Genomic DNA, 71848 nt, shown 5'->3' with positions numbered 1-71848 from the left:
CCTACTTCCGAATACTCATGGAAGCACTCAGTCATCCCCTCAGACCAATTCCAGCACTATCATGTAAGCTCTGCTACAGGTCTTGCTTCAGAAACTCATCAATGTATCTCGAAAGGACTCAAAAGCCACAGTTAACCTCAGATCCGCACATGACTGACTGCACTGGAGTAAATCAGAGGGTAGCGGGTTGGCCTGTGCCTGTCCAAACAGAGCCCCCCGTAGCCATTGGCTTCCACAATCCAAAATCGCCACTGTACCCCAGGCCTGACTCCACCATCTCAGGACAGACCTCACCAAGATATAATCTGTTGAAGATTCTGCTATGCGGGTTTTGTGACAGAAATCTTCAGGCTTTCTTGGGGTCAGGATGGGCTACCTCCCCCCACCTCCCTGTACTTCAAGAAGGCTCAGCAGTCACATCGACACCCTTTAGTCCCATTGTTATAGATGAGCTCTTATCATTAAATACGTGGCTGTCAGGATTATGAACATTCCTTTATTTGGCAGAAGCAGCAAGAATAAGAATAAGCGGCCTCTCAATTGAAAAGCTACACTAGTCTTACCATCCTGATAAAAAAAAAAAAACCCCAATGTGCTGAAAAAACACCATGACCTCTTAGCACCTGTATTGTAAACCAGAATGCATAAAAATAAAAGAAGAGATAGAGCAAGAAGGAATGTGACTCCCCTAGAGTTCGGCTGGGGGTGGGTGGTGGGCGGTTGGAGAATGGTGGTAGGGAAACGGACATGGTGGTGGGAAATGTACACTGGTGAAGGGATGGATGCTAGATCATTGTATGACTGCAACCCAACTATGAACAACTTGGTAAAGGTCAATCTCATGGATATCCAATTTAAAAAAAATTAGGGGTCGTGCAATAGTACAGCAGGCAGAGCCTATGCCTTGCACAAGGCCAACAGGAATTAAGGCCCCGGCATCCCATATGGTCCCCCAAACACCAGTAGGAGTGATTCCTGAGTGCAGAGCCAGGATGACCCCTGAGCATCGCAAGTGTGACCCAAAAAGCCAAAAATAAAAAGTAAAGTTAATATAAAATAAAAATAAAAGTTCATGCCCAATTCAGCTTAATCAATGGCTAAATAAATAGCAGTACTCTTACACTGAAAAAAGAAAAAGTAACGCTTTAGAGGTAGTTTCCTTTACTACTATTGGGGTGGGGAAGAGTGCAAGACAAGTGATTCCAGATGGGTTTGGCAGCTACTAGAAATGTCCAACAGCTCTGGGAGTCAAGATGGCTCTTTGATGCTCCAGTTGAGGTTGTTATGGTAGAATCGACCGCAACTGGACGTGTGCAACATCAGGTCTACCCACTTGACTATCACTCCTGCCCCATAGAACATCTGAAAATTAATTCATTTTTGTTTGTTTGGGGGCCATAATGGATAGTGGTCAGGGCACATTCCTGCTGGTTTTGCACTCAGAATACACTGGTGAGCTCATAGGACCACATGGGGTGCCACGGATTGAACATAGGTTTGCCCACATTCGAGGAAAATGCCCAAAGTTCTGTCCTATCGCTCTGACCCCAAACACATCAAGTCTCTTCAATGAATAGAGGTGGACTGCTGAGGACATAAAGTGCACCATGTCACTGGTCCAATATTAAATAATAGTATTTCCATAATGATTTTTAAACGTTGAATTAAATAATAAAAGGCAGATCTGAACTAACACACAATTGCTTTTTACCATTTTTTTCTTACCTAAGTATTAGAGAGAGAAGGTCTAAATATCAAGTGACAGATATTTAGTTAAGTGTTATGTTTTTAGGTGTTTACCAGAAAAAGATGTGCTTAGGATACTAGTTCTAAGTGTTTAACACACACTAACAATCACTTGTAGGGCTTTCCATATCTATTTCCCAGAGATTGTCTGATTTGCGATACCTAAAGTAGGGCTTAGATCACTTGATCACTTGACATCCCGTTACACATCGATCTGCTCGAGCGGGCACCAGTAAGGTCTCCATTCATCCCTGTCATGTGATATTCTAGCCCAATGGTCTCCGCTCGTTCTAAAAGCACGAAGAGCCTCAAACCGATAGCTCAGGGTCTTCACGAGGAAGTCTTACCATCTTGTAGGATGGAGCCACATGGTCTTTTGACATCCCGTGGAATCCAGTCGGTAACGGCTCTAGTCCAGCAGAAATCTCCAAATCTCATTACGTGACCAGCCCATCTGATTTTCGACACATTGGAAAACGAAACAGCACCTCTGATTCTTGACTGTCAACGGAGATCAGAACTCCGGATTCTTTGTCTCATTTCAGTGAAACGTGATACTCCAAGCATAGCTCTTTGGATTCCTCTTTGGAAGACCCGAATAGCATTCTCATCCTGTTTGCGTAGGGCCCAGGTCTCTGAGGCATATGTTAATGCGGGAAGAATAGTGGAATCAAAGAGATGTGCCCAGAGCCGGATGTTCTTCGTCCTCTTAGCTATTTCTTTGACGTTCTTGAAGGCGTTCCAAGCTGCTCTCTTCCTCCTGTGCAATTCTGGTGCCAGGACATTCATCATGTTGACTCCTCGACCTAGGTACATATAACTGTTGCATTCGGAGATGGTCGTTCCATTGAGAGTGAATGAAACGTCAGGAACGAGACTGTATTTCATAAACATTGTCTTCGTGAGATTCAGCTGCACTCCGACCTTTCCACACTCAAGATCGAAGTCGGCCAGCATTTGTGCCACCTGACTAATGTTTGGTGTTATTAGAACTATGTCATCAGCAAAGCAGAGGTGGTGCAGTTGCCTACCATCTATCTTCACTCCCATTCCTTCCCATACCAGTCGTTGACCTGGATGCTCACTTCTTTATAGAATGGTGAGATCCTGGTAGTGAATCCATAATACATCTCATGGAGGATCCTGATGTACTGAGTTTGAATACCCTGATTGACGAGGGCTTCGATGACCGCTTCCATCTGGACAGAATCAAAGGCCTTCTTTAAATCAATGAATGTCATACAAAGCGGTATCTTGAACTCTCAAGAAACCTCAATGAGTTTGGATATCGTGTGGATATTGTTGATCATGCTGAATCCTTTGAGGAACCCGGCTTGCTTGCATGGTTGTCCTTCATCTAGTGTTCTGCCAATCCTATTCAGGATGACTCGAGTGAACAGCTTGTACATGACCGACAATAGTCAGATCGGGCGATAGTTTCCAATGTCGTGGATGTCTCCCTTCTTGTACAGTAGTGCAGTCTGCTGGTTTTCCACCGGATGGAAACTTGCATTCAGACAGGTAGCGCGTGAAGAGCCGAGCCAGTGTATTGATGAGTACTGATGGCAGTTTCTTCAGGTGTTCAGGTCTGACCTTGTCTGGGCAGGGTGCTGTTCATTTCTTTACCAATGGAATGGCATGTCGGATTTCGGATAGGTGAACATTGGGAAAGACATATCCATCCTGCGGAATTTGGTATGTGGGCAGGTGGATGTGGCTATCGAAGACATGTGAGAAGTAGTCATGGAGAATCTTCTCCATTGCCCTTTTGTAAGATGTGATAGATCCATCAGGACGTCAGAGGGCAGTCGTCTTGGTCTTGTAGTTGGCGAAGAATAGGTAGGTGGGCATTGCGAATGCTTTTCCCAGCTTCTGCCACATCTGCCAGCACTGCTGCTCTTCTCTCTTTGAGGTCTTCCTTTATCATTTCTCTGCACTGATTTGCAAGCTCAGACCTTCAATTTTTGTTGACTGAGGCCTGTGTCAACCCACATTGGTGGATAAGCTCAAGAGTTTTTGAAGACAGGCTTTTTTTGTGGCTGTCTCTCTCTTGGCATTCCTCACACAACCATGGAGGTGCTGAACCAGTTCATCGGATTCCTCGTCAATGTTGTCAACGACAGCATCTTCCCATGTTGCCACAATAGTGCCAAAGAGCTTCAAGTTGGTGGTCGTTCTGGGAGTTCTCTTCTTAAACTTTGCAGCCCGTTCTCCCCGCTCAGTGAAGTAGGATTTTGCACGTAGGAGACGGTGGTCCGATCCTGTTTGAAATTTTGGGACAACAGCGACTTCGGTCAGGCAAAACCGTCGATTGAATATGATGTGGTCGATTTCGATTTGGAACCTTCCACTGGGAGACTCCCTTGTCCAACGTTTAGATTCGGCCTTCTGGAACTGTGAGTTACCATGGATAAGATATTATTTCAAATGTTAAGAGCATTATTCTAACATATTTTTAAAATGAGCACATGCATGTTAGCTTATTCATTTATCTTATTTATATTATCTCATTTATATTATCTTATTCATTCATTTCAACTACTCATTTACATAATTTCTGGAAAAAAAACTACAGTTGCAAAAGAACTGATTCCTACCGCTACATGGTCCCCTGAACACCACTGTATGAAACCCCAAAATATAGTAAACATCCTAAGAACTATCTCCATATAATGCGGTTTCTTTGTAAAGTTTAAAATCAAAAGTAGGAATACTCCAAGCACAAAAAAGAATTCCCAATTAGAAAGTAATTTCTCAATGAGCTCTGCAGTATTCGAGGCTTTCAAAAATACCTTGTACTATTTAAATAGGATGTTTACAAAACACCGCATTGTATGCACAGAATATTGAAAAGGAAAACTTAATAAACGTGGCAATAGTGCGTTTTAGACTGATACCAGCTACTGCTAAAATATGTTATGTAATGAGTTAAGCTTGAGGGGTACGACATGACAGGATACTGGTCTCAGGATTTCTCGCTTGTCATTCTGAAAAAGGGTTAAGTGATGTTAATTTAAAACAAAATTATTTTAAGTACATAACATCTAATGTGACAAAATAAAACAACCAAATCAACCTTAGCCACACCAATCCAATAATACAAAAATGATAAATCAAAATTATGCAAAGACAAAATGCTAATTATCATAAGAGGAAATTTGGTCAACTGTTGCCCTCAGAAACTTGAGAAATCCACTGGAGTATTTTTTTAAAAAATTCTTCCCGAGATGCTTGGATTAATGAATATATGGATTCATATTAACATTGCCATTTCAGTAGACTTTAAGAGACTGAGACTTCTACTTTTCTTCAATTTTTTCATATTCCATTGTATTCCTATTGAATTTAAGCCAGAATAGTTGAATACTTTATAACTCTATAAATTACATTTAAAACAAGTATATTAAGTTAATGCATATGCATAATTAGAGTTCTCAGATAATTTAAAAAGTACCAGGTATGGTGTCTTTTATACTTAGGCAATGTTTCAAAATTTATTCAGTTAATTCCTCTAGTGGTCATTTGTTATGAAAATGCTGAGTGTGCTGTGAAAATGATGACAAAGTTTAAAAAGATAAAGTTTTGTTTTTCTTTTTTAATGTCATCCAAATGGTTCCTGACTAGGCAGGATACTGGTTCCTGGCAGAGGAGATACAATTAAGACAATCAGTGCCATTGGAAAATACATTAGTTTATTACAGCTGTAGTTGAATGTCAGAAAACAAATAAGCCACAACTAATATTTGGAGAAAGAAATAATATCACCAAACTGATTGGATCAACTTTAAGAACCAAATTTGTAGAAATAATTTCATAGCCAAAAATGAACGATGAAGTGAATCATGGGGAAAAGATGAGAAAGAGGGATAGGAAATATCAAAATCATACTAAATTCCCTAATCATTAAAAACAAAAAGGACTACTATAAAACTACAATAAAATGTAGTTTATAAAAATTGAAAACTTAAAATTTATAGAAAATGCAAATACAAAATGTTCAATAGATTGGCTTTCTGATTGACTTATGTTTGCTAAAAATTGAAGATAATTTTTAACTTTTTAATAGAACATCAGATTCGGAAGCCAAGTGATTTTTATTTAGAGTATAAATTAAGTAGGCGGGGGTCACACCCACCAACTGCCCCCCAGTGCAGTGGAATCCCATCAACAGCCAAAACCCAGAGACTATAAAATCCAGCTCCCGGAAGAGAACAGTGCAGAGCCTTCTGTCCCCGTTCCTGGCTGTCCTCGCCAGGGCCCCTTGGAGGGGGGCAGGTTGAGTTTCCCCTCCCTGCCCCGACCAGAGCCCTGGCAGCCAAAGACCTCCAGTACCAGCCACAACAATGCTGAGACCACTATCCACACGGATGAAGGTACCGGCAGAGCAACACAGCCATGCGGGTCCCAGGGCTGAGATCTCCAAGCCTGCTCGGATCGGGGCTGAGCATCCTCCACCCAGATCCTCCCTCTTCCAGTAGGCAGGGGTCACACCCACCAACTGCCCCCCAGCGCCTTGTAGTCCCATCAACAGCCAAGACCCAGAGACTATCAAAACCCAGCTCCCAGAAGCGCATGGCCGCGCAACATCTTATTTTCTCAGTCTTACTTTGCATAACCTGGCAGGCTACCGAATGTAACCTGCCCACACAGTAGTCTGGCAAACTCCCCGTTACCTACCCAATATGCCATATACCAGTAACAATGATGGGTCTCATTCTCCTAACCCTGAAAGAACCTGGAATGTGGCACTTTTTAGAATCTCCGGGTAGGACGAAGGAGACGTTACTGGTGCCTGCTCGAGTCAATAGACGAACAACAGGATGATCGTGATCGTGACCGTGATCGTGATCATCCCAGCTATAGATTCCCAAGTATATATTCTTGCCCACCATGACCTGCTATAAATTTCTATTCTGATGAAGAATATCAAATCTTGCCATATTCCAAATAGGCCAACTTCAAGCAGGTTACACCTGAGAACAGGAGGGAGGTTGACATGACAAAACTATGGGGTGCATGGGAAATGTCTTTGAGGTGTTCACAGTTGTGCTCTTGTAACCTTGGTCACCTGGGAAGTGCTCCGACCTGGGGCTCCTGTCCTTGAGTTGGTTCAACATTACTTTGCCAAATAAAGTGTCTGGGCGTCTCTGCCACTTTCCTCTCCTTCCACCTCCCTTCAAACGCCCCATCCTCCTCAGAGCACCTGTCAAATGGAGCTCTCGCCTTTGTTTGGGGCCATTGTGGAGCACAGAGCCAAGGAATCAGCTAAGATAAAAAGTAGTAAGGAAAGCCAGTGCCAGTTGTTATTTCCAGCTTTTCCAGGGATCTTCTGAAACAGATTCTCTGATACATTGGATGCCCTCATAGGCATTTCACCCTGTATTTTTGAGTTCTCTGGAGGTGCCTCCCCGCAGACCTTTTCTCCAAAATCCGGATGTTGGTGCCATCTTATCTTAAGTCACATTGGTTTTGGAATTGCATAGTGGGTTTTTAAATACACCAAAATCTGAATATTTCCATGGTAGGCGAATTCCAGGGATTATCCTCTAGCACGGATGTAGGTAGGACAAGGCCCATCCCAGGGCAATGACAAAAGCCGATCTTGCAGAAATCAGGAAAAGCAGGAACTAAGAACTGAAAAGACCGTCAGCAGCAAAGGACCCTAGGAGAATGGACCCCTCCCCACCAAGAAAATTCCTAGAATACCCTTCTTTAATGATTCAGCCCAAAGAAGATCATCACCACTCCCAACTTCCCTGGTAATCTCCCTAGCAATGGACTTTTACCTAGGAGAAGCCCAACGTGGGGGCAGGTTGGAGAAACCCTATAAAAGCCAAATTGAACAAAGGAAGGGTGCACATACACTGCTCGTGGAGTCCATGTGCTTCTCGTGCCCACCTGGCCGGGCACATGTGTCGCCCATATCTCCCATCTTGAGATGTGTACTTTCATGCTTTCCTGTGTAATGCTCCGGTGTGTGTAGGGCCTCTCTCTGTTCTTGGAGAAGTGCGTGTTCTCTCTCTCTCTCTCTCTCTCTCTCTCTCTCTCTCTCTCTCTCTCTCTCTCTCTCTCTCTTCCCTCCCATCCCCCACACACACACCTTCGGAAACTCTCCATATAAAATCTAAATTACTTCACTGCTTGTTTAGTCATGAAATTTCCTTTCTGCGAGCAAGACAGGAACCCAGTAACCCTGGGTCCTGGGTGGCAGAGCCGGATCGGGAGAAATTGACCGTCTTCCCCTCCCACTTCACATGAGGAACACGTAGGGCCCTCCAACATCAGTGCCAGAAAAAGTTGAAAACCTTCGGGGACAGCTCCTTCACAGAAGCCCATGTATTAAGTAGCTAAGGGTCTTGTGTATTGTCCATTGTGTCTATAAGGAGCACCCTGGAAAACATCCCCGGGGGGAGATGTGCCCGACAGACCACCATTGTCAAAGACCCACGGACTGTCCCTGCACGGGCACTAGGATGCTGTGGGGGACACTCTCCACTGCATCCCGTTGCAATACCTGGACCCACTGTGGGGAAGGGAGCAGGGTGAGTCAGGAGGGGGAGAATCTTCTACACCGGGTCCTCCTCAGGAGAGAAACTCCTACGGCAGTTGCTGCTCACATCCCCGATCCCCTGCTCTCCCAGGAGGCATCGCCCCCCTTCTTTCAGCACTAGGTGCCCCCGTCACCGTGGCCTGCAGCTCTCGGTCCCTCTCCCACCGTGCGGCTGAGTGTCTCAGCACGGCAGCTACGGCTAATGCCAGGGATTGTCATCACTTCTCAGGCGGCCTTCCCACAGGGGGACCCGTGTTTCCACGGAGAAGCCTCCCCAGCACCTGTCAGTCTGGTCGACTTTAGCTCTGTCTGGACACACTGTGTGGGGGAGGCGTCTCGCCTTGGTTCTCTTTCTGCAGAGGCCCTAGAAGGTGAATGCGCGGGAGGGTTGGCCACACTCCGTTCTCAGGAAGGCTGAGATTGCTCCGAGCTCCCCCGAGGAAGCGGGGAGGCACAGACTACTACTTTGCAAAGTTGCTGCCAGGGTTGGCAGGGCCATCTCAAGGGACACATCACCTCCCCCCGCCCACGTGTCCCTAGGCACAGGCTCCGAGTCCCGGGCCCGCTCCTCCCCTCTCCCAGCCCGGAATGTCCCAGTAAGTCCCCATAGTCATAAATGTTTACTCATAGGTGTTTATTAGGTTGTTGGACAACACCTCAAACGAAAACAGGGATTGAAAAGATTTAGACATCGGCCCTCCCTTGGGGGCGGCAGGGGGTGAGTCTGCGTGGAAGCGTGCTGCCGGCACAGCCACGCGGGAGGATCTTCCCTGCGCCCCCTGACTCGGGGAGCCCTGAGGCTCGGCCGCTCCCGGGAGGGGTCACCGTTGTCCCTCGGGCAGCACTCGGGCTCGGCGAGGGCGAACCGCACTCTTTTCACCCTCGTTGCGGGATGCGGGTCCAGAACGACGCCGGGGAGTTGAGGAATCTGCCTCCGGCCCTCCTCTGAAGCATCAAGGCTCTGGGCCGAATGCCCGGCAGAGGGGATGCTCCTCGGGGGGTTGCTTCCGGGCTGAGGGTCCCCTTGAGCCCCGGCTCTCCTTTCGCTGGCGGCGTCCAGGGGCCGAGGTGCCGCCGGGCTGTCCTGCACCGGCACCAGGGCTGGCGCTGCGTTGCCCTCATCTCTGTGGTGGGCAGAGGGAACGGATGGCTTGGGCACCGAAGGCGGCAGGGACACCCCGGAGGGTGAAGGGGTCTCAGGGAAGGAAAGACAGAGGTGGGGCAAGAGGAGGCAGGAGTGGGGATGTGGTCTGGGACAGGAAGGGGAGTGCAAGGGCACTGAGATCATGGGCACTGAAGGCACTGAAGCACTCAGGGAAGCCAGGGTGGAAAGGTTCCGCAACATGCAGGCACCAGATGTCCGAGCCCGTGGAGGACAAGGGCGATGGGAATGAGGGGCGAGAAGGCCCGAGAGGGACAAAGAGGCCTTGATTGACATGGGTGGGAGGAGAGCAGAGCCATGGCAGGTGCTGGGAGAGGGCCCAGAAAAGGCCTTGGAATCAGGGAGCAGGCAATAGGGAGGACGGATGAGAGGGTGGGGGAAGAAAGTGCACTGAAGGCGGGGCTGTGGAGCCAACATGAACTTGGGGTCACGTATGTGATGGTACTGCGGGGATGTTGGGAGTGGAATTCAGCAGGCCCTGGGAGGTTGAGTGGACCAGGTGTTGCGCCTCCTCCCCACTGGGCTGTACACAGGGCGCCTATTTCTTTCTCAAACGGAAAGACACCGGCATTCTGCTGCCAGTTCAGGACTCTGCAGAGGACAGGCCAAGGGATCAGTCCAGGAGAAACTGAAGATGCCCTTCTGGCATGGCGAGGCAAGGGGGTCCTGTGCAGTCTGCTCCTCCGAGGCTTCTCACCGCATCACAGGAGACATGGTGAGCCTGCCCTCCTCCCAGGCCTCCTCCTCACCCCATGACCAGGGCTCCCCTACCCCATCCATGGGCAGGACCACCAGGAATCACCTCATATATATGCCTGATGTTTCTTGCCATCTCCCTCGGGAGTGGTTCAGACTCGCTCCTAGAGAAGCAAGGGGGGCTCGAGGTCAGGACTGTGGCAGCAGAGCTTCTCCTCCAGGGTCCAGAGGCGCGCCAGGCAGCTCTGTCCCAGAGAGTCCCAAAGATCTGTCCGCACCACTCAGCGGCCCAGGACTCAGAGGCACCTGCTTTCGGGAGAAAGGTCTCTCTTTGGAGAGCTCCTTACCTCTCCTCCTCCCGTGTTGACTTGTCCTCCTGGCACTCTCTGGAGGCTGTGAGGAAAAGAAAGAGTGAGCCTGTGGAGTTCTCTCCTTTCACTCACTAGAACTCTCAGCAATCACAGAGCACGGCAGAATGTTGGGTTTCTTCCCTGAATCAGTTCCAAGAATGCTACGTCGTTTCAGTCTTTTCAGGCAGGCCCACGCTGGTGGCGACCTCACTGAAGTGAACTGAACTGAACAAATCCAGTCTTAGACACAGGCCTGCCACAGAATCCTTCAGGAGCTCGACCTTTGTCCTTACCTGATGAAACTTTGCCGGGTCACGTACTTTATGGTACAGGAGGTAGCCAGCGATGAAGATCAGGAGGGTGGAGAGGAGCAGAATGAGTTCTAAGTAAAAAAAGAAAGTGTTTTCCGGTGGGTCCTCACGTGGAGGACCTACAAAGCTCAGGAGATACATTTCCTCTTGGAAATCAGAGGAAAATGAAACTCTGAGCCAAAACGGCCTGTATATATAGTCCCGCTTCCATTATGAAGCAGTGACATGTCGAAATGGGTCAGAGGGTGAGGTTGGTGACCATAGTGATGAAATCCACAGGCCACACCCACTCAGGGGACCCTGAGGTCCCTCTCCCCTCCCTGCCCTTTACTTTAGCTCTTGTTCCTTGAGCCATGTCTTCTTGTTCACTCTGAGATCCCCTAAGCCCTCTGGATGCTTTGATGGCTCACAGGATGTCCCCCGTTCCCTGTCACGTAAGTGTGATAGAGTCCCTGACTTTGGGCCGACGTGACCCTTTAGATCATATCTTGCTCGCATCCTCCTTTCCTGTAGACCTTCATGGCCTGACATGTGAACCTGGCCTAGAATGTAGACACCTACCGTTCTTTGGTGTGTGGATGGGCAACTGGCCATTTTCGTTTGGGCTCTGATGTGCCTTTCATCAGCTGTTTCCATCAGCATGTTCCTGCACTCACAAAGTTCAAGGGACTCTGAAGCACATGGTAGTAATCAAACCTCAGACCAGGGGGAAGTGTGTGTAGCTCACATGACTCTGAGGTGGCTGAAGTGGCACACTATCCTTCGGGCCACTCCCATCCATGCTTTGACGAAACAACATGTTCAGTTCCCTGAATAAGCTACCCCAAGCCCCACCATCCTTTCCAGATTTCTTTTTTTCAATCGGATCAAACTTGTTTTGAAAATGCCCCCAAAAGTTTCCAGCCACCTTTAGGTTATGTCCTTAAAGATGGTCCAAGTTCCACTGGCCTCTCTAGGAAAAAGGCTGAGGAGTAGATCGAGAGTACAGTGGCCAAGCACTGCCTGGCATGAGGTCAATCTGCCTTGGAATCCTCGGCACCCCGTAAGGACCCACCAGCCCACTAGAAGTGATCCCCAGGCTCAGAGCCAGGAGGAATCCCTGAACATGGCTTGGTGTGACCTTTCAAAAAGCAATCACAAAAGGACAAAGGGAATGAAACTCAGAGAGCTCACACAAGCAGTGCAGTGCCTAAAACATAGGTTCTGCTCTGTTTCGCATGTCAAGAATTGGGTTACAGATGAAGGTGGCAGCAGATTTCATGTGCATTGGGGGCTGTTGCCTGGGTCCTGGTCCTCATCTCCAGCAGCCTCAGGTGGTAGAAGGTGATTGAGCAGGGATGGATTCCCCCCAGGCAACAGGGGGCGCTGGTCGGGAACCCTGTGGGGGGGTCTCTGACTAGGGCGCTGCTCTTCTCCCTCTGAGGACTCCATCTTCAGGACCTTGTCTCCATCCCTTAAAGTTCCCAGTTTGAATGCCAGCCCTAATTCAGCAAGCCTAATGGCCTTGGAGATGTCTTTGTCAGGTTGAGAGGTAGGGAAAAGCTGGCCCCTAGCTAGATTTCACATCTCCTGCCCGTGTGCGCGGATGTAGATGCCTTTGGTCCACAGACTGTCTTTAAAAGAATTGCTCAATTTCAACAAGATACTTAGATTGTCAGGATAGTTTTTTTGCGACCATTTGGTTCTTCTCTTTTACATTTCATTTGATTCATTTTTGATCTTTGATTGATTCACCGTGAGGATGAACATTACAAAGTTGTTCAGGATTGCGTTTCAGTCTACAGTGTTCCAACAGCCCATCGCTCCACTGTGCAGTTTCCCAGCACCAATGTCCCCAGTTTCCTTTCCACCTCTTTAAGACACCCCACACCCCGGCCTGCTTCCATGGCAGGCACTTGTTTCTTTCTCTTTCTCTCGTTTTCAGCATTATGGTTTGCAGTACAGACGCAGAAAGTTTATTCTCTATATCCCTTGACCTGCTTTCAACACTCAGTTCTTGTCCAGAGTGGTCGTGTCCAACTTTTATTGTCATAATGGACTCTCCTCTATCCTAACTGCTCTCCATCCCCTACAACCTGCTGCTTCATCCCAGCCAATGACCAGTCCTCCTGGCCCATTTTCCCTGGCTTCATGGTGTATTGCTAACATTTTTAAGTTTCATGAAATTTATGGTGCTCGTCTTCATTTAGTGAAAGTGGTGATTTTTTCTCTTGAATCTTAGAAGCTACTAATCTATTTAAAGTCACTTTGTTATGAATTGTACGCTTGCAAAGTTTCCCTCATTAAAATCTTAGCATTTTTATTGTGTACTTTTCTATACTGTTAGCAGTTAGCCTTCAGTTTTTCAAATCATTTCCAATTTTCAGTCAACAGTTTTTAGTGGTATGTCAAGAGCAAATTACAATCTTTTAGGGGTTTTCCTAGTTTTGAGGGATCCCAGTTATAATGGGAGCTCCCAGGGACCCTTCACATAGTTTGGGGTAGTGAGAGTTTTTCAAGGATTTGGTTCAGTGCCGAGCACATGCAAGGCATAGACTTGATCCTTCTAAGCCATTTAAAGGACCCAGGAAACTATTAAAGCTACGTCATGGCATCACAAACCTCTTGTACATTGCGTTGTTTCTGCCCTTTTCTCCCAGTCGTATACAAGAGCTCATCACTTAATACATGTCTGTCAGTATTATGAACACTGCTTTATTTCGCAGAAGCAGGAAGAATAAGAAAAATAAAGTGTTGGCGGAATGGGCCACAAGACCTGAGCATCTACCTTGCATGCTCCGAGTCCTGTCTTCAGCACGGCCAGTGTGGCCCTGAAAGGCCTCCCCAAGCAGCACTGCTGTGCTGAGGATGACAGGGAATGGCATGGCAATTCCTGTGCACTAGAATGACGGCCACCCACATAAATACAAGGCGAGGAAAACAAGAGACTATTTGTGTATTTATTTTTTTTCTTATTGAATCATCATGAGACAGAGTTACAAAGTTGTTCAGGGTCGGTTTCAGTCATACAATGCTCCAAAACTCATCCTCTTCCAGTGTATATTATCCACCTACAGTGTCCTGCATTTCCATCCATCCTGCCACCTTCCCTCTTGCCTATCTCTATGGCAGGAACTTTCCCTCTATTGCTCTTTCTCTTTCTTTCCATCTCTCTCTCTCTCCCCCTCTCTCTCTCTCTCTCTCTCTCTCTCTCTCTCTCTCTCTCTCTCTCCTATTTTTATACTTAGGAGTACTGCATCTATTCAGCCATTGATTAAGCTGATGGAATTGGGTATGAACTCCATATTACTTTTTCAAAATTTTCTTTAATTTTGCAAGTTTGTTCAAAATGTTTGATTTCATTCAATATTCAAACATCAATCTCACCACCATTACACCTTCCCACCACCAAATTCGAGATGTTTCCATCCCAAAACCCCAATTCCTGTCCAACTGAAATAATATAGTTCATATTGTCTGTTAAGAGGAACTGCTGAATATGCTTACAAAAAATGGTTCATATAGGAATCAGTGTTTGTTTACAATTGTTCTATTTCGCAAGAGCCATTAGGACATTCTATATGATATCACTAAAAATGTTGTTAATATATGGTGATGTGAGTTTTGGTATATGTACATATAAAAATATGTATGTACTCATATGTATACATTTCCCTCTATGATTTGTTGCCTACTGTCTGAACCCCATCAAATGTGGTGTGGTAATTATGGAGAATGGGTAGAGAGTGTTTTATGATGTGTCACGTGTCCACGTGGTCCAGTAATATGTTCAGTCATACATGAGGTTCAGCCCGAGCACATGGGGAGTGGTCTTGAGCGTGGTGTAGTTGGTTTTTGGAGGTTTGGGGCTGCCTAAGCTGGGTTCTTGTGGCGGGGAGGGCTCGCACCCACCCGCCCCCTCTGGGGAACCCCGTGTGAAACAGCCTGGTGCGGGGTAAGGACATTCTGCAGCACGCTCTTTTGGGAGGTTTACTTTATAGTCCCTGGGTCTTGACCATTGATGGGATTAAATGGCACTGGGGGCAGTTTTCGGGTGTGACTGCCAAGCCACTGGAAAAATGGGGGCCTGGGGGAGGAGGCCCAGTCCCGATCCAAGCAGGCTTGGAGCTCTCAGTCACAGGTGCCCGCCTACCTCTGCGCTACAAGCCCTAACTGCATCTTCTGATCTCTTTTGAGATTTACGGGTCTCTGAAATAAGGCCAATAAAGGAGCTTATATAGCAGAGCCAGAGGAGGTTTGTGGGTGTATCTCCTACAGATCTAACTTTTGGTCATTGACTTGCTTGGTAAACTTGGCCCCAAGTTGTTACGGTCTGGCAAAGGTCACAGCCCCAATTTTGGGGTATCTGGAAGCTTGAAGGTGCCCTCAGGCTGCTGATGTACTCGCCCCACAGGTACACGTTGACCTGCTGGTGGCACCATAGTCCCATACTCTCTCTCTCTCTCTCTCTCTCTCTCTCTCTCCCCTTTTGGCCCTATGGTTTGCAATACAAATACTGAGAGGTTATCATGTTTGTGCCTTTACCTAATTTCAGCACGCAGTTCATACCCAGAGTGATCATTTTCCAACTATCTTTGTCATAGTGGTGTTGTCTTTATCACAAGTGGCAACACCTCTAGGACTTGAGGCAATTTCCCAACCCTTGGAACAATTCTCCTGCCTCTTATTAAATATCGATGTCATGGTGTTTGTTATGTCCCACAAGTGAACCCAATCATTCTATGTCTATCCCTTTCCTGCAACTCATGTCAATCATATGAAACCTTCCATTGCTGTTTATAAGAGAGTTTCTTAATTTTTCCTAACAGCTGCATAGTATTACGTTTGGAAAAAGGACTATTATGTCTATAAGTAGTCATTGTATTTTGGTATGTATTGGAGTTACATTGATATATTAAGTCCTAAATATTCTGTTAGCAATATGATTAGTTCTTTTAAAAGTATTTTATTGTACCTTATGAGATAAAGTATTACACAGTGGGTCATGATTGGGTCAGTCACACAATGTTCCACAGCCATCCCTCCACTGGAGTTTTTTCCCAGCATCAATATCTTGTCCCTTTCCCCCACTCAAAACAAAAACAAAACAAAACAAAACAAAAGGTCCATGATGCCAATTCTATTTTTTATCTTTCTCTAATTTGGGGGCATTATGCCTTGCAATACAGATGCTAAAATGTTTTCATGAATATCTCTTCACCTACTTTCAACCTTCAGTTCTTGTCCAGAGTTACCATTTACAACCAATGTTGTCACAATGGGCCCTCCTCTATCTTAACTACCCTCCACCCTCCACAGCATGAAGTTTGCAACTACTGACCCAGCCTACTGGCTCATTTTGCCTGGCCTTGGATGTTAGGAGCGACAGCACAGCAGGTACGGCGTTTGCCTTGCACACGGCCGACCCAGGTTCGATTCCTCCATCCCACTCGGAAAGCCCGGTAAGCTACCGAGAGTGTCCCACCACCACAGCAGAGCCTGGCAAGCCTCCCGTGGCGTATTCACGATGCCTAAAGCAGTAACAACGTGTCTCACAATGGAGACAATATTGGTGCCTTCCGAGCAAATTGATGAACAAAGGGGTGAGAGTGCTACAGTGCTAAAATAAAATGCAGATATTCTCTGTCTCTCTCCTTTAGATTCATGTCACTCAGCATGATTCTATCCAAGTCCATCCATTTATAGAATGATTTCATGACCCCATTTTTCCTAAGAACTGGGTAGGATTCCATTGTCCATGTACCATAGTTTCTTTATCCAGTCGACTGTTCTCAGGCACTCAGATGGTTTCTAGATTGAAACATGGAAGGCAGATGGTGTCTCTCTTGTGTGTTTTTGGACCCCTTGTTGTACTCCCATAACTGGCATTGCTAGGTTGTATGGTACATAAGTCGTTAGTTTTTTAGGAATATACATATTATTTCCTAAATGGCTGGACTGATTGGCATTCCCACCAGCAATGAGTGAGGGTCCCTTGCTCTGACTGTCTGACCAAGCACTAGTTGTTCTTGCCAGGAATGATTGCTCAGTGCGGAGCCAGGACTAACCCCTGAGTACCTCCAGGTGTGACCCCCCCCAAAACAAAACCAGACTACCTTCCATTATATTAATATGTATAATAATAACAATAATAGTAATAATAGCATTATATATCAAAGAGTAATCTGGTAAAAATATTTATAAGAACAGAAGGAACTGGTGTTGGTGCAGATGAGGCGAGAAAGGGACCCTCCTTCACTGCCGGTGGGAACGCCGACTGGTTTAGCCCTTTTGGAAAACAGTTTGGACGATTCTCAAAAATTTAGAAATTGAACTTCCATTTGACCCAGCAATACCACTCCTGGGAATATATCCCGGCGGGGCAAAACAGTATAGTAGAAGTGACATCTGCACTTGTTTGTTCATTGCAGCACTGTTTACAATAGCTAGAATCTGGAATATAGAAGAACTTTGAACATTAAACTGCTTTAAAAGGATACATGGGTAAAGTCTATTCTGTGGTATGAAGAACAGCAAAGGGATGGACACCGTCAAATGATAATTTAATTTGAATTGGCGCTAAGCTAATATCAGCTTAACATTCTACTACCAGTAAGTTTCTTTTTAAATTTTATTTTATTGAATCGCCAGGATCGACCCTGACAGGTGGTTCGTGATTGTGTTTCAGGCATAGAAAGTTCCAACAGCATTCTCTCCACCAGTGTAAGTGCCCAGCACCAAAGTCCCTTTTCCTCCACCCACCCAAACCATCCCCAGAGGAACATCTCTTCTCTCTATCTCAGGCACTCCTGAGCCTGAGATTTTCCGCATTATGGTTTACAATACAGAAACTGAGTGGTTATCTTGGCTATCCCTTTTCCTACCCTCAGTTCCTGTTCAGAGGGATCTTCCCCCAACTGACGTTGTCATAATGGGCCCTCTATCCTACCTACCCCACATGCCCCACAAGCTAATGGTAATTTACCACCATTGAGCAGTCCTCCTGGCTCGTTTTCCCTGCCCTCAGTAATTTCTTATGTTGTTCTTTTGAAACTTCCCAGAAATGCTTGCAGTCATTCTATATCTGTCCCTGTCTTTGAGATTCATTTCAATCAGCATGATACTCTCCAAGTCCATTCATTTGTAGGAAGATTTCTTGACTCCATTTTTCCTAACAGCTGTGTAATGTTCCGTTGCATGGACGCACCGGAGTTCTTCATCCAGTTGCCTGTTCTCAGGGTACAGGAGAGCAAGCCAGACTCCATACAATTCGCAATAAAGTTCAGTAAAGCCATCTCCCACCAATCGTTCCTAAACAGATACCAAGAGAAAGTGACGGGACTCTGACCATAATACCATAAGAGGAATAGGAGAGCATGATTCCTGCCAGCCAGTGCTGTGACCTCTGGGTCGTGGCCATCAGGGCCCTTGTGCCCAATCAGCCTGCTGACATAAGTGCCAGGCCCAGGGCACGATGTGGGCACTCAGTGCCATGGTGAGCCTTTGAAGATACGTACAATAAGACACAGGCACCAGATGTCTAAGCCCGTGGAGGATAATGGGAATGGGAGTGAGGGGTGAGAAGGACCCAAGAGGGACAAAGCGGCCTGCAGGGAAATGGGTGGGAGGCAGGCAGAGCCCTGGGAGGTGCTGGGAGAGGGCCAAGAAAAGCCTGTGGAGATAGGAAGCTGGCGAGAGGGAGCAGGGGTTGAGAGGGTGGAAGGAGACAAAATGCAGAGATGGCCAGTATCCGCAGATATGATGACAGTGTTCTTGGTAAGTGAGTTACTAAGTTACTCCAGTAAGTGACTGTAGACCAATGGTCCTGAGAGGGAAGATCATCATCATCCCAGGGGAGAAGCAGACTTTGTTTCCTTATGTACATATTCATTATGTACTTTTCTATATTGTTAGCTGCTCCTCTTCAGTTTTTAAGATAATTTTATAATTTTCATAGAACACTTTGGTGTTATGTCTAGAGCAAATAACAATATTATAGGGATTTTCCTAGTATTGAGGATCAGAATTAGGATAGGGGGCTTCCAGGGATCCTTACCAGGTTTGGGGGGAGTAAGAGAGTTCAGGGCTTTGATTCAGTGCCTAGCACATGCAAGGCATAGACTTGATCCCTCTAAGCCATTTCAAAGGCTAAAGGAACTATTAGAGCAAAGTAATGGCATCACATACCGCTAGTCCATTGTGTTCTTTCTCCCCTTTAGTTCTATTGTTATATATGAGCTCTTATTAAATGCATGGCTGTCAGGATTATGAACGTTCCTTTATTTGGCAGAAGCAGCAAGAATAAGAAAATTAAAGTGTTGGGAGTATAAGTCACAGGACCGGAGTTTATAGCTGGCATGTAGCAATTCCTGTCTTGAGCACTGCCCCTGTGGCCCTACAAGGCCTCCCAGAGAAGCACGACCGTGCTGAGTATAAGTGTTGCTGCCATCTTACCTTAAGTCACATTGCTATTGGAATTGCATAGTAGGTGCTTAAATATTCCAATTCTGAAGTGGAATTTTTGCTCTCCTTGGTTTGGAGAATTCCAGGGTTATCGCACAGAGCCAGTAATAAGGCCTGGGAACAGTTGGAGATGTACCCCCAAAGGAAGATAAAAAGAGAAGATTAAAATTCTTGGGGAGGGTGGGGAAGGGAAGCAAGTTACATCAGGTACAGGACATGCCTTGAGCATAACCCTGAGATAACTTCTGGCAAACAGAAAAGTCCTTGATATTTATGAAAGGAATACCCACTAAAATTACTAAAACATACACTACTATATTTTTAAATGCGTATTCATTAGTAGTTCTTCCCATAAAAGCTGAGGATATTAAGTTTAGCGGTAATATTGACACACTAAAGCAGAAAGCAGCTAACCTTTCAAATCTTTCAATTTCTCTCTTTTTCAATTATTTCAACTTTATTAACAAATTATTGAACATATTTCTATGACACTATACTCCAGAGACCCGTAAGATATGTACACTAAAAAAGATGGGCACCCGGGCTGTCCTCTAATAACCATGGGGATTATATTTCTTAGCATAACTATAGCATAGTTTCAGGGAAGTTTCTGAAGTATACAACCTTATACCAAAATCTGATAGTTTCTTTTCCTGAGGAATGGGTCTTTCCTTCTCATCAAAATTTTAAGACCATACAACCACATACCTGTCAACTAGGACCATTTTGGCTATGGGATCTTCAGTTCACAAACTGGTAAGAGAAACTTAATTTTTCCAAGATTATAATCTCATTGGGCTGTGGCAATAGCACAGAGGTAGGATGTTTGCCTTGCGTGCCGCCGGCCTGGCCAAGCGGCTTCAATTCCTCCGCTCCTCTCAGAGAGCCTGGCAGGCTACTCAGAGTATCTTGCCCGCATGGCAAAGCCTGGAAAGCTACCCGTGACATATTCAATATGCCAAACAGAGTCACAACAAGTCTCACTGGCCCCGCTCGAGCAAATCGATGAAACATGGGGGGACAGTGCAGTGCATTGTAATTTCATTGTGTAAGATTTAAGTACATAAAATGGAAAAACATATAGAAAACATTTAAAAATTCAGTATTCAGAATATTTTAAACTACAGATTAGTACAACTTGAGTTAACTCCTGAAATTTTTGAGCATAGTATAATGAATAAGTCATCTTTTAAATAAATCTTTTTAATAAATTCTAGGAAAGGCCGTGGTGGGGGGGGCGCGGGCGCTCCACAGCTACTGAGAATGTTCCCAGTCCCGAAGAGAGCCGAGATCACCGGGAAGTCCCAGATGGGGTAGGTACCGCCTACCTAGGTCACCAGGGTTCCCATGAGCCTCTACAGCATAGCTCGCTTATGCAGGAACCAGGACTCTCACTGCAAACCGCTGGGCCGCTTATGCGGCCACGCGACATCTTCTTATATATAAAGTGGTCAATGGAAAGTAAATTCTCCATTGTTTCTCCCTGAAAATCAGGCTTAACTCTTTTACAAACCACAACACCGAATAGGAAAGAGAGAAGAGAAGGGAATGCCCTGACACAGAGGCAGGGTGGGATGGGGATGGAATGGGGGATGGGAGGGTTACTGGGATCCGTGGTGGTGGGAAATGGTTACTGGTGGAGGGATGGGTATTCAAAATAAATAAATAAATAGCACAGCGGTAGGGCGTTTGTGTACTGAAGATCCCATAGCCAAAATGGTTTGCACGCAGCCAACATGGCCGACCCGAGTTCGATTCCTCCGCCCCTCTTGGAGAGCCTGGCAAGCTTACTGAGAGTATCTCGCCCGCACGGCAGAGCCTCGCAAGCTACCCGTGATGTAGTCCATATGCCAAACAGAGTAAAAATGAGTCTCACAATGGAGACATTACTGGGCCCGCTCAAACCAATCGATGAACAACGGGAGGACAGTGACAGTGACAGATAATAATAATAATGATAATAAATAAATAAATAAAAATTTAAAAAAAAAGAAATTCTAGGCATACGTGGATTGAATTCAATTGGGAAATCTCAAGCCAGACAGCACAGATGTGGAACCATACATGGTGGATGGACATGTGTATCATGCAGAAGTCTCCAATGGCCTTAAAAAGCACTTTTACTGGACACCAACTTAGAGAGCTGCTTACAATCACTGGGCAAATGTAGGAACTACTCTTGCAGGCCAAGATCAATGAAAAATGAGCCTTAGAACAATTTTCATAATATTTTTATTATCGATTTCCCAGATTATGACTTTATTGACATTTTCATCAATTGTTGTTTTGTTAGCTGTACAAAAAGACACCACTATTAAAACTTTGTACAACGGTCCATTGAGAAAACCCAAGGAGTGTAATACAATTGTTTGTTTTTTGTTTGGGGGCCACAGAGGTAACTCCCAGATCTGTACTCCTGGGGGACTCAGGGAGCCATGTGGGATGCTGGGGATTGAACCCGGGTCAGCAGCATGCGAGGGAAGCCCTGTACTATCTCTCCAGCACCAAGAGTAATTTTTGCAAAGAAATTTGTGAGTCATTTAGCCCTAGAGAAAGAAATCAGGGAACATCAAGACCTATTTTATAAAGAAAATACGACTAGTCAAAAAAAATAGGATATCAGGAGGTCATCATGATATCTTAAAAGTTAGGATAACTGAAAGTTGCCATGAAGTGGTTGAAATTAAGTATATCTTATTTAGGTGTTATAGATAAGAGATAACCAGAAAATTACAAATTCAGACCTGATAAGTTCACACAAATACAAATGCATTAGAAATTACCTTCCCAAGCATGCCAGAAATGCCAGGGAACTGTTACTGTTTTGGAGGATGCCAGTTGCATTTAGATATGATGGCACCATAAACACAACTCTGCAGGCCATGAGCAATAGACAACAGGACGGCACCTGCCAGGCATGATGCTCTCACAGGTTTCATCTCTGACACCCCACAGGACACCGGAAGCCACAGTTTGCCCAGACACTACTGCAACTAGGATGGGCATGAGACCTTGCTAACACAGTGGTCCCACCACCCATACACCGAGAAGCCCCTTAACCCCCTGAGTATAGGAGCAGCTAGACCAAGTGTGTGCAAACCGTAATCATTGAAATGACAGCGACAGAGGAAACAAAAATGCCCCATTGAATCACAGAAGTCTCTTAGAAATAATATCTTCTATTGATGGAAAAAATACTAAGTGGTTAAGATTTATTATGAACAGGTGTCCTAGTGGAACCAAACAATTGATAAACCACAGAATTCCACAAATGGCACACAGATGTTACTAAGTTTCATCAAATTTGGCAATGATGCAAGCCCGCTCCCCCATAACCAACACCAACCACTCTAGAAGACAGAGGACCCAAATAAGCTCAATTGTCCAGACATTCGGCATTCCCATAATACATGTAAATCATGTCTTCTTTTATCATACCATATGGAATCCCATCTCCTATTGCAAGTTAGGTTTTGGTTTTGGGGATTGGTTGGGCTTTTGTTTGTTTTGGAGCCATATCTAGCAGTGTTCAGGGTTTACTGCTGACTGCACTCAGGGATCACTCCTGGAGGGGCTGGGAACCATAGGGGGTTCCAGGGCTCAAACCTGGATCGGGTAGCAAGGGGAACCTTACACATTGTATCTCTCCAGGTCCCCAGTTAGGTCTTTGACTTATGATTTTCCCCAGACTTCCTACTCATGGGAAGCTCAAGAGGAAGTGTATCTATGAATCTTAGAGGAAATCTGTCACTACATTGTTTTTATTCTTTTAGCAACCATTCCTTCATTTCCTGCTCAAGCAAGTTGTTGGTGTGTAGAGCATTTTCTTATTTCCTTTTGAAACCAAAAATAAAAAGTGTTTTTGTTCTTTAGATACATGTCAAAATGTTTACCCTGTATACTCTGTTTTCCGAGATAAATAATGGTAATTTTGTTTTTATGTCTACTATTCACGGCTGGCAGAACTCAGTTTGCAAAGGGTAGGGAGTTGGAGAGAATACTGGAGGGATGTGGACCTGGTGGTGGGTGTGGTGTGGCAACACTGCCTGAATCATGGACAGGACTGCATGCCGCAGTGCCCAGTTCCTAAAGAAACCTACTCAAACCATACCCATCTGTTTCCTCCTACCCACTATTATCGTAGCTGGCTTTCAAAGGACCATTATGCTCCAATGTTGCCTTTAATTTTCATTCTACTTTTGTACGATGACATTGTTGTGTTGGTGAAACATGCACCACCTTTGTTTTCTTCATTATCACAGATTCATTTACCTCCTGCATAGTATTTTTGTTTCTGGGACACACCAAAACAGTACTTAGAGGAACATATGCAGTGTTGGGAATCGAACCCAGTACAACCAGGTGCAATACAACAACCTACCCATTGTTCAATCGAAGGTCCCTTGCTTATTCTTAAAAGACATCTTCCCTATGATTTTCTCACCTTCTGTCCTTATGTATTATCTCCCAGGTCTGCTTTAACCAATTTTTTGCATTATGCTATAAGATCTGTATCTCTCGGGCTTACTTTTCAACTCCTGGTAGACATTTTCACATGGCACCCTCTCCACACACTCCGTATTTTTAGTACTGGTTCAAGAAATTCAGGACATCCAAAATAAAGCCTTCCATAAAGCGCTTCTTGGACTGAATTTTACCAAATGCAGTTGGCACCATCAGCAAACACCAAGGATCAAAAGTTGAGTGTCTTAGGTTGGGACTGTCTGATTGCAGAGGACAGAAAGGCATGTTGGTGGGGGCGGGAACAGGTATTGGAATGAGACAGCAGGCAGAAAATCACTAGCATCCAGGGACAAGGAAATAAAGCATGCTTGTGATGCCTGAAGAATGGAACTGCACACTTCAATGCTTAGAGTGATCACTAAGGGGGCCTAATCATATTACAGAAATACCTGCCACACGATTTTCCATCTAGTGTTAAAAGAATGATAAGAACGATTAAATATTTGTATCTCTTGACACCCCAGCCTTTTTTTAACGGTATGTCACAAATTGTTTTCCTTTAAACCTGGAGTATATTTTTGATCTCTTTTATTATCAGAATTTTACCAACTACATGTAATGTTCACATGCTGATTCCTACATTAAAGTATTTGTTAGGGAGGAAAATGGGACGAGGAAACTAGAAACCAAGGCCACTACTATCTTAGAGGGACTTTGTCATTTTATTATGTAAAACTTACCTCTAGAGTTCAGCTTTCTGCTTACCATCAATTCCTTTAGATATTAGCTTGCTTCAGTGACTTGTAAAGTTCCAAGTGATTTTATTTACATGTATACAAATACCTACTTAGAATCTAAATTTCAGAGCATGAACAGAGCATGAACAGGCCGTCTGGGCTAAGAATTATTTTTCTACTAAGTTGTCCGGCCAGCCCGATCACAATTATTATGAGAAAAACAACTAGAGCTCTTGGATCTCTACCCTCAGCACTCAGCTGTGGTTCGGGTGTAAAATCTTATCACGCCAAAGGTTGTGTGTTCACGGGCTCACTGGATGACACTGTCTCACAACTTGCGTTCGGTGCTCTTGAGCCACTGTGTGTGGCCTGGATCAGAACGGCGGTTGGCCAAGGGCAGACGGAAGAAGAAACGAGGGCCGGGCCGGTCTATATCAATAGTACTTTACTCCAATCCTCTTCACTCCTGTCTTTCTCTGCCTCCTTCTCTCCTGGGCCCCAATCTTGGAACCTCTCTCCTTCTGGCTCTGACTCTGGATCTCTGGAGCCTGAGCTCTCTCGCTTCTGACTCCCTTTCTGAGCTTACGTCTTAGTTTATATAGCAGTCACATAAGGCGGTGACATAAAGGTGGGTTGAATACTGACGAATCAACAAAGAGAGGTAAGACCACTCCTCCAGATTAACTCAAGGATAAAATCTCATCTACAGGGATTACTTCAGATTACTAGGAGATCCGCCCAAGGGTGGGATCCCAACAAGGGTGTGTTCTTCCCTCAGTTAGTAATCTACTAGTTGTAGATTAATAGTTGTAATAAATCTACTTCTAATATTTCTAGCAATGTCATTCTGTATGAGCACAGAAAGAGGTATAAATTTAGTTTGGTTCTTCCTGAGAACATCTCACTATACATTTCGCAGTCCTCAGGCCAGGTTAGTCTTCCTAGCCCCAGCAGGGTCCTGGTCTCGTCGTTACTTACTTTTGGATCATGACAGCATTTGTCCATGATCATGCCCTCAACTCATAGTTGAGTATCGTGGCTCTTTGGCCTGGCCCATTTCGATGCCAGGGTAGCTCATTGCTTGCCCTGGGTCCATTCAGTCCCTCGTCGGGACCCTGCTTTTGGGGTGCTCGGAACTAAGGGCAACTGAGTCAAGAAATCAGATGCCCAGGAGTAAATATTATTCGGAGTCAATCAACTCCCAAGTTACAAAGCATAATATTAACTGTCTTCCTGTGTCCACACAGAAAGGACATTGCTTACAATACAAGTTCAGTGTCCTTAGATGGGTGCGACCTGACAAACCTAAGCTACCTGAGGAAGGACAAAAGAGTGTTATCCTACAGTTCGGGTATGTGAATGCCTGGGTTATAACTTGGCATCTAACATCCTCTCCAACACCAAATCCCTGGAAACCCCTCTGCTGCAGGAAAAATTTTGAGCAATTCTTCAACTGCACTGGGATTCTGTGAAGGCTCAGAAACTTGGACACAAAAGCTGTGGAAATTTAGGACAAATATTGGGATTAGACCAGGGTGAGGCTGGTCTTCAGGCCCCATCCCAGTCAGTGGCCAGGTGCTTTGGCTCCAGGTCGCCTCAAACTTCTCAATTATCCCCACAAGTCTGCTCAGCAACTGCCTCTCATGTAGGATCTGAGCATGGCCAAAGCGACCCAAATGGTCCAAGGGAGTAGGTTAACCGTATCTTTCTGTGACTTTCTCGAGACTCCAAGATTCTTTTTGAGAACAAAGAGCCCTTTGACCTCTATCTCTGGAAACTATAAAGACGAACTCTCTAGTGAGACAAGGTTTTTGGCAACCAGTAAAATCCACGGTCCCTCTCACATCAGTGTCTACGTCTGCAAAGAGGAGAAAGCAGCCAGGACCAGCGCTTCCTCTAACTCCCTACATGGTAGCCTGCTTTCTAAATCTGAGCACAGATAGTGAACTGGAGTGACTTTTGGGGCTCTTGCTGTGCGATAATCTACTTGCATTTACACTGTGTAATCCTTTTAGGTAGACATTAGGTCCTTACAAGAAAGAGTAAATGCACTATGCAGGTAGGTGGCACCAGCAGGTCAGCCTGTACCTGCAGGGCAATGCATCAGCAGCCTGATGGTACCTTCAGGCTTCCTGATACCCCAGATTGCCACTGTACCTTTGGCTGGACCCCAACAACTTGGGAGCAAAGTTTACCAAGAAATCAGATGGCCAAAGTTAGGTACGTGGGAGCCATGACCACAAACCACCTCTGGATCAGCTACACAAGCTCATTTATTGGCCTTATTTCAGAGACACATAAATAAATCTCAAACAAGATCAAAAGCCGCAGTAAGCCGAGCCCATGAATGGCTGAACAGACCTGAGTAAATCGGGGTAAGCCGGGGGGGTGGGGGGGGGAGTAAGCTGGCCTGGTGCCCACGCAAACAGAGCCCCCAGCAGCTGCTTGCTACCAAAATCCAAAATTGCTGCCATACTCCAGGTCTGACACCTCCGTCTCAGCCTGGATCATCACCACGATGTAATCGATTGAAAATTCTGGTAAGCAGGTTTTATGACGGAAATCTCCAGGCGTTCTCAGAGTTGGAGTGGGTTACCTCCCCCTACTTCCCAATACTCATGGAAGCACCCAGTCACCCCCACAAACCATCTCCAGCTCTACCGTATAAGCTCTGCTACAGGTCTTGCTTCAGAGACCCATCAATATATCACGAAAGAGATCAAAAGCCACAGTTAACCTCAGATCCGCACATGACTGAACGCACTGGAGTAAATCAGAGGGTGGTGGGTTGGCCTGTGCCTGTCCAAGCAGAGGCCCCCGTTGCCATTTGCTTCCACAATCCAAAATTGCTGCCATAGCCCAGGTCTGACTCCACCATCTCAGGACAGACCTCACCAAGATATAATCTGTTGAAATTTCTGGTATGCGGGTTTTGTGACAGAAATCTTCAGGCTTTCTTGGGGTGAGGATAGGCTACCTCCCCCCACCTCCCAGTCCTTCCAGAAGCCTCGGCAGTCATATCCACACCCCAAAGCGGCCTCTCAATTGAAAAGCTACTCCAGTCTTACCATCCTGATAAAAAAAAACCCACTGCCCTGAAAAACACCATGACCTTAGCACCTGTATTGTAAACCAGAATGCATGAAAATAAAAGGAGAGAGAGAGCAAGAAGGAAAGTGCCTTCCATAGAATCAGGCTGGAGGAGGGAGGTTGGCACTTGGAGGATGGTGGTAGGGAAACAAGGGAAATGGTGGTGGAAATGTACGCTGGTGAAGGGATGGGTGCTGGATCAGTGTATGACTGCAACCCAACTATGAACAATTTTGTAAAGGTCTATCTCATGGATATCCACTTAAAAAAAAATTAGGGGTCGAGCAATAGTAAAGCAGGCAGAGTTTGCCTTGTACTCAGCGAACCCGGATTCAGGCCCTGGCATCCAATATGGTCCCCCAAGCACCGCCAGGTGAATCCTGAGTGCAGCGCCCCTGAGGAATAACCTGTTGTGACCCAAAATAGCCAAAAATAAAAAGTAAAGTTAAAATAAAATAAAATTAAGAGTTCATGCCCAATTCAGCTTAATCAGTGGCTCAATAAATAGCAGAACTCCTACACTGCAGAAAAGAAAAGAAAAGAAAAGAAAAGAAAAGAAAAGAAAAGAAAAGAAAAGAGGAAAGGAAAGAAAAGAAAAGAAGCACTTTAGAGGTAGTTTCCTTTACTACTGTTGGGCTGGGGATGAGTGCAAGAGAAGTGATTTCAGATGGGTCTGGCAGCTACCAGAAATGTCCAACAGTTCTGGGAGTCAGGATGGTTCTTTGATGCTCCAAGCTGAGGTGGTCATGGTACGATTGAACCCAACTGGACAAGTGCAAGGTCAGGTACTACCCACTGAACTATCATGTCTGCCCCAGAGAACATCTGAAATTAAATTCATTTTTGTTTGTTTCGGGGCCATGCAGGGTACTGCTCAGGGCACTGTCCTGCTGGCTTTGCACTCAGAAATTAACCTGGTGAGCTCAGGGGACCACATGGGGTGCCACGGATTAAACCTAGGTTTGCCCACATTCAAGGAAAATGCCCTAAGCTCTGTCCTATCCCTCTGACCCCAAACACATCACGTCTCTTCAATGAATAGAGGTGGACTGCTGAGGACATAAAGTGCACCATGTCACTGGTCCAATATTACATAATAGTATTTTCATAATGATTTTGAAAAGATGACTTAAATAATAAAATGCAGAACTGAACTAAAACACAATTGCTTTTTACCATTTGTTTTCTTACCTAAGTTTTAAAGACACAGCGCCTAAAGTAACTGACAGAAAGTTAACAGTTGTTTAAAGTGTTTACCAAAGAAAGATGTGCTTAGGATAATCGTTCTCCGTGTTTAACACACTAAAGATCACTTGTAGGGCTTTCCCATCATGTCTATGTCCCAGAGATTGCCTGATTTACTATACCTAATGTAGGGCTTAGATACTATTTCACATGTTAAATGTATTACTCTAACATTTTTTAAATGAGCACCTGTACATTATCTTATAATGACATTTCAACTACTCAATTACATAATTTCTGAAAGAAATAAAACGACCCTACAGTTGAAAATGAACTGATTCCTACCAATCCCTGGTCCCCTGAACACCACTGGATGAAACCCCACAACATAGTAAAAATCCTAAACACAATCTCTATATGATGTGCTTTCTTTTTCAAGTTTATAATCAAAACAGATTTCAATAAGAAACGAATTTCTCAATGACATCTGCAGTATCCAAGGCTTTCACAAATACCTGGCACTATTTACATAGGTTGTTTACAAAACACTGTATTGTAAGCAAAGAATATAGAAAAGTAGAACTTAATTAACATGGCAATGGGGAGTTTTAGACTGATAGCTGCTGCTGCTAAAGTATATGTGTATTAAGTTAAACTTGAGGGGAATGACATGACAGGATACTGGTCTCAAGATCTCTCGCATCTCATTCTGGAAAAGCGTTAAGTGATGTATATTTATAACAAAATTATTCTCAGTACATGACATCTAATGTGACAAAGGAAAACAAGCAAATCAACCTTAGTGATACCAATCCAATAGTACTAAAACGGAAAATCAAAATTATGCAAAGGCAAAATGCTAATTATCATAACAGAAAATTTGCCAAAGTGTTGCCCTCAGAAAACTGAGAAATCTACTGGAGCATGTTTTTAAAAAATTCTTCCTTAGATGCTTGGATCAATGAATATGTGAAATAATAATAACCTTGGCATGTAGGTATATTTAAAGAGACTGTGACTTCTAATTTTCTTCAATTTTTTCATATTCCAGTCAATTCCTATTGACTTTAAGCCAGAATAGTTGAATACTTTATAACTTTATAAACTACATTTAAAATAAGTATATTAGGTTAATGCATATGCATAATAAGAGTCCTTAGATAGTTTAAAAAGCACTAAGTATGGTGTATTTTATAGTTTGGCAACGTTTCAAACTTTATACAGTTATTTCCACTAGTGGTCATTTGTTATGAAAATGCTGAGTGTGCTGTGAAAATGATGACAAGTTTAAAAAGATTAAATTTTGTTTTTCTTTTCCAGAAGGTCCCTGACTAGGACCGCAGAAGAAGTACAATAGAAACGATCACTGCCATTAGAAAATACATTAGTTTATTAGAACTATAGTTTAATGTCAGAAAAGAAATAAGTCACAACTAATGCCTGGCGGAAGAACTAATATCACCAAACTGATTGGATCAACTTTAGGAGCTGAATTTGTAGAAACTATTTAATATCCAAAACTGAACAATGAAAGAAATCATGTGGGAAAGAGGGGCAGGAAATATCAAAACCATACTAAATTCCCTAGTCATTAAAAACAAAAGGACTACTATAAAACTACAATAAAATGTGGTTTATAAAAATTTAAACTTAAAATTTATAGAAAATGCAAATATAAAACATTCAATAAATTGGCTTTCTGATTAACTTAAGTTTGCTAAAAATCGAAGTTAATTTTTAACTTTTTAATAAAACATCAGATTCGGAAGCCAAGTGATTTTTATTTAGAGTAGAATTAAGTTCATATTTAGAAAATTCTTTTAAGAACTTAATAGTTTATAAAAGTGCATAACACTTGTAAGTGAGGTTTACCAAAAACTTTCAAAACTCAATATATTTTCATCTCTCGTAATCTAGAAATTTATTAAAACATAAACTGCATCCATTGTGAAACTTTTTACAAGAAAAAAACACCAAGTACCTACTTAAATTTCATATTGAAAATGCAATCTCGACCCCTGTGTTGCAGGTCTCCTTGCTCAGGGGAGAAAATGCCTCCGCCAAGTCCTTGCATTCAGTTGTTCAATCCCTGGAACCTGACAAGGTGAAGCTGGAGCCCAAGGTCAAACACTTGGAGCTTCAACGCAAAGAGACCAAAAGGGAGCTCCAGAGCTAGGCAGATAGATTTCCTGAATTCCGTGATTGTGGACCTCCAAAGAAAGAATCAGGACCTCAGATGAAAGTGGAGATGATGTCCGAGGCGGCTCTCGACGGGAACGGGGACCACCTCAACAATTACAACAACAATTTCGGCCTGGCCACCCCATTCTCTGCACTGTGCAGAAACCTCCAGCAGTTGATGGATGAGATAACAAGCGACTTGTGAAACACCTAAAATAACCAATTTACTGTCTTTACAAGGTTTACTTTTTTCACTGTGCTTTTAGATGAATGTATGATGAGAAATTCAACATTACTAATTTTGGATTTTCTTATCACAAAAAATTAAATGAAGGACCTCAACCATCAGAAGTTTATCATCCAGTTTGAATCTATTCATCTTCATTTGGACGTTTTCTAGTTCTGTAAAAAGTGATAAATAATGTACCATCCAGGCTACATGTATAATAAGAACTTCTGTAATTGTATATATGCTTTTGATGTATTTTCCTCTGGAGATTATCAACTGTCTGACAAGTGAAAGATCTGTATCAATTGAAATTTTTAGTAATAAACGTGATTGAAATTCTTAAAAAAAATGCAATCTCAAATAATTAAAAAGATGAGTTTCCTCCAGAATACCACATTCTAAACAAATATTCACGTAGCGTTTTTCTGTTAGGGAAAAGTTTTCTTTTGTTTTTATTGAAAAATTTTAAATAGAACATACTAACAGGGAAACAGCACAATTCTTATTCAGTCCCTAAATTTGTTTAGGTAAAATACTAAATTTTACTTTCCCTATTGTATGTTTTGGTCAACGGAAATTATATATAAAAAAAAAAATCACACTTAGGCTGATATTATCCTGGAGTTTGCTTAAATTTTGAGAAGGGAAAAAAATTCCATAGGTCAAAACTGAACCATCAGAGGCCAGAGAGATGCTCATAAAGCTGATGTACATGCGTTGCATGTGGAAGCCCCAGGTTTGACCCCAGGCCTGCCTGGTTCCTCCAAGCACCACCGGGTCTGACCCAAAAAAGAGAAAACAAATCCTATAAATGGACCGATTCCACTTAGATAAATAAAAGGAAACTTCATAGTAAAAATGGAATCAAGACAGCTCTAAACGAAAATAAGAATTTATCCAACCAAAACAGTACAATTCAATCATTGCATATATAACCTAGATATAAAAAACAAAAACAAAAACAAGCATTGCACAGATATGATGTAGTATCAGCTGCTTTTACTTCAGTGAATGAAAAATAATGATCCAACTCAAATGAATGGCAGCTGAGTAGGAATATATGCACCTTACCAGAGACGTTTGTTTGCTACTAGAGAACATCTTAGCAAATGTGCGTTTCTCACAAAGTCAGTACAATTGCTGTAGAAAAATCAACTGGGGTTCTGAGTACCCATTCACAGTTGATCGCAGCAGTGTATCTGATGTAGGAGAATGATGATCTGTGACAGGCAGGAGCATGTGCTGGTCCTCAGTCCCCAGGGGAAGAGTAAGTGGCAGAGTCATATCAGAGGGCTTCACATCCAACGTCTCTGATAAAGGACTTTTTTGTATGGAATTGTGTTCACCCAAGGTGTGATCCTCTACACTGGAATCCAGAGTTTTATCTGCACCTAATATGGAAGGGGGAAAAAATTTACTCAGTTTTTTAAAACAAAGCAAAACCCACCAAGTAGGCTAAATATGTTTACTATTTTCAGCATTTGCATTTCACACCTTCACACTTTAACTTAAAGAGGGTGGTTCCCCCTGCCCTGCTCATTTTATAGACAAATCTAATATGTGTCCTCATGGTCAGGTTCAATCATATAATTCCATAAAAAATGAGCTGAAAGGCCGGAGAAATAGTACAGCATGTGACGTGTCTGCCTGCGCAGGGCTGACCTGGGTTCCATCTACCTGCCCGCTGCCAGAATTGATCCATGAGTAGAGAGATCACAGCTAAGTGTGGCCCAAAAAATACATAAAAATAAAACAAACTTGATCATTTTAGACCAAGGTGAGGGTGCCAATCAATTTTCCATATACAGCTTTGTGATGTCTATTTCTATTATGGCTATTAAACATTATTCTGAGATACGTCACCATCTACACTGCTTCTGGAGCTAAATGTGAGCCTACACTTTTTAATGTCCTTCAAAATATTAATACTGCTATTCATAACCAATACTCTACTTGTTCACTCCATGAATAAATGAGTAGTTCATACTCTACTGTGAGATCAAGTTCAAGGTAAGGCAGTTTCATATACTATCAGAGGTGAGAAATTATGGTTTACTCAAAGAAGTAATTACTCCACAGCCCAAAGATGTACTTTTTGTTTTGGTTTGGTTTTGGGTCACCCTTTAAGATGCTCAGGGGTTACCCCTGCTCTGCATTTAGAAATTACTCCTGGCCGTGCTTAGGGGACTATAAGGGATATTAGGGATCTAAGCCGGGTCATCCGCGTACAAGGCAAGCACCATGCCCACCTTACTATCACTCCAGCCCCTAAAAATGCACTTTGGCCATCACGACTCCCACCAGTTTTATCATGCTCTTGTCACTCCAAAGTACTGACATTAAATTCTATCTTACTATCAAAGATTACTTTGTTACATAATTGCGTTTATAAAATCATTGTCTAGGGCAGGAAAATCAGTCTATGGGGTAACTATAAGGTTCTGCCTTGCAAACGAGTCATCCCGTTTCGATCCTCAGTACCACACAGGGTTCCCTGAGTCCTGCTAGGCGTTGCCCCTGAGGACAAGAGCAGCACTGGGTGTGGCCCAAAAACCAAAACCAATCAATCATCTATTCTTGCCAGAGTGCTCCTCAGTTCAACCAGACACAAATACAACCAACCTGTGGTCCTTTTGGTGTTCTCTGCTTAGAATGAACCTTCTCTTCCCCATCTCCATTCTTTGAATTCTCCATTGTGGGTTCCCTAGAATTAAGTCCTAACCAACACTAACCTCAGAAGGGTTTAATCTCCTACCCTGTTATCAGTCTTGTAATCATAATTCCTTGTCTAGATAGCTGTTTCCTATGCCAGATTATATGTTTGGAAGACCAGGATTCAACTGACCTTGCTCAACTTTATTAACCTGCACAATTATGTCAAGTTTCGAGGCAACCAATAAACCTTTGTTCAATCAATGACTGAGGTTTTGGGATGTGACAATCATGACTGTCAATGCACTGGGAGAAGCCAAACATTTTGACACAAAACGATAATAAGCACAGAAATAACTTCAAGTCTTCATCGTGAACAACAATCTCAATACTTTGTCGGCTGGCTTCTCCTCTTTTCATAAAACAATTTGGTGGTACGTTATTTCCTGGTATCCTCATAGTTCTGAACTAGGGTTCAAATATTCCTGAGGCATAGTTAATATATTCCTTCATTGTTGAAACTGTTATTAATTGGTTTAAGGGAAGAAATACTTCAAGAATTTTCATATGAGGTCAATATAAAAAGAAATCCAATGTGTGCTTATCTGTACACTACAAATGTAAACTTCTCACATGTGTCTAACTCTTTCACGAACTACATTATCTAATTTGAACTATTAGAATGCGTATTTTAAGGAAAGGCACCAATTCCTCTTTAAACACAGGTATTCAGGAGCTGAGGAAACAGTGTAAGGGTCTGAGCACAGATCTTTCAGGCAGCATCCCCGCTGACCCCTGACACTGCCTGGCGTGTTCCAGGTGATCCTGCAGCCTGTGAGCAGCGTGGGCACGCCCCCATTGAGTCCCTCGCTGGAAGGCCCCTGGGCTCTCAAGCACTGCTGCAGAGACCGGAGACAAACAACTCCCCTCACCCGCCCCCCCCCACCCCAAAAAGCATTTACCGGAATGGACTTTTGTTTTGTGTTTCTTTAAATTTTTAATATCTGTATAAGAATTTCCACACAATTCACAGATAAATGGTCTTTCTCCTGAAAAACAAGTTCAAAGGCTTAAAATTTCAACCATTTTAGAACTTTCCAGCGAAAGCAAAATCGTCAGTGTTTATCAACATAAGGCAAAATCTATTCTCCTTAAACTTAGTATCAAATTTCCATTTTAATTATTTGATTCCAATATAGTGAAATAACTTCTGTTTATAAAGGTATGCCTTTTTTTATTAAAAAGCACCCCTATTTCAGGGATAAATTATATTTTCATGAAGACAAATTTCAATTAAAAAATAATTTACTCTTCAAAGACTTTTTTGTTTCTACCAGACATCCAGTGGGTACCAATTATATACCAAACCTTGGCTAAGAAATACAGTAAAGAAGAGGGGAAAAAAGTGTGATTATGGTTTGCCTTCTTAGGTAGCTTCTGAATTAGAAAATCTTTAAAAACGTTTATCGAAAAAATACGCTATAAAGCTTTATTTTTAAATTAAGAATTGCTCAATGCTTTAAAACCTGTAACAAGGCTTTTGAAAATGGAGAAGTTGCCAATAAATGTAAAATATGTACCAAGTGCTCCCATTAGCCTTGATACTAATTACAAGGAATATTTATATTTTTAATGAGAACAGGGTGGGGCTGGAGCGATAGTACAGCAGGTAGAGCTTAACTTGCACACCAGCAAACTGGGTTTGACCCTGGCACCCTATATGGTCACCTGAGCACTGCCCGAAGTGATCCCTGAGCACAGAACCAGGATTAAGTGCGAAGCAGGCCCAAAAACAAAAAATAAACAAGTATTTCTCTTTAAGCTTTTTTACATTCAGTATTTTCTTCATAATACTTTTATAATAAACATCTCAATTCTAAACTCTATTCCTAAAACCTGCAAACAACAGGCTGTTTAATAATATAATTTAATATAATCTTGGAATTATATTCCTTTTCATTTCTTGGTATGTTTTTGTGAGTTAAAAAGTAATCATCTGGGGCTGGAGCAATAACACAGCAGGTAGGACGTTTGCCTTGCACGCGGCCAACCCGGGTTCAATTCCCAGCATCCCATATGGTCCCCTGAGCACTGCCAGGGGTAATTTCTGAGTGCAGAGCCAGGAGTAACCTCTGTGCACCGCCTCTGGGTGTGACCCAAAAAGCAAAAGAAAAAAAAAATAATCTGTGGACACTGGAGAAATAGTACAGCAGGTAGAGAGCTTGCCAAGCTGACCCAGTTTGATCCCTGACACTCCATATGGTCCCCAAGTCTGCTAGGAGTGGTATCTGAGACCAGAGCCAGCTGTAAGGCCTGAGGGTGTGGCCCCCAAACAAAGAAATTCCCTGGCATATTTCTTAGAAAATCTACACAATTCTTAACCAAATTTAATTACACTATAAGCAACTAAACCAATTTTCAAAAAATAAATACTTATAAAGTGACTAGGGAAACAGTACAGTGGGTAGGATGCTTGACTTATACGCCCACTGAGTCTGAATCCAGGCACCCGATATGCTCACCCAGGCCCCTAAGAGATCCCTTCAAGTAGAGCCTGGCGTTAGCCCTGAGCACAGCTGGTGTTGCCCATAAATCAAAACATAAATAAGTATACACATTAAACTACTACTATAGGCATATTATGATTAGATACTATGCAGTACACAAAAGTTTAAAAGACCTGGTTTACATGAAAAGAAATTAGAACAAAAACTCTGTTCTACCGTAATACAGACCTGTATGGGATCTAAAATGTTTGCTGAGCTCTCCTGAGGAAATAAAACTTTTCCCACAAATACCACATATGTAGGGTTTTTCACCTAGATGAAAAATAAAAACAGCAGTGTACTACACCAATATAATATTGTTTATACTAATCAAAAGCTGGCTTTTCGAGGGAGCAAAAGGGACTGCCCCGCCACAGAGGCGAGGTGGGGCGGGGTGGGGGGCGGTTAAGGATTGGGGGAGTGGGCGGTTTACTGGGATCATTAGTGGTGGAGAATGGACACTGGTGGAGGGATGGGTACTCGATCACTGTATAACTGAAACCCAAGCACCAAAGTCTACAACTGTACCACATGGTGTTTCACTAATAAAAATTAAATTAAAAAAAATTGGCTTTTCTAAAAATGTGATTAAAATTGCTATTATGTATTAAAGGCATTTTCAAAGTGATCCAATTTCAATTAATACTAGTAATGATTTGACACTTCCTCTAAATGCTGCTTTTCATATAGTAATTATTTCTGTAACTGTCACGATAGAGATGAGTCAACCAAAAGGTTCACTTTTCAAATGATTAAAATCATGTACATTCAGCAACTGATAATTCAATTCTTGTTATAAACAATATTAATAAAGAATAAAATAATTTAAGAAAGATTATTAAAAATTTAAACTTCAGGGCTGGAGAGATAGCACAGCGCGTAGGGCGTTTGCCTTGCACGTGGCCAACCCAGGTTTGATTCCCAGCATCCCATATGGAATAACTCCTGAGTGTAGAGCCAGGAGTAACACCTGTGCATTGCCAGGTGTGACCCAAAAAGCAAAAAAAAAAAAAAAAAAAAATTAAACTTCAAATATTGAAAATCTTTTAATAGAATTTGCTTCAAAACCGAATTTTGCATTTGAATATCTATTCATTTTGCAAAACAAAGAACGTCCATGCAATAACTTATATCCTAAGAAGTTATAAAAAAACAATGTTCTACCTAAAAGCACCCTCATTGATTAACTCTACTACAGTTTTTTGTTTGTTTTCTTTTTTGGTCACACCTGGCAATGCACAGGGGACCGACCCTATGGGATGTTGGGACTCGAACCCGGGTCAGCTGTGTGCAAGGCAAACGGCCTTCCCCACTGAGCTATGGCTCCAGTCTCTTTACTACAGTTTTTTCCAAGGAAAAGAAAGTTTTGTTTCTCTAAATATGTCATAAAATATGTGGGGTCAGAGTGACAGTACAGCAGGTGGGGTATTTGCCTTGCACATGGCCAATGTGGGTTCTCTTCCGGACACCCCCTCTGGTTCCCAAATCCTGCCAGGAGTGATCTCTGAGCACAGAGCCAGGAGTAAGCCCTTGAGCACCACCAAATATGGCCCAGAAGCAAATGAAAAAGGTCACAAAATATGTCTCAAGTTTACAGTTTCAGAAGTATCTGATTTTAATCTTGTGTGACTGACAAAATGCTCACCTCCAAAATACTCTCTTAGAAAATAAGTCAGCTTTTGTAGCTAATATTTAAGTTATTAACACAAAGTGCTACAAAAATAAATACAACAGCAGATACCTAACTACTAAGTATTCTCCATTTTCAGGAAAAGCTTAGGTGCCCTTTCTCTTTTCTGACCTTATTTTAAGCGGGTTCTCTATCTGAAATTCTTACCTGTGTGTTTTCGAGAGTGAGTAATAAGAGAACTAGAGACAGCAAACGCTTTCCCGCAGGTATCACAGACGTAAGGCTTTTCTCCAGTATGCCTCCGAACATGGTAAGTCAGCGTGCTGGCCTGAGCGAACCTCTGGCCACACCTATCACAGACATATGGCTTCTCTCCACTATGCTTCCTAATAGTAATTAAACAGAAGTTACTTAGTAACAAGTAAAATAATTGAGATCAATCCAGATGAGCCTTTTCACCCAAGTTTGCATGCAGTGTTTAATTTCATTTTACCTTAACAGACTCAGTACTTAAAGTCAAGTTTTAGTGTAATACTGTCAAAAAGTTTCGGTTGCAACCAAAATATTACTTCTGAGATCAGGATGAAAAGTTTTGCTATCATGTGTTAGTTTAACTCTACCCTTAATTCTATGGGTAATTATTTTTGCTTGTTGACTCACTTTTCTAAAAACCCTTTCCTCTAGTACCTCCTCATTCATCCTCATTGTGTTACATCCTTGTCCATTTTACTGAGAAAAAAAACCAATCAGAAGAAAATTTCCAATAGTGCACTTCACAACCTAGAGGCATCCCCACCTACAGACGTATTTAATTATTCACTTCCCTTTTTACTACGAAGGAGACATATGAAGTATTGGATCTGAATCTAATTTCAATTCATAATTAAATACGAGCTCTCCTGCCTATGTATGTTATCACTCCTGCATTTTCAGACATCATTTTTTTTCCATCCCATTAGGTCACAGCATATAAATATACTGATGGTACTACACCTTTAAAATTAAAAATCCTTCACCTCACTTGGTTCTCCATTTCTCTGCTTCCTTTACCAACTATTGTACTTTTATTTTCTCTTCTCCAAAGTTCTTTTTTTAGCCTTTGCTGGTTTTCTTTTTTTTTTTTTTAATGTGTGCTTGACTTTATTTTACTTTTATTTATTATTTTTCTTCTTTTTTTTTCTATTAGTGAAACACCATGAGGTACAGTTGTAGACTTACAAACTTTTGTGCTTGGGTTTCAGTTATACAATGATGAAGTACCCATCCCTCCACCAGTGCCCATTCTCCACCACCGATGATCCCAGAAGCCCTCCCATCCCTCCACCACACCCCGCCTGTGGCAGGGCATTCCCTTTGGCTCTCTCTTTCCTTTGGGGTTTCCTCTGTTCTTTGATGTCTTTTCTATTCACATTTCCTGACTTTATCCACTATGAGGGCTTTTAAAAAATCTGTATGCTGGAAATCATCTGCCTCACAGGCAATTGGAGGTGGGGGGAGGGGCATACTGGAGTTCTTGGTGGTGAAAAATGAGTACTGGTGAAGGGAAAGGTGTTTGATTATTCTATTTGATTATTTGATTATTTGATTATTCTATGACCGAGACTTAAACTTTTCCCACAGTGATTCAATAAATAAATATAAAAAGAAAAAGAAAAAAATTAAGGTGGAGTTCATGCCCAATTCAATCAGCTAATCAGGGGCTGAATAAATAGCAGTACTCCTACAAAAAAAAATAATAATCTGTATGCTAATGACTGAATTTCACATCTTCAGTTTTAATCAGTTCCTTAAACACCATACTTAACTGTAGCTCCATTCAAAAGTATAACAGTCATCTGAAATTCAACATTTTCAAAGTTCTGCTCTTAAATCCACATATTCCTATATGAACTGCTATATCCACAAATCTCAATTTCATTTTGTGATAATTCCATCTTTTTAGGTGCATAACCTTGGACTCATTTTATTTTTCTGTTTCTTCCATCGCTTATAGCCAATTTACAGAAAATTGTTTTTTTCTATCTTTACAATACTTATGTCTAGTTACTACTTATGTCTTATAAGTATTATATAAGTATTATATAGTTAATAGTTATGTCTAGTTAATACTTATGTCTTCCACTGCTAAGATCTGTCCCAAAGCATTACCACTGTTACTTGGGGTTTCAATCAGTACAGCAGTGGTTTTCAACTTTTTTACAATTATGATCAGGTGGGCGACTGCAAACCAGTTCTCTAAATTAAATAAGGTAGTCCTTAGGCTGTGGAGCAGTTTGAAAACCATTGATATATAGTTTCCTAACTAATCACATTGCTTCCACTCATGAATCCTACAATCTTTCCCCAGTATGGTCCTCTTAAAAATTCAAGTAAGATCACCTCACTTCTTTCTTAATCTCATGATTGCACCTTGCCCCAGGATCATTCCCCTTGTAGGATGTAATGGTCCATTTGGGGAAATGCTGCTGTTCCATAGAAGACCATTTACAATCTCCGGAATTGATTAATAAGGACTAATTACAATGCATGGCTTTGTAATGGCCTCCAAACCTCACGGCATCTGAAGGTGCCGTCACTGTCCTGATCTTCCCCGGCCTTGTTCAGCTCTCTGCAGCCAACTTGGCTTCTGATGGTTCCTTGAATGTGTCAGTGATGGAATTAGAATTAGAACTACAATTAGAACTCTAACTGTCCTGGATTCTAAAATAGTGGGTTTTTTTCCTATAAGACTATGGTGAAGACAAATTTGAAGATCAAAAACTTGAAGATCAAACACTCATTTTTTTTTTTTACCTTGCATGAATCTTGAGATTGCTAGAAGTTGCAAACTGTAAATTGCATACGTCACATTTATAGGGTTTTTCCTCACCATGATGCATGCGACTATGGAAGACGAGCTGGCATTTCTGAGCAAATCCTTTATCACACAATTCACATTTGTATGGCTTTTCACCTGAAGGAACAAATAAATAAAACATATATTTACTTAAAAGGTTATTTCTAGTTGCATAAACCATACAAGGCTTCAAAAGGCTTGCCAAAGGTAAGTACTGGTATTTGGGAAACTGCTATGAGTAAAACAGCAAATAGTATCTCTTTTTTCTTATTTGGCTTTTTGGATAACAAATGGCAGAACTTCAGGATTAACCCTAAATTCTGTACTCAGGGAGCACTTCTGGTGGTCCTAGGGGATCAAATGTGGTGCTGGGGATTGAACCATCATTGGTATGGTTAAGAATCTTTTTCTGGCTGACTACTAAAAATACACACAGAATTAACAAAAACTAGTATTTCCTAATTCACTGTAGTGAAATAAGATCAGTGAGAGAAATACATAGCACATCCTAAAATATATAAATTTAAGTGTGCCAATAAAGGTGAAAGTGGCTGAGAAAGGAACATGTAATTCTAATAAATTTGTTTAGACGCTTACAATTCTAGAAAGCAGAGGGTAATCTGTGATGGAGAAATCTGAGAACTGGCCCAAGTTTTAATGATCTTTTTTGCTTTATCGGTTGTTAAGTACTTAACATGCTAGAACTAAGTTTATGGCTATTTTTAATTATGAGAGAAAAGGGTTCAAATTACTCATACATTAGGACTTCAGAAGTAGCTGCTGTAATGAAATTCATTAAATACTTGTTCAATCACAAAAAAGTTCACCGTCCATCATGGAAAATATTTTAATGAATTACAAATATATACCAAATTGTGGTCACAAGGTCTACATTATTAGTATGTGCTCTAAAAAAATATTATTTCTGGGAGATATACTTGAGAGAGCTATATCTGGGAGATATTTCTGGGGACACTGGTGGAGAAATATATGTTGAGAGATCACTGTACGACTAAAGTTTATCATGAAAGCTTTGTAACTGCATCTCACGGTGATTCAATAAAAAAATGTATCTTTTCAAGTATTATTTCAGTCTCATGTGAAAAGAATTTTATCGTGCCACAAAAGTCTTACCTGTATGAGTTCTTACATGCGTTTTCAGCTGGTTACACTGCGTAAATGCCTTTCCACACAAGTGGCAGACATAAGGTTTGACTCCTTTATGTATTCTCATGTGCCTTCGCAAGCTGCTGGCTTCTGAAAAGACCTTCCCACACGTGTTACACATTGGCTTGGCCTTGGGATACCTCTGATCCAGCTCTTCTCCAGAACTCTCCAGTTCAAACGAGTTCTTGACACTGGCGATATTAGACATAGAGTGTTCTTTCAGAGCACAGTTTGGCTGTGACTTTCCACGTTTCCGTTTCACTGGAACAGTCTGCACGGTATCTTGTGCTGGAAAAGTATTTTCCACAACTGATGTCAACTCCAGTTCCGAATTATTTCTTTGTGCAACTTGTTCTATTACAGGGGTAGACAACTTACTTGCATCCAGTAAAATTTCAACAGATGCACTCTCTAAAATGTCACTTGGATATTGCACTGTTTTATTCTGCCCAGTTTTCTGGGATTTGAGAATTTTTTTCTTCTTTTTACTTTGAGATGACTTTCTTGATAAAGCCCCTTGTTTGGCATTTGCCTGAATTAAATCTGTAGATAGTTCTGACTTCTCCCGATTGTTATAATCTCGGAGAGTAAGGAGACAAGTCTGCTGATTCAATTCAATATTTCCAGTAATACTAGATATCTCTGTAGAAGAGGGATTAGCAATAAAAGCAAAATCTTCCATCTTTATTTTACACTTAGTGACCACCTCTTCCACTTTGAGATAGTCAGCAGCCTGATGAATTTCTTTAACATTCCAACTGTAAGGAAACAAGGCTAAATGACAGTATTCTGACCACAGAAAAACTGTTTTCGAACAGAGATTCACATATTTCAATGCCTTCTAAAGACCCTATAAGAAAGTGGGCAAAAACTTAAGAGAACAAATTATGGAATTCATCCATCATAATGGTTAAGCAAAAATGTACAGTCTTTCAGAAGATGAAAACTAAATAATGGCCTTCAATAGTGGCCTATCACTACAGAAAAATAAATGTTAACAATTTCTGGCTGTTTAAGAAAAAAACAACCCTTTGAGCACAAATATGACTGTCGAAAACTTAACTAAAAGATGTAAGCAGACCTGCCCCTGGCTGACTCTGGTTTGAGCTCTAACACCCCTCAAGATTCCCTGGGACCCAGAAGTGATCTCTGAGTGCAGAGCCAGGAGTAAGCCCTGAGCACAGAGCCAGGAATAAGCCCTGAGCACTGCTACATGCGGCCTCCGAGGAAAAGTTTCCTGTTCCCTCCTTTGCTCCTATGAGAGTTTTTAACTGGGCTTTCTTTCTTGTGCATGTAAATAACTTGTTATTCTTGTTATATACAAATTCAGATTTAGTATGCCTGTGCTTGTATTTCTGGTACACTCCCTGAATGAGGCCACGCATCTGGTCCTTAGATTACTTTGAAAGAAGTCTTAAGATGTGTTATGCTTTCCCTTGGTAATCCTCCTCTCTCCTCCACTTTTTTTTTTTTAAATGTCAACCTGTTAGTTGGAAAGCTGCATATTAGCGTTATAAAGAAAGATCTGGGCCAGAGAGATAGTACAGCAGGTAGGGCACTTGCCTTACCTGTGGCTAAGCAGGGTTCCAAAGCCAGCACCACACACGGCCCTCCCAGTCCTGCTAGGAGCAATCCCTGTGCAGAGCCAGGAATAAGCCCTGAGCACCACCACCTCTGACCCCCAAACCAAGCACATAAATAAATACCAAGAGTTATTTAAGTCATCTTGTTAAAAGTTCTCGTCTTTATTTACTGAGTCTCTACCATGTATTATAGTAACGAGCTCTATTAGAAAATATCAAATAGTGCCTGGCCTCTGAAAATTTATACAATGTAAAGAATGCCTAATACTGCTCTAGGGATTAAGCCCTGAAATAAATATGGTAAGTCAGCATCTTGGGGCCCTTCAATTTTTTCAGCTATGATTTGGCATGAAAATACACAGAAAATCATGGGGCTGGAGCAATAGCACAGCGGGTAGGGCGTTTGCCTTGCACACGGCCAACCCAGGTTCGACTCCCAGCATCCCATATGGTCCCCTGAGTACCGCCAGGAGTAATTCCTGAGTTCATGAACCAGGAGTAACCCCTGTGCATCACTGGGTGTGACCCAAAAAGAAAAAAAAAGAAAGAAAGAAAATACACAGAAAATCCATGCTCCATACATTTTTTGGTTATTTTAGAACACTATACACCGCACACCATATGTGCTCACCCACAACAAACACACACAAAAACCCCTCTACCACTTCATGTAATCTTCCTAACTTGCATACATTTAAGTCTCCAGGAAAAAAAGATTTTCATTTTGCCTCTTACATGAATCAACACATACACACACAAAGGTTTTAAAATCATAGCTAATAGGGACTGGAGCAACAGCACAACGGGTAGGGCGCTTGCCTTGCATGAGGCCAACCCAGGATTCGATTCCCAGCATCCCATATGGTCCCCTGAGCACCGCCGGGGGTAATTCCTGAATGCAGAGCCAGGACTAACCCCTGTGCATCGCAGGGTGTGCCCCAAAAAGCAAAAAAAAAAAAAAATCATAGCTAATGGACTGTAGTACTGTTAATATGACTATACTTTAAGAAATAACATTTGAAATTAGAAGCAACTAGAATCATGAATCTCTCAGGTCTCAGAAGGTATACTGCATTCCAGAAATCTACCTACAAGTCCTTACCATTTTCTCATCATTAAATTAAACCTCAAAAAAAATTTTTTTAATAATTAAACCTCCTTTGCCTTAAATGACACTTGTATGCTTTTTTTTTTTTGCCACTGGTATGCTTAACACTTACAACGGGTGTACAATTTATTTAATAATTAAACATGTAATAATCTTTCATCTTATTATGTATTAAGAATGTTTATAGGCTACTCTGTAAACTTAACTTCCAGCTTAGGAGACATTCTAATCTCCAGAAAACTCCATCCAACTTACTTAATATATTACAAATAAACTTTTGGAGCATGGTATACTTTTAAATGAGGCTTTCCCCTAGAAAAAGAAAACATTTAAGAAGAGCTAGAACCACAGTACAGCAGGCCAAGCCTTGCACACGTCAGATGCAGTTTAATCCCCAGCACCTCATATGGTTCTGAGCCCACCAGGAGTGATCCCCAAGCTCAGAGCCAGGAGTAAATACTGAAAACCAAAATAAAATTTTTAAAAAAAAGAGAGAAAACATAAACAAGGATACTCTTTCCTTATGGCTCGTGGCTATAATTTTTTGGAATATAGAAGGGATGATCTTTGTGATCAAGTTCATTCTTTATTTGCAAAGATAAAACACAAATGCCCCAAAGAGACAATCCTGTCTTCAGTGCAAAATATTTTCAACTGTACACAGCATTAGAGCTCTTTAAAAATATTTTCTTAAGCCTTTTATTGTAGATATTTAATTGATTAGTAATTGTATTATCCATCATCTATTAATGAGAGAAACCATTAAAATGAAAAACAAATTTATGCTTTAACTTAATTGTAACAAATTATAACTGTGCTTAATGTTTCAGAAAATACACCACAGAAGAAATACAATCAAATAGCCTTTAATACAAACAGCACTTAGTCACATACTAATCATTCGGTACCAAAACAATAATTCATACAAATTATCTTAGTCAACCAATCAGCATGTGTCAATAACTAATATGATTTTTGTTTATAAACATAAAGTGACAGTGCTTGCCAACTTTTATAAACAGTTAACTGAAAATCATTACATATTGTCAAGTACATGACTAAATTATTTACATGATTCATTTAATTCTCAAAACATGCCTATGAAATCTCTTATAATTCCTACTTCATATACAGATGAAAGGTCCAAAAAATTGAAGAAATTTGTCCAAGATCAGAGATACTAGGACAAAGATTTGACCAAATAATTTGATAAATACACATCAATTATTTTTCCTGCTTTCTTAATCACTAAATTTTATGTCGTTTCTATTTTTGGATTAAGTCTTCTGTTACATTTGTGGCTTGTTGGCGCCAGCACCCTAGGAAAGATGTTAGTATCAAAACAGATCAGAAAGAGTTGGAATAATAATACAGTAGGTAGAGTGTCTGCCTTGCACCCAGCCAACCTGGGTTCAATCCCCAGCACTCCGTATAGTCCTCAGAGTCTGCCAGGAGTGATCCCTGAGTGCAGAGTCAAAAGTAAGCCCTGAGCACTGCCGGATGTGGCCCAAAACCCTAAATGAAAAAAAAAAAAAGAACCAGATTGGACAAGACACTGGCTTTTTCACAACAGTTCTTTGCATGAAGGCTCAAAGATGCTTTTTGGTGTGTTCACATCAATTGAAACTTTTCCAGAAAGAAAATCACTGAATAATCAACCAAAATTTACTGGTTTTGGTTATTTTACATGACATATTCTGGACGTTTAAATCAGAAGTACTGCAAATGAATCACAGTCAAAGTTAACACAAGTACACTCTGCTGCAAATCGTATGAGGTAAATCACATGCAAGTGTGAGCCATCGGTTGTATACGCCTGTGTCACTGCGTTAATTTATCAGATCAGATTCATCTATTCTTTATTTTTCTTCTTCTGGTTTCGGGGCCTCAACCCAGTGGAGCTCAGACTTACTTCTGGCTCTGTGCTCTAGGGACCATATGTGATGCCAGGGATTCAACCAGGCTCACTGTGTCCAAGCTATGCCCCTAACCTCCAATACTCTCTCTGGTCCCCTCTGGCCCCTGCTTTTTCCTTTAATCAACACATAATAATTAAAATGAAGTCATTTATACTCCAATAAAGTTATTTTCCTGAATCAAGATTTGAAAGAGGTCCTGTACACTGTAACTTGCGACTGGGAGTGGGGGTCTCAAAAATGAAATCACAGATTTGATTTTATTGAACTGAATATTATCAAAAACAAGCCTTTAATTCTATTTACATTTCTGCTTTCTTGATTAAGAAATATAAGGGGAGCGGAGTGATAGCACAGCAGATAGGGCACCTGCCTTGCACGGGGCGAACCTGAATTCTATCCAAGCACCCCAGGAGTCCCCTGAACCCTGCCAGGAATAATCACTGATTGCAGAAACAGCCCTGATCACTGCTGGAAGGAAAGAAGGAGGGAGGGGAGGGAAGAGAGGGAAGGGAGGGAAAGGAGGAAGGAAGGAAGGGAGTAAGCAAGCAAGCAAAGAAGGAAGCAAAGAAGGAAGCAAAGAAGAAAGCAGGGAGGCAGACAGGCTGCTCATCACAAATTAAGTGATATTGCCTTTTTTATTTAAAACAGCACTATGGGCAAAGGGAAAAGAATCCTTTAGGAGAACCCTGAGAATATGAGAACTTCCCTGCTTTCCCTTCCCTTAAAATATCTTCTGAAAAAAAAAATTTCTGAATGAAGTAAAAAAAAATCCATTATAGGAGCCTGAGAGTACAGAGGGGAAGACCCTTGCCTTGCATGTTGTCAACCTGTCTGATCTGGGGTACCATATATGGTCCCCTGAGCAGAGCCTGGAATAAGCCTGGAACACAGCGACTCGTGGCAAAAGAAAAAGCACTGCACTCTAGCACTGCCCTCGGGTTATTCATCAATTTGCTTGAGCGGGCAACAGTAATGTCTCCATTGTGAGACTTGTTACCGTTTTTGGCATATCAAATATGCCAAGGGGAGCTTGTCAGGCTCTGCCAGGTGGGATACCCTCAGTAGCTTGCTGGGCTCTCCGAGAGGGACAGAGGAATCGAACCTGGGTCTGCCACGTGCAGGACAAATGCCCTCCCTGCTGTGCTATCGCTCCAGCCCTAAGACAAATGAATGTCTTATATTAGTTCCTTTTTATGAATTTCAAAAACAGGCAAAATCATCTACAGTGAATAGAAATCACAAACGCAGTAGTTATTAAGTGATTACATGAGGTGAGAGAAGAAAACTTTCTGGATGATGAGAAAGGTTTTGTATCCTGACTGGAGTCCTGGGTATCCACATCTACAGTCATCAAACACAAACCATTTAACACAGTCTGTGGTTACATTAACCATAGATTTTACTTAAACTTTTAAAAAGGCAAATTTCTAACAGGCATATCATGTGGATAATGATTCACAACTGTATCTCATTTACTTCCACGGAAGAGCAGAACAGGGTCCGCAGGGTTTAAATTTAGCGCATCCATTACACATGGGTTCTTAGGCAAAAAAAAAAAAAAAACTAAACTGAATATCTGGACTAACGACAAAGAATACCAATGTACTTTAGCTCTAGATTGCTTGACCAGCTTTTGAAAGTGAGAACGTGAATGTGTACTTTACCTGTCCAGATTTAATGTTCCTGTGTATATAAACTCCAACAGTTTCTGAAATCCATCAGCCTTCACTTGACTCTGATCAAGAAAGACATTGTGCTCAGAAGTGCTTCTGTAGATGGCACCAAAATACTCACTGAAGGAGGCGAGCACGTTCCTGTGCGCTTTAAACTGGAATTCCCCGATCACCACCGTGCAGTCGCAGAGGAAACCTGCTTCCCGCTGCTTGTTCAGTCTCTCTAAGAGGTGCTCACAGTGGTGGGAATACTGCATCTTGCGATCGGGGTGGAATCTCGCGCTCGCGCTAAAAGACAAGAAGCAAGCCAGAGGCTACACCCGCATTTCCGAAAGCCCCATGGGACGTTTCATCCAGGCAACCGGGACGGGGAGCCGGGACCAGCCCCCGGCTCTGCACGTGAACTTGCTTCTACTCCCGCCCCGCCCAATCCCCAACAGCTGCGCCGAAAGGGCCTGCCTCGGGATTAGGCACCTACAACTGCAGCCTCTCGGCTTCCAGCGGCCTCTGCACACTCACAAACAACTTCCCCAGCTCCGATTGACGCCCGGAGCCGGAGCGCAGACGTCCCCGGGGCCCGCCCGGGAGTCACCCCCAGGACACAAGCCAGGGACACACCACGAAAGCAAAGCACCCACCCAGCCCGACTCCCGGGGCTGGACGGGGCCGAGCCACCCGCGGAGGCGCCGCCAAGGGCTCCCAGAGCCCGGGACCAGCTGCCCTCCACGTGGCCCCCGAGCGCTTCCCGGGACCCCGGGTGCACCCAGAGGCGGAGAGCGCGGCCCCGCCCCCGCCCCGAGACCACGCCCCCACCTGAGGCCACGCCCCCCACCACGAATCCAGGTGGCCCCGGCGAGGGACGGGCAGCAGCGGCCTGTCCCACGCCGTCGCCCTGCCCTCCGCGCGGCTCCCATGCCCGCGGGCTTGCACCGTGGGGCGGGCTGGCGGCCGAGGCCACCCGCACGGCCGCCCCGTCCCAGCCCTGCCCGTGGTCACCCCCACCCTGAGCGTGGCTGGCACGCCAGACGCGGCCGGCCCAAACGCCCAGGGTCGTCCGGGGAGCGGCGGTGTGGGAAGGGGGGGGGGGGCGGTTAGCCAGGACTCACCTCAAGTGAAAGGGGAGGACAGTTCGCTCACCCTCGCTCCGCCATCTTGGGGGACGTCAGCACGCCACACTCCGCCTTTCCCTTCTTCCGGCACGCAACGTCACTTCCGGTGCCGGCCGCCCGGGGGCGTTAAGAGTTCCGACGCCGGCCGGGACGAGCCGGATTCCACCCTGGAACGCGGCGGCTGGGGCGGCCCCGGCTGGAGCCGCGAGCGTCACCGCCGGGAGACCCCCCCTAGAGAGCCTGCTCCGAAATGCCCGTCTCTTGCGTGGTCCAGGGGTTTCAGTCGAGCGACTCGGGGGTCGGTCCTGCTAGGCCCGCGTCCGCGGCCGACCTCGCCGGCCCGGGCGACCCCGGGGCACCCTGGCCGGCGCCCCCGCTGCGCGCTGCATGTTGGGGGTTGTAGTTGCCCGTCCTCCCCGGGGCCCCCGGGATGGGGACTGCTAGGGGCCCCAGGATGGGGGAGGGGGCACGGGGGAGTCCTTGAGCTGAGGCGACGTCGCCCCTTTCCAGTATTTACGTTCCTGAAAGCTCCGGGGTTCCCGCAGTGTTTTGACACGGGCGAGATGCATAGCAAGAACCCTCCGGGGTCCCCCGAACCCGCGGGGACAAACCTGCCAGCTCCGCGCGCGAGCGACGCTGCAGGATCGGGCAGCCGGGCTGGCCGGAGGGCCCCCGGTTCTGGTGGTCTGGGAAAGTGTCACCGTGGCCGCGGGTTCGGAAATCTTGCAGCGCGTGGAAGGATGCGGGCCCTGGAGCGGACGCCGGCCCCTCCTCTCCGTAACACAGCAGAACACACCGTGTCTCTGTGTCCGGGAGGTTTCTCTCGCACTGTTGGTAGACCTCGTATCTCAAGCACGCAAAATAGCAATTTTCTCTAAAATTTGTCAGTACCATAAGAAATTTAGGCCTGGAGCGACAGCGCAGCGGGTGCGGCGTTTGCCTTGCGCGCAGCCGGCCCGTCCGACCCTGGTTCGCATTCCTCCGTCCCTCCTGGACCCAACTCGATGAACAACGAGAGGAGAGTGACCATAAGAGACTTTCTCGCGACTTTGTGTTAAACAATTCCTATTTAAATTGGCTTCTCTTAAGGTTTTTCCCCCCATCAAACTGTTTCCTTTGTTCTCTATTAAAAATCCTATTTATGAATAAAAGTACGTGTTTATGAATAAGGGTATATTTGAATATGTTGCAAATTTTGAGGCTGTTTCATTTTTTTCCTAGTATAGCTTCCTCTCATTCCACTTTTTGTTGAAAAGTTGTCTCGTAGTTCAAAGATATTTGACTTTTCTTGGGTCTAAAGCGTGACCCCTAAGTACACCGGAAAAAAAATAAAACAACGTCTAGAGTTAGCGAAGATCATCGTACCAAGGGGAAAAATGGCGAGAAGCAAAGGAGGTATTGGCGAGAAGCAAAGGAGGTATTTGCAAGAAGAAAAGATGCTTGTTTCCGCCCGGTTTCGAACCGGGGACCTTTCGCGTGTTAGGCGAACGTGATAACCACTACACTACGGAAACCCAGTTGCTCCTGGGCTCTCCGAACGGTCCCTATTACTGTGTAATACAGTGCGGTTCTTCTCATCTTAATGTAATATGAATACAGTTTGAGAATAGGGGAATAAAAAAGAATAGCTAAAGACCCAATTAAACCATGCTAAAATTTGGGGAAGTTGAGATTTGCATGCACCTTCTCTCAGAATAAACCAGGCGCCGCTGTATAAACCAGGAGTCCGCCAGTGATCCCTCCTTTTGGGACAGGCTTCGGGGGAAAGTAGTTTTACTTCCCCGCTGGCTAGCTCTGGGGATGCTCCAGGAGAGCTGGCGAGCTGCAGCCGCCGTCGGGCTGCTCCGAGCGAGCCCCTCCCTTGCCCCCCTCGCCCGGCAGCGCCAAGCCCAGCTGCCTCCTTAGAGCGCGGGCTGGGACGCCGGTTCCTCGGCGGAGCGAAGGGAAAGGGCTCCCAGCGCCCCTGCAGCGCTAGCGGTCGCCTGGGGGTCTTGACTTGCGCGCTGCGGTCGCCTGGGGGTCTTGACTGCGCGCTGCGGGTGTGCAAGATTGAGAGCGCAAACACTCAGATTCCCAAAACCAACGTTTAGCACCTAATATATTTTTTTGACGTGTCCTTCATAAGTATTGATCTTAGAGATGACCTTCTCTTTTTCCCTGCAAAGAGGCAGACATATATTTATGCCTAAAAAGAATTCTTTTTTTAAAGTCAGGAATGAGAATGAGCTTTCAGACTGTAACGGGGAGGGGAGACGCGATGTAAGACACACGCGCGCGCGTGTCCTTCGTGTTCTTTAGAAACCGCAAGCGTTCCAGTTTATAAAAATAACGACAATCGTTTTAAGACTTGGCGTTTCCTCCTGCGAGGCTGACGGCTGTTTGGGAAGCACCGGCCGGGTGTCCCCTCCGCGCTGTCCCCTGCCCCGTCTCCCGCCTTTCCCCGCTTCCAAGGCGCGCTCAGCGCTCCCCGTCCCCTAAATATTCGCCCGAACTTTATGGCTTTGCAAACTCAAACTCCCTCCGCGGCTCCCGGAGCGATCGCCGGGAGCCACTTTGCGAAGGGCCTCGACTGGCCCCAGGATGCCCGGGACGGTGTCCCGGAGTCGGGGCGCGGGGCGCAGGGGAGCGGGGCGCGGGGACGGACGCGGGGCGGGCGGGGATCTCGGGCCGGGGGGTGCAGGAGCGCGGGGACAAGAAGCAGGGCGGGGGTCTCCGGCTGGGGGGCGCGGGGGGCCGGGCCGGGCCTCTGTGACGCGGCGTTCGGGCCGCGGCCCCGCGCTTCACCGCGTCCGAACCCAGAGCTGCGCACTTGGCGCTGCGTCTTCCAGGCTCCTCCCGCGGCCGCAGCGACATGAGCTACTACCAGGTGCCGGTGGTCATCGACAACGGCTCGGAAGTCATCAAAGCGGGCCTGGCTGGGTCTCGGGAGCCCCAGTTTGTCTACCCGAACATCATCGGTCGCGCCAAAGGCCACAACTTGGCGAGCGAGGGCGCGTCCGAACTGTACGTGGGCGACCAGGCGCAGGAGCGGAGGAACGCGCTGTCCATCAGGTACCCGTCCCCCGCCCGCGCCGTCCAGCAGGCACCCCGTAACCCCGCCCCACGCTGTCCATCAGGTACACGTCCCCGCCCCGAGCTGTCCATCGGGGACCCGTCCCCTGGCCCACACTGTCCAGCAGGCACCCGTCCTCCCGCCTGCGCCGTCCAGCAGGCACCCGTCCCCTGGCCCGCGCTGTCCATCGGGTACCCGTCCACCCCGGCCCACGCTGTCCATCAGGTGTCCATCCCCCTGCCCCGCACCATTCAGCAAGCACCCGGTAACTCCGCCCCGCGCTGTCCATCAGGTACACGTCCCCGCCCCGAGCTGTCCATCGGGGACCCGTCCCCTGGCCCACACTGTCCAGCAGGCATCCGTCCTCCCGCCTGCGCCGTCCAGCAGGCACCCGTCCCCTGGCCCACGCTGTCCATCGGCTACCCGTCCCCCGACCCGCGCTGTCCATCGGGTACCCGTGCCCCCGGGCCGCGCTGTCCATCGGGTACCCCCGCCCTCTCCGTCCAGCAGGCACCCGGTAACCCCGCCCCACGCTGTCCATCAGGTACCCGTCCCCCGCCCCGCGCTGTCCATCGGGTACCCGTCCCTTGGCCCGCACTATCCCGCAGGCACCCGTCCTCCCGCCTGCGCCGTCCAGCAGGCACCTGTCCCCCGGCCCGCGCTGTCCATCGGGTACCCGTCCACCCCGGCCCACGCTGTCCATCAGGTGTCCATCCCCCTGCCCCGCACCATCTAGCAGGCACCCGGTAACTCCGTCCCGCGCTGTCCATCAGGTACACGTCCCCCGCCTCTCGCCGTTCAGCAGGTACCTGGCCCTCCGCGACCACTGCACGGAGAGCGCCCGCGGGAACCCGGAGTGGGGACGCGGAGAGGAGGTAGCTAGAGCGGTGGCTCACCCTGCTGGTGTCATCACAGTCCCACCGTGCAGAATACCCGGAGTGTGCTTCCTTTAGCTCCACACGTTTCCAAACGTTTAAAGTCAGTGTTCATAAAAATCCAAACTTATTTAAGGACACTTTAATTCGCCAAACCTCTGGGTTCTTCCGTTCATCTCTGAGCTATCCTGATAGAAGAAATGTGTCTCCCACCCCACCGCCTTTTAACTCAGTCTTTCAAATGGGCAGAGAGGAGTGCAGAGTAGCGAACACTACAGATGACTTTCCTGAGAGACTCTGGCATTCACTACTCACTAAGGGCTAGTTTCCAAGGGGCATTCTAGAGCTCCCCGCTTGACCCTATTGGCAGAATTGTAGTGGATGTGGGGGGATTAACTAGAGTTTGAAAGAGTAGTACATCTGTCTTGTTGCTCTTCCCACAGCTACCCGGTGGAGCGAGGCCTCATTACTTCCTGGGGGGATATGGAGAACATGTGGAAGCATATGTATGATTATAACCTGAAGCTAAAGCCCAGTGACGGTCCAGTGTTGCTTACCGAGCCAGCACTCAACCCACTGGCCAACAGGCAGCAAATCACTGAAGTGCTTTTTGAGCACCTGAATGTCCCTGCCTTCTACATGTCCATCCAGGGGGTCCTGGCTCTCTTTGCTGCGGGCTTCACAACTGGCTTTGTGCTGAGTGCAGGTGCTGGCGTTACCCAGAGTATCCCTATCTTTGAGGGCTACTGTCTTCCCCACGGGGTCCTGCAGCTAGATCTGGCAGGCATCGACCTCACCAACTTCCTCACGTCGCTGCTGAAGGACCACGGGATCATGCTGCTTGGTTCTACAGACAGGAGGATTGTTGCAGACATTAAGGAAACTTGTTGTTATGTGACAATGAACTACGAAGAGGAAAAATGTAAGAAACCAGATTGTATAGAGAAAGTGTACCAGTTACCTGATGGGAAGGTGATCCGGCTCCATGACCAGCTCTTCCATTGTCCAGAGACCCTCTTCAGTCCGGCACTCATGAACCTGGATGCTCCTGGCATTGATAAGATGTGCTTCAACAGTATAATGAAGTGTGATTCAGACCTGAGGAGTTCCTTCTTCTCCAACATCATCCTTGCTGGGGGATCAACCACTTTTCCTGGCTTAGACAAGCGTCTAGCTAAGGATGTAGCAAAGTTGGCTCCTCCTAACACCCCTGTGCAGATTATAGCTCCCCCAGAAAGGAAAATATCCGTGTGGATGGGAGGGTCTATTCTTGCGTCCCTGTCAGCTTTCCAGGACATGTGGATTACTGCTGCAGAATTTAAAGAAGTTGGACCCAACATAGTGCACCAGCGATGCTTCTGAGTACAGATAAAATGGCTAAAAGAAAGCATTTGGAGAATTTGTGATAAAACTGGATTTTATGTGTTTCTGGGAGAACAAAAATATTTCGGTTGGAATGCCCATGCCTCTTGCATATCTATAATGGGAGAAATCACAGTGATGTCATGAAATACCGTGTTTTATTTAGTAGAACTAAATTAAATGTTAGTAGAAACAATTTTTATCTTGAAGATCTTTTCTTATTTGTTTTGATGCTCAGGTTACTTCTGGCTCTGTACTCAAGAATTACTCCTGGTGGTGCTCAGGGGACCATATAGGATGCCAGGAATTGAATCTGGGTTGATTGTGTGCAAGGCAAATGCAGTTCCTGTTATACTATCACTCTGGCCTCTTTATCTTGGAGATCAATTTGTGATAGAATGATATGTGCCAAAGCGGATTTGTTAATATTTATGACAGCTGCTATGAGGAGGAAACATTTCATAGCAGAGGTATTATCATGAAATGGCATAAGAATGGGTGGAGGATGGAGGAGGGAGTGGGAAGGGGAGAAGAGGGAGATATCCAGAAAAGAATCCTAGACATGGACTAGGGTCTAGAGAGAATGAACACAGAGAAGGCATGGTAACAGACTTATTGAAATGAAGAACTCAGGGGGCTGGTGAGAAAGACAGTGGATAGGATCCATGCCTTGCACATGGATGATCATACCGTCCCGAGGCCACGAGGAGTGATCCTTGAACTCAGAGCCAGGAGTAAGCCCTGAGCACCACTGAGTGTACCCACCATCTTAATAAGAATAAAATTAACTCTTTAAAAAATTAAAATGAAGAACTTATATGGAACTATTATAGATTATAGCTTTGAAAAGGTAAAGGGTAGGAACTGTAGACAAATGTGAACATTTAAAGATATAAAAGGACACACAAGAAAGTTAAGATGATATTGTTAGCACAAAGGTGGACTTTCCTGCACTGATGGGTTTTTGAGAATTGGATGAAAGATTTGCATACCACAAAACTCGGAAGATTGAATGTCAGTTTATTGTACAAAAAAAGGCAGATGGTTCTGGGTCCCTCTCCAGATGTCCAGGCCTCTCCTTTACCCGTGAACAACATCAGCAGTCTTGTCCCTTATGCAGTCCAGTCCCATGAACTGTCTTGTCCCATACAGTATACTCACCTCCTGTGAACAAGGCCAGGTCCTGTCCCATGCTGCTCTCCCCTGTTTGCTTCCCCCACTCTCCAGCAACGCCACACGCGTGTGGGTGAGATCCCTGTGCTCTGTACCTGTCGTGGGGCCTCCCAACTGTACCCCAAAAGTTTCTGTCTTCTGTCCCGGCTTTCCTAGACTCTGGCCACGGCACAAGCATGTTGGTGAGACCCTGTGCTCAGCACCTTGTCACTACCTGGGCATCCAAGCCCTGTCTGTACTGGGTTCCATGTCTTAGTGTGCCATCCTACCTAATTCTGGGTGTCCAGGGAGAGAATGTTCACTGGGGTTCCATAACTCTGAAGAAACAGACATGGTTATATAAGGGCAACTGAAAAACATTTAACTAAGGCCATGGAACATTGGAGAAGGTGTTCCTATATAACAAAATAGAAAGTATAAAGAAATTCCTTACACTCATAGAAAGACAGAGAACTATTTACACGTGAAGAACACTCTTAATTAGTGGCCTTGAAGAGATTTTTCAGACCTTCTAGGTGTTGCGCTTCATACATCTTGTCCTTACGGTTTGCACTAGCATCTAGGTTTATTTCTACTGATGAAGAGCAACCTTTATCAGAGCTTCAGTGCCCTACTGTGGGAGTGACCCTTGTAGAGTTGTGAATCTAGCTTGGATTTCCTGAAATTTTTTTTTCTTTTTGGGTCACACCTGGCGTTGCACAGGGCTTACTCCTGGCTCTGCACTCAGGAATCACTCCTGGCAGTGCTCAGGGAACCATATGGGATGCTGGGAATCGAACCTGGGTTGGCTACGTGCAAGGCAAACGCCCTACCCGCTGTGCTATTGCTCCAGCCCATCCTGAAACTTTAATGGCAATTAGAAGGATCTGGAATGGCCTCTTCCACACAGGTTGCCATCCTGGTTGGTAAATTCCACTCCCGTAAGTCTTAACACTATAGAGACCCTGGAGAGGATAAAGTTCCCATGTTGGGAACTGGGGCTCAGGGAACATGTCCTGGCCAAAGTCTCACAGAGTCTGTTGAAAAGAACTAAGGAAGAGAGCATGCTTCTGCAGCAAGGACTACTCTGGTACAAAAAGCAGTTCAGTGCAATGAATGGCCTTCCATAGAGAGCCCCAAAAGGAGGGAGCCCCAGATCTGTGGTAAGAGCAATGCACCAACCAAGCAAAGCCAGAAGAAGAACCTGTCTCCAGTTCTGAGAAGGTTCTCAACAGTTGCCTGAACTGTGTTTTCAAGGTCTGATTCGTTCTATCTTTCCTGATAATTGAGGTCTTCAAGCCGAATGTAAGTAATATTTTATTCCTCACGCTTTGGCTCTCTGCTGAGTTATTTCTGCAGTAAGGAAGGACCGTTATCACTCTGTAACCTACAGGGTAGTCTAAATCGGGAATTATTTCTTGGAAAAGAGTCTTAATCACTTCTTGTGCCTTCTCAGACCTGGTAGGAAACACTTCTACCCATCCAGTGAAAGTGCCTACCATTCCAATAAGTACTGGAAGCCACCCTGTGGGAGTAACTGAGCAAAGTCAAGCTGCTGGTTTTCCCCCGAATAATGTACCACGTCTCTATATGCTGCTGATTAACTTGAGAGGCAGAGCTCCATGGAGATTACTGCGAGCACAAATTTCACAACTCTGGCATACTCATTCTAAGGTCTTAGTCCCTTTCCACTAAGATTGAACAACTGAGGAGACAAAGTTTATCCCTCCCTAAATGACAAGAATCATGTTGGCCTTTCTAGCCTTCCACTGGAGATATTGGGGCAAATGTAGTATATCACCCATTCTTCTTTCTCTTCATATCCTTGGGATAGTGCCCATGGTCTCTCCTCTGCATAGAAGGGGCAGGCATCACCAAGATGTAGCTTAGGGATGAGAGCCATGACTTTATCAGCTGGTTGTATACTTGTGGCTGTCCTCTTGGCTTCCAGATCTGCACTTCTGTTTCCTAGTGTCATGTCACTATTGCCTTGCTGGTGACTTCTGCAAAACATAACTGCCACCCTTATGGGCAGGCACACCACATGGAGTAATTTGAGTATTTGAGATCCATAATTAATGGTGCTTTCCTTGCCAGTCAAAAATCCCCCTTTTTTCCCAAACGGCTAAATTGGCAATAAATACCAAGAAAGAATACTTGGAGTGTGTGTATACATTGACTGATCTGCCTTCACTTAACTCTGGGTCTCTGGTCTAAACTATGAGTTCAGCTAGCTGCACGGAATTGTCTTTTAGCGCAAGCTGCCACTTTCTACCACAGCAGTGGAAGTTACCATGGCATGTCCAGACTTATATGTGCCCGGTTCCACAAAGAACCTACCATTCTGGTGGATGTAGCAATAGCTTTTCTTTGAAATTACCCAGACTAAGATGTCTGGAGCATTTCTAAGAGGTATTGAGAGATGAATTTTCCTTGCATACCACCTTAAGATTTATATGATCTGAAGAGAAACCAGAGTTTCGCTGGAGCGATAGTGGGTAGGGCATTTGCCTTGCATGCGGCTGACCCCGGTTTGATGCCTCTACCCCTCTCAGAGAGCCCGACAAGCTACCAAGAGTATCTCGCCCGTACAGCAATGCCTGGCAAACTATTCGTGACGTGTCTGATATGCCAAAAACAGTAACAAGTTTCACAATTTGTTGTGAGATGTTACTAGTGCCCGCTCGAGCAAATCGATGAACAACAGGAGGACAGTGCTACAGTGCTAAACCTTAAGACCCTCTGCTTCTTTTTCCAGTGCTCTCTGGTAAGACAATTTTAATATTTCATCTGGGCTAGGCCAGAGACTCATAGCTTGCATTAAGTCCTCTGCCCTGATAACAGAAGTAATCTTCCTTATAATCATGCACACACATTAGCAGAAATATCCTAATGATAATGCCTTCCACCCATCACCAGACTCTGCATCTGTAAGAGCTGAGTGGGTGAGCACTTATGAATGAGGTGTGTCTGCCTCCTGGATCAATAAGCAATTGCCAAGTGGGTCAATAACCACGTACCCAATGGCACTGAAGCCGTTTCTCTAAGGTAATGTCTCATGAACTAGGAGTGCAAGTTCACTTCCCCAGAAATAAAACTGTACCAGCCCAAGCCTTTGACTAACTGTTGTTGAACTTGGCACATCACCATGGGTTCTCAGAAAAAGCCCAAGAGTCTATTGGCTAGATTGAGCTCCTGGCAGATGATATTGGGAATCAAGAATAGAAACTGGTAAAATTTTTCCCATTTTTGACCTGACTAAGGGCTCTCAGAGAAGCTGAACCACTTTCCACAATGTTTCACTTGGTTTGCCAGTGCAAACTCACCAACTGACACAACTCTTTGATGCTGCAGTTCCTCACTTTGTCCTGGCCCAAGCCCTGATGCTCACTGAGTTCAGAGCTTCAGATTTGTGTGTCCCATACAAAGAATAACTCCTCATTCTCTGGATTCAAGTGCTTGTCTGTGAACCTCTAGACGCTATCCATGGGCATGGGATCGAAGATCAAATATGCCTTTATTGTCACTATCAGGGAAACTTTCAAGTACTCATGGAAATCTGAAGTGCTGCTCAAGTTCATTTGAGCCAACTCCCTTTCCATCTGGGAGTCCTGAAACCAAAGCCTGCAGTGTCCTGTCTGGCCTGAATGCTGCAGTCCTGAGCAGATCTGAAGGTTGTCCTCCTGTGACAAAGCTAAGCTGGTGGCACTGCGGCTGCTGGGAGCTGCCCTCAAAGTCTGTATTTCCCTGAGAACCTGAATCCAAGGCTTTAAGGAAAGGCCCACAGGGTATGGCCATGTACAAAACAGCTGTGAACTTGAGTGCTTGAGACAATTTCCCAATACTACACCATGATTTGAAAACTGTCTTCCCAACAGTATTTCCACTTGGGGAAAAGCTCCCTTCTAATAACTTGTCATCCCATCTGTGAGAATAGACCTGTTAATCTGAGCCGAGAGTCACTGCTTCTTCTTCTCCTGATGGGGTTGATGCTAGCAATAACCACCCATAAGGGCTCAGAGCTATGCCCTTGTGCCTGGGGCACAGCTCAGGGGCGGGGTTATTAGAACTTCCCCCCTCGGAAACTTACCCCTTAGAAAGCTGCATGTACCCCAACTCCTAGAAGCCATTCCTCTAATAAGGTTCAAAATCATCATGGATCTGGAAACCACTACACACCTGTGTCTAAAAGCAGAATGTTAAACTTTACGTGGTACTGTCCAGAAGAACTGTCTGTAGTGTGGTGGACCTACAACCCCCACCTCGCTTAGACTTGCAGATCCATGGTCTTGAGGATGCTCTCTCAGTGTAAACCTGAATTCAGCTAGTCACACAATCTGCATGATGAACATCAAACTTGCTCCCTGAACCCGGTGTCTCCCTTAGTGTAGTGAGCAGGCTCTTGGGTACATAGCTTTTGCAAGACATTGCCTATAAAATATTTACAGGGTTAAGAAAGGCATTTTACGAGAACAGGATGATTGGCCAACAGGAACTAGAACATTCTTGATGTCAGCCTGATTTAACGAGTACCCTTCTGAAGAGCCCCTGATAACCTGTTATCTCCTCTATCTGTCCCATGACTACCCTTTTTTGCCTCTACTCCGCAGCTATGAGGGACAAAGCTTAAGCTCAATGTATATAAGTGCTGTTGAATTTACAATAAAGCAGCTTCAGCTTTTGCTCACTATACTCTAATCCTGCTGTCTGTCTCTTTCTTTCACTCTCGTACCTTCTCCCTGTTACCCACGTTGACTAGTCCTGCGGGACGGGACAGGTGGCGCCCAGCGTGGGGCAGGGCATGAGGGACTCCTGCAAGGAGCACTGCTGAGAAGTGGCCACGATCACAGGAGTCACAAAGACTTCGGGAAAGGTGAGCAGTGGATCTCTTTTCTCAAACCTATATCAGAAGGGGACTGGGTGGTCGAAGAATTGATCGATCAAAGAACTCTTTCTCTTCTCCCCCACTTGTGGTATGTCTCTCTTCTATTGATTTCATCTGTGTCCTGCCACAAGAATTGCCATTTGTTTTCATATGCTTTTTGATCTCCATTATCTTCATTGTTATTTGTCTCTTTGAAGGCTATTTCTCCTAAGCCAAGACTACTCCCCTGCGGGCACAGGTCCGACACTTAAACGCCATTAGGGCGCCTACCACTAGAAGACTCCTGTGAAAGGATAAGGGGGGGTCACAGCTGCAAATCCCAGATAAATTCGCATCCCCCTCAGAAGAAAAACTGCATGGGTTAGGTATTCGTCACTAAGCATTCCATTTACCACGATTATAAGGAATTGTTGTTGGCTGCTTTTCTGAACCTATCCTCTCTTCCTTCTCACCTCCTTCCTTTCTCCTTTTAGACTTTTTCTGTTTGATCATGGGTCAGGAGTTATCGGTTCAGAAGTTCGTTATTGATCTAAAGGAGGCACTTAAAACTAGGGGGGTTAAAGTAAAAAAGAAGGACTTAATCCAGTTTTTTACGTTCCCTTATGATGTCTGCTCATGGTTCCCCCCAAGAGGGCACCATCGATGTAAAGCATTGGAAAAGAGAAGGTGATGCTCTTCGGGATTTTTACAACACATTTGGTCCTGATAAAGTTCCTATCACATGTTTTAATTACTGGTCTCTGATGAATGAAGTCCTCTCTATTATACAGTGTCACCCAGAGATCCAAAAAGCTGTTTCCACTTGTCAGGATTTCCTAGAGAAAAAGCACTCTAGACTCCCCTCTTCTCTTGAGTGTCCTCTGCTCAAGCCAAGCCGTAGCCTTAGATCTCTCCATTCCAACTCCCCTGACAATGAGGATTCTGTTTCTATTGCCATCCCTACTACCCTGAACTTGCAAAAAAAGACTAAGCTCTTAGGCTGAGTGCCGGCACTCTTCCTTTTGGAATCCCACGCCCCTCCCATAATAGATCCTCTTGACCGACCCCCCCACAGAGAAGGAAGCAGAATTAGAAAGTGAAGCGGCTCATTATGTTCACCCTGACTGGACCCCTTCCGTTTCTCATCGACTGCCTCCCTATAATTTTCCTGGTCTTCACTACCCTGGGTTTTCACCGAACCATCTATGCTCTAGGGTCGCTGCGAAGCCTGTCCCCAATGCCCTGGCGCCTATGGAAGAGCCGTTTGTTGATTACCCTCCCTTTCCTAGCCTTCAGCAGACCAAAAGAAGTCTCTCATCCCACATAAGGCACTTCGAGAAGTGATTCAGTTAAAAAAGTAACAAAACACTCCTGTAGCTGAACTTAGGGCCCTTGATCTCGAATTAACTGGCTCACTTGTCACGCCAGATAATGCCCCTAAACTGGTCACAACACCGCAGGGAAAAACTGACACTAAATCTTGCCTCAACCAACCAAGGGCTTGGACCCTCGATGTTTTTCCCATAAAAGAAATTATCACGCAGTAAGGGGAGGGCGAGGACAGGCATGAGGTAGCTCAAAGAGAGTATCGTCGTTTGGGGTTTAAGACCCTAAAAGAGTTAAAAGCTGCCGTGACTCAGTATAGCCCTGTGGCCCCCTTCACTCTCTCCATTCTCAAGACCTTAGGAGATTTATGGCTAACTCCTAATGACTGGCATCAGATGGCCAGAGCCACCCTGTCCGGAGGAAGGTTTATACTCTGGAACTCTGAATTCTATGAAAACTGCAGAGATACTGCCCACCGCAACATGGCGGCTAGCAGGGAAGGAGTGAATTGGACTCTAGATATGATGGTGGGAATCCAACCTTTTGACTCAAATGAACAACAAAAGACCTACCCCCCTGGGTTGTTCGCTCAACTTCAGAATACAGGACTCAAGGCCTGGCACAGATTGCCTCAAAAGGAGGCCGTTACGTCTCTAGCTAACATCTGTCAGGGCCCCCAATGAGCCTTGTGATTTTGTTAGCTGGCTCACTACCACCGCAGACAAACTTTTTGGCCCAAGTGAGGGAGAAACTGACTTTGTTCTGCACCTTGCTTTTTTTCCCCCCATTTTTTAAAATTTTTTAAAAATTTTTATTAGTGAGACACCATGAGATACAGTTGTAGACTTACAAATTTTTGTGCTTGGGTTTCAATTATACAATGATCAAATACCCATCCCTCCACCAGTGCCCATTTCCCACCACCATGGATCCCAGTATCCCTCCCACCCCTCCCATCCCCCCATCCCACCCTGCCTGTGTGGCAGGGCATTCCCTTTTGTTCTCTTTCTCTCCTATTGGGTACTGTGTTTTGCAAGAGAGGCAATGGATGATAATCATGTTTGGTCTATAGTCTACTTTCAGCATGCTTCTCCCATCCTGGGAGGATCCTCCCAACACCTTTATTTGGTGTTCCCTTCTCTATCTGAGCTCCCTTTTTCCCCTAGCATGTGTGGCTGGCCTCCAAGCCATGGAGTAAAATTCCTGGTACTAATCTCGGCCATTCTTGGGTGTTAGTCTCCTATTTTGTTACTTTATGTTCCCCAGATGAATGCAATCTTTTCTATGTCTATCCCTTTCTTTCTGAGTCATTTTGCTTAACACAATACTTTCCATGTAGTACCACTTGTATGTAAATTTCATGACTTCCTCTTTTCTGACAGCTACACAGTACTCCATTGTGTAAATGCACCTTGCTTTTGAGAATGGTAACTCTGCTTGTCAGGCTGTGTTGCGGCCTCATAAACAGGGAAAAACACTCCCACATTACCTCTGCTTGTGCTCTGGCATCAGCACAGCCCATAACCTGGGACTGGCCATCAGTGTAGCACTTAAAGAGGCAGGGATTACTGAGTGCAAGAAGTGCTTTAATTGCAAACAGGAGGGACATTTTGCTAAACATTGTCCTGCGACCAAGCAAAAAAAATGACCTGAACCTCCTGGTCCTTGCCTGCGCTGTAAGAGGGGTAAGCATTGGGCATCTGAATGTCGATCATTAACTGATATTCATAGAAATTCCCTAGTAAAAGGACGGGGTGAGGGAAACTTCAAATAGGGCCAGCCTCAGGCCCTGTCAATACACGGAACCATGGGGTGTTGGGAACCATGTCACAGATCTCCTCCCCCAATCCATTTTTAGCCTCCGAAGTGGCTCCCCCAACAGCGCAGGATTGGACCTTGTACCACCGCCCACACAATATTAACAAATACCTCTGGGCTGGAGCGATAGCACAGTGGTAGGGCGTTTGCCTTGCACGCGAAGCCGGCCCAACCAAGCTGGGTTTGATTCCTCCACCCCTCTCGGAGAGCCCGGCAAGCTACCCAGAGTATCTCGCCCGCACAGCAAAGCCTGGCAAGCTATCCGTGACGTATTCAATATGCCAAACACAGTAACAACAAGTCTCACGATGGAAACGTTACTGGGCCCGCTCGAGCAACGGGAGGACAGTGAGAGTGACAGTGACCAGTGGGCCTCAGATTATTGCCACCACTGCCTGCAGCCCTCTACCCCCTCATACCTCTGGAATCATCATTGGGCGAGGCAGTTGCCTCTTTAAAGGACTTCAAGTCATGCCCGGAGTGCTTGATAATGATCATACTGGACAGATACAAGTGATCGCTATATCCACTCTCCCTTTTTTGGTTATAGAACCTGGCCAGTGCCTTGCCCAGCTGTTACTTACTCCTTCCCAGCCTACTTACAGTCCCAGTTCAGGAAATACCATGGACACGTTATCAACTCAGAATCCCCGAACGTTTTCTGGATTCAAAAACTCACTGATGAAAAAATACCCCTTAATTTGACTCTGGGTGGCAGGGAATTTGATGGTCTCCTGGACACGGAGGCAGACATCACAATTATCAGGTAAGCAGAATGGCCCTCAAACTGGCCCCTGACTGCATCCCTCACTCATCTCAAAGGAATTGGGCAGTCTCAAAACCCTTCTCGTAGCACCTCTTTCTTACCCTGGAAAGACACTTCTGGACAATCTGGCACAGTGCATCCCTATGTCCTCCCCAAACTCCCAGTAAATTTATGGGGAAGAGACATTTTAAGCCAGATGAACATTTTCATATGTGGCCCTGATAGCCCCATAACTCAACAAATGCTGAACAGTGGCTTTAAGCCCGGAGCAGGCTAAGGTAAATACTTGCAAGGAATTACAGCGCCCATTGCTCTCAAACCCAATAACGGAAGCATTGGGCTCGGAAATTTTTGTTAATGGCCACTGACATTCCTGCACCCCATGCAGACAAAACAATTTGGAAATCTGACCATCCAGTATGGGTTGATCAGTGGCCTCTTGTCCTCCATAACTTGGCAGCTGCAGAGCAGTTAGTGCAGGAACAGCTATCTGCGGGCCATATAGAGCCCACCACCTCTCCTTGGAACACACCTATTTTTGTAATAAAAAAAGAAATCTGACCATTGGAGATTGTTACAGGATTTGAGAGCTATTAATAATTCTAGGGCCATTTTTGGAGCCCTGCAACTGGGCTTGCCCTCCCTGGTAGCTATCCCTGATTCTTATAAGAAAACTGTCATTGACTTAAAAGATGACTTTTTTTCCATTCCCTTGCATCCTGAAGATCGGAAGAGATTTGCTTTTGGTCTCCCTGTAATTAATTACACAGGACTCATGAAAAGATATCAGTGGAACTTCCTGCCACAGGGAACGGCTAACAGTCTGACACTGCCAAAAGTTTGTCGCTCAAATAATTGATCCCATATGCTTACATTGGCCACAAATACATATTGTTCATTACATGGATGGCATATTATTAGGAAGCAAGGATGAAACCGCCCTTCTTCAATGTTGTTATCGATTGGTGGGAAATTTATTACAAGCTGGGTTGCAAATCCCTCTTGAGAAAGTGCTGGCAGCTGAGCCTTTTTCCTTTTTAGGATTTGAATTAAAGAGAAAACACAGATAAAAACTTCACATCTAAAGACCTTGAATGATTTTCAAAAGCTATTAGACAATATAAATAGGCTCAGGCCTTACTTACATGTTACCTTAAACCTTTATTTGACATATTAAAAGGGCAATCCTGATCCAACATCCCCTCAAGAACTGTCTCGGGAAGCCCAGCAGGCACTTACCCGAGTGGAATCAGCTATTTCCAACAGTTTGTCTGTGCTGTCGATTATAAGAAACCCTTTGGCCTCATCATTCTGGCCACCTCACATTCTCCTACAGGCCTTATTTGGCAGGATAGCCGTTTCCTGGGTCCGTGCCCCCGCCACTCCTCGAAGGATTCTAGTACTGTATTATGTTTTAATAGCAGAAATAATTATCCAGGGACGTGACCTTAGCAGAAAACACTTTGGCAAAGATCCTGACAAACTGATTCAATCCTATTCTAAGGACCAGCTTGTCTGGTTATTCCAAAATGAGGACCTGTGGTCTATTGCCTGTGCTTCTTTTTCTGGCCGCATAGATAATCATTACCCTGCCAATAAGTAGTTACAGTTTTTTTAAAATGATGCCATTTATTTTTCCTTCTGTTTGCATGCCTCACCCTGTCCCTGAGGCCACTACTATATTTACTGATGGATCTTCCACTGGAACGACTGCTCTTGTGATGAAAGACCAGACCTATTTCTTCCCTACCTCATATAATAGCTCAACTTGTGGAGTTAAGTGCAGTTCTTGCTGCCTTTTCCCATTGCAGTGATTTTTCCTTTAATTTGGATACAGATAGTGTATATGTTGCTTATTCCATCCCTTTATTAGAAACCGTTAGTTATCTCAAACTCTCCTCTAAGGCAGTTCACTTGTTTGTGCAAATTCAGGAATTAGAAAGTTTCCCTTTTATACAGGACATCTTAGAGCTCATTCCAGCCTTCCCGGCCCCATTGCACAAGGAAATGCTCTGGCTGATCGGCTACTAAATTTGCGGGAATGATCACCGCCACAGGAGTTGAACTGGCCCAATGAGCACACTCGTTGCACCATCATAATGCCAATACCTTTTGACAAACATTTTCCTTAAGTCGCGAACAGGCTAGACAAATCATTAAACAGTGTTCGGCCTGTGTGACCTCTTTGCCTACACCACACCTGGGGGGTAATCCCCATGGTTTAGTATCTAATGACATTTGGCAGATGGATGTGACTCATGTCTCTGAATTTGGCAAATTGAAGACCCTACATGTCACCATGGACACCTTTAGTGGATTCATCTATGGCTCGCTGCAAATGGGAGAAGCAGGGAAGAATTTTCTTGCGCATACCCTTTCCTGCTTAGCTATCATGAGAAGACCCAAAATCATTAAAACTGATAATGAACCCGGTTATACAGGAAAACTTTTTCAGGACTTTTGCTCCTCTTTTGCAATCTCACCAAACAGGTTTCCCTTACAACCCCCAGGATCAAGGGATTGTGGAAAGAGCACATCTCACTGTAAAAAACATGCTTCGCCAATTAAAGAGGGGGCAGCTCTACCCTGTTAAAGGAACACCTCAAAATATCTTAGCACATGCTCTTTTCATTATTAATTTCCTAAATTTGGATTCTCAAGAATGATCCTCGGCGGATAGGCTTTAGCATCCCACCACAAAAGAGCGCTATGCCTCCGCCTTATGGAAAGACCCACTGACTGCCCAATGGAACAACCCCAACCCTGTACTTATATAGGGACGTGGGTCTGTGTCCGTCTTTGATATTAAAGAAGAAGCTGCTAGATGGCTTCCTGAAAGATTAGTGAAGCATTTTAATGATACAGCTGCTTCCAGGGATCCGGAAGGCCTTGGGACCTGTTCTTCTTTCCTAGGTGAAACCGAGAAAGATGGCTGAGAAGAAATCACTGACTCAAATTCTGCTGTTCCAGTAACTGGCCTTCATGACCCTGACATGGCTGAAGACAGTCAAGGATCTAATCCGGATGTGCCTCTCAATCGCACCTGAGAATATCCATAGATGAGGACATCAAGAAAAAGGAAGCGGCCATCTCCCTTCTGCAGATTTCCATGACCTCCCTGGCTGAAAAGGTATTGCAGAATAGGAGAGGCCTTGACTTGCTGCTCCTACAGCAAGGAGGACTATGTGCTATTCTGAAAGAAGAGTGCTGTTTCTACATGGACCACTCGGGCCTGGAGAAACACAAGAGACAACGGAACCAGGAACAAAGCTGATTTCAAACTTGGTTTTCTACTTCCCTCTGTTACCTACTATACTTGGTCCTCTAATCAGGCTCTTACTGCTAATTTCCTTGGGACCATGGGCCTTTCGGAGCCTGGCTGCTTTCATCAAGCAACAATTGGACTCCTTGCAGGCTAAATCCATACAAGTTCACTACCACCGGCTGGTCCTGGCAGATAGGGGATACGGTAAGAATCTTAGTGCTTCACTGGGTTCCCTATATCCTTAACAGGTCATATGTCCGCTGACACTTGGGACCAGCAATCACCTTCTGGGCTAGGGCACCTTCAAAGCATGGAACAGAGGTATCCGTGGGCAAGGGGAGCCCCTGAACAGGTCCCAAGCCTTTGCCAAAGAGCATGCCTATCTGCATGGAGGTTAAACCCTGGATGCATTCCTCCCCCCTATAAAAAGGGTCTAGTTTTTCAACCGGCCCCCAGTAAGGCCCTAAACAGGGATAGGCCTCTACTCTCCTTTGCTGGCTAATGCCCTTTCAACAACAATCTTAGCTTCCTTAAAAAAAAAAAAAAAAGAAAGGGAGGAGATGTAGTGAGTGAGCTCTTGGGCACATAGCTTTCGCAAGACATTGCCTATAAAATATTTACAGGGTTAAGAAAGGCATTTTACGAGAACAAGATGGTTGGCCAACAGGAACTAGAATATTCTTGATGTCAGCCTGTGATTTAACGAGTACCCTTCTGAAGAGCCCCTGATAACCTGTTATCTCCCCCATTTGTCCAATGACTACCCTTTTTTTGCCTCTGACCCAAAGCTATGAGGGTCAAAGCTTAAGCTCAACGTATAGAAGTGCTGCTGAATTTACAATAAAGCAGCTTCAGCTTTTGCTCACTATACTCTAATCCTGCTGTCTGTCTCTTTCTTTCACTCTCGCACCCTCCCCATTACCCACGTTGACTAGTCCCGCTAGACGGGACACCTTAGAGGCCATTCTGTTAAGAACCTGTAAACTGTATCCCCACCCTTGGAGACCATTATCCAAGGCAGGGCCAGGAGTCACCTTGCCAACATCTGAATATCCCCACTAGGGCATGGCTAAAAACTGCTAGCCAGGGATTAAAGAAGCACTTAACCTTTAAAATTAACTCTCATCAGAAGAGAAGCATATATCAGTACCTTTTGTTCAAACATCCCATATTTCTTGCTTTTCTCATGAACAAAAAAACCAGATTCGACCACATCTAAAAAGGTGAAACCTGAGCTAACCCATCTTTCTCTTTGTGTAAAGACCCAATATACAATTTTCTTTGTAAGAGGGAAATTGTCTGCCATAGAGGCAGGGGGAGGGGTGGAATGGGGGGGAGGGGGCGGGATTCTGGGACGTTGGTGGTGGAAAATGTGCACTGGTGGAGGGATGGGTGTTCAATCATTGTATGACTGAAACTCAAACATGAAAGTTTTGTAACTATCTCACGGTAATTCAATAAAAAGTTTTGTAACTGTACCTCACGGTTTTATATATATATATATTTTAAATATATATAAAATATATAAGTAAAGTAAGTAAAGTAATAAAGTAATAAAAATATATATTTTTTTAAAATTTTCTTTGCACACACCATCCAACAATCATCATTATCTTTCCAAGGATATAACCTGGAATTACTATCCTGCATACCAGAACACATCCTACTTTTGTTGCTTCCTTAGTAAACACAGAGGTGAATTCCAAAACATTCTTCACTTTTGTTTTTTTTTGTTTGTTTGTTTTGCTTTTTGGGTCACACCCGGCGATGCACAGGAGTTACTCCTGGTTCATGCACTCAGGAATCACTCCTGGCCATGCTTGGGGGACCATATGGGATGCTGGGAATCAAACCCAGGTCAGCTATGCACAAGGCAAACGCCCTACCCGCTGTGCTATTGCTCCAGCCCCAACATTCTTCACTTTGGAAGTAACATCTTTAACCACCTTTTTTGTTAGTCCTGAGGTCTGAAGGCCTGCTTTCCAAATCCGAGGATTGAACAGAACCGCAAAACTCAGCAGCAAAGTTACTACAAAAGTCCCAAAATAAAATCTTTTTCATGATCTTGGCTGAATTGATCTTTGGCCACTTAAGAGGCATTTCCAATGGAGGATGGTAAGTTTGAGCTCAGCTAAAAAATTCCCTGCTGGAGGAGATGAAACAGGCCTGGAATACAATGACTAAGAAGTCTTCAATTCTTTGATCCAGGGAATAACTCGCCACCCGTGTATGAGGGCCAAATCCTGTCTCTGCTCCACTAGGAATCTGTATTTTGCTGTATCTATTGGTCTTGAGTTCAAGTTCCACATATGAGCAAAACAGACTTCTAGCTCTTTCAGCCTCCTCAAGTCTTCCACATGCTTACAATGCGTTCTTACTATTTCTTCCTGTTCTATTTCCAGCTTTCTAGCTTGCTGTTTCTATTGCGCTCCTGACTTCCCACTGATTTGGTCCCATGAGTAGAGAAAAACTGCATGGGGAGGAATGGCCTGTATCTCATATTCCCTGTGATTTCCTTATTTACAAACTGAAATTAACTAGCAACAAAGTCCAAGTTTTCCTTCTCCTGTTTCAGCTTTAGAAAGGGTAACAAAAATAGTACCTTTCAGTTCTTGCTGAAGAAAAACACTGGCTGCTTCTCTGGTTCCCTCACAGGTGTCAGATGGTGGGGGGGGAGGGGCTCCCGTGCTTGCTGTTGCTGGTTCCTGCAAAACTCCTCCATGAAGTGCTGCAATGCAGAGCACCAAATACCTTAGCACCAACGCAGATTTTCCTGTGCTGTAACGTTCTTGAGAACTGTATAAAAGATCACGATCACGACCATCCTGTTGTTCATCGATTGCCTCGAGCAGGCCCCAGTAACGTCTCCTTCGTCCTAGCCCTGAGATTTTTTAAAAAAGTGCCATATTCAAGGCTCTTTCAGGGTTAGGAGAATGAGACCCATCATTTTACTGGTATTTGACACATTGGGTATGCCACGGGAAGTTTACCAGACTCTGCCGTGTGGGCAGGTTGCATTCGGTAGCCTGCCAGTTTGTCCAAAGTAGGAATGAGATAATAAGATATCGTGCGGCCGCGAGGACAGCCAGGCGCGGGGGCAGGAGACTCTGTGCTGTTCTCTTCCAGGAGCTGGGTTTTATAGTCTCTGAGTCTTGGCCGTTGATGGGGTTACACGGCACCAGGGGGCCAGTTCGTGGGTGTGACCCCTGCCTACTAAAATTTGGAAGATCTGGGTGGAGGATGCTCAGCCCCGATCCGAGCAGGCTTGGAGATCTCAACCCTGGGATCCGCATGCCTTTGTTCCTCTGCCGGTACCTTCATAAGTGTGGAGAGTGATCTTCAGCATGGTGGTGGCTGGTTCTGGAGGTCTTCGGCTGCTGGAGCTCTGTTTGGGGCGGGGAGAAACTCAACCAGCTCCCCTCCAAGGGGCCCTAGCGAGGACAGCCAGGCATGGGGACAGGAGACTCTGCAAATCTGAAAGATATGCATACAAAACTCAGTAGATGAAAAGCTTATTATACAAACAAAAGTAGATGGATCTGGGTCTCTCCCCAGATGTCCAGGCCTCCTGTAGCCATGGACAATGACCAGGTCCTGTCTCTGGTCCAGCATGCAACTGCCCTGTTCTGTCTCACACAGTCCACTTGCCTCCCATGAATGAAGTCACGGTCCTGTCCCTTGAACAACTTCCCTGTCTTGTGCCATGCAGGCTACATGCCTCCTGTGTGTGACGGCCAGGTCCTGTCCCGGCTGTTTCCTCTGTCCTGTGTAAGCTTTTCCCAATCTGCAGCCATGGCCAAGTGCACATGGGCAAGATCCCTGCACTCTGGACCTGTTGCCAGGCCTCCCACCTGCACCACCCGCCCAGTTCTTATTGTATTTTTCCTGGTTTTCCTAGTCTCTGTCCGCGCAATGGGTGTGTGGGTGAGAGCCCTGTATTCCGCCCCTGTCTGGGCCTATGCAGCTTCCCTGTGCTGGCCCGTTTCTGAGGTGCTCAGAGAG

At 44.7% G+C, this 71848-nt stretch overlaps 2 protein-coding genes and 1 non-coding gene across 5 annotated transcripts; 1 reads left to right on the top strand and 2 right to left on the bottom strand.

Moving 5' to 3' along the window:
- Window positions 1-30100: 30100 nt before the first annotated feature.
- MYNN (myoneurin) lies at window positions 30101-49436 on the bottom strand. Of its 3 annotated transcripts, XM_056110819.1 has the most exons (9): window positions 49364-49436; window positions 48249-48545; window positions 42353-42732; window positions 41942-42262; window positions 40765-40924; window positions 38179-38357; window positions 36531-36614; window positions 34758-34844; window positions 30101-32534 (listed from the first exon to the last, which is right to left on the bottom strand). In XM_056110819.1, the coding sequence occupies exons 2-9, from the start codon at window positions 48512-48514 to the stop codon at window positions 32272-32274; spliced, it is 1740 nt and encodes a 579-aa protein (XP_055966794.1). In that variant the 5' UTR covers window positions 48515-48545; window positions 49364-49436; the 3' UTR covers window positions 30101-32271. The 3 variants fall into 3 exon arrangements, with proteins under 3 accessions (XP_055966794.1, XP_055966793.1, XP_055966795.1); XM_056110818.1 differs by having other exon boundaries at window positions 41942-42732; XM_056110820.1 differs by lacking the exon at window positions 49364-49436 and having other exon boundaries at window positions 41942-42732; window positions 48379-48511.
- Window positions 49437-50807: 1371 nt separating this feature from the next.
- Window positions 50808-50880, bottom strand: TRNAV-AAC (transfer RNA valine (anticodon AAC)). The gene has a single exon. It is a non-coding gene; the product is annotated as a tRNA-Val (tRNA).
- Window positions 50881-52210: 1330 nt separating this feature from the next.
- On the top strand, window positions 52211-54938 carry ACTRT3 (actin related protein T3). Its single transcript, XM_056110758.1, has 2 exons — window positions 52211-52417; window positions 53737-54938. Exons 1-2 carry the CDS (start codon window positions 52218-52220, stop codon window positions 54653-54655), a joined length of 1119 nt encoding a protein of 372 aa, XP_055966733.1. The 5' UTR covers window positions 52211-52217; the 3' UTR covers window positions 54656-54938.
- Window positions 54939-71848: the final 16910 nt, after the last annotated feature.

Source organism: Sorex fumeus, unplaced genomic scaffold (genome assembly GCF_029834395.1).
Source record: "Sorex fumeus unplaced genomic scaffold, SorFum_2.1 ptg000010l, whole genome shotgun sequence".
NCBI classification, from domain to species: Eukaryota; Metazoa; Chordata; class Mammalia; order Eulipotyphla; family Soricidae; genus Sorex; species Sorex fumeus.
Note: the sequence above shows the minus strand (reverse complement) of the source record. Positions and strands in the feature narration are given on the sequence as shown.

Bases quoted from the DNA above. Each gene is read 5' to 3' on its own strand.
- ACTRT3 (XM_056110758.1), top strand. From the start codon at position 52,218: ATGAGCTACTACCAGGTGCCGGTGGTCATCGACAACGGCTCGGAAGTC. The intron at 52,418-53,736 runs GTACCCGTCCCC...CTCTTCCCACAG, and splicing joins AGGAACGCGCTGTCCATCAG to CTACCCGGTGGAGCGAGGCC.
- MYNN (XM_056110818.1), bottom strand. From the start codon at position 48,514: ATGCAGTATTCCCACCACTGTGAGCACCTCTTAGAGAGACTGAACAAG. The intron at 42,733-48,248 runs GTAAAGTACACA...GTTTCCTTACAG, and splicing joins GGAACATTAAATCTGGACAG to TTGGAATGTTAAAGAAATTC. The intron at 38,358-40,764 runs GTAAAAAAAAAA...AATTACTATTAG, and splicing joins AATCTCAAGATTCATGCAAG to GAAGCATAGTGGAGAGAAGC.